This window comes from Acinonyx jubatus, chromosome B1 (genome assembly GCF_027475565.1).
Source record: "Acinonyx jubatus isolate Ajub_Pintada_27869175 chromosome B1, VMU_Ajub_asm_v1.0, whole genome shotgun sequence".
NCBI lineage: Eukaryota > Metazoa > Chordata > Mammalia > Carnivora > Felidae > Acinonyx > Acinonyx jubatus.
This window is the reverse complement of record NC_069382.1, coordinates 166808787-166873785: the sequence shown is the minus strand read 5'-3', so window position 1 is coordinate 166873785 and position 64999 is coordinate 166808787. Positions and strand designations below refer to the sequence as shown.

Below are 64999 nucleotides of genomic sequence, written 5' to 3'. Positions count from 1 at the left end.
CACTACAAATGATGTGATCTGTGCAGCCATATATCTCAGACCTCTCCTTGCACTTATAAACAGCCCCCTCCAGTGAAACCAGTGGAGAAAAGTGATGTTCTTCCAATCGATATTTCCCATCTTGCCCTTCGTGATAAAAATTCTAAAAACAAGAGTGTGTTTTAGACATGCCTACTTTTCCTTTCTTCTAGGAAGGCATTCAAAAGAGGCACTGACTCCCTCTTGCCATTTGAGATCCTATCAGATAAGGAAATCCTGTGATCACCCCAGAAGAGTACCCAATCTGGTACTCGGTAGTCTTCTACTGGATTTAAACAACAGTATTTCCTCAGAATTCTGGGGGTGGTTTTGTGTGTGTGTGTGTGTGTGTGTGTGTGTGTGTGTGTGCGTGTGTGATCTTAGGGTGAGCAGGGGCAAGCCTGTGTCCCTGCTCTCTAGCAGGGCTTTGCTGAGACTGTGCCCTCACTTTTAAAGGCCTTGCAGTAGAATCAGTGTTTCCCCCATTGTGCTGTGTTCCTCCAGCCTCCGTTCCCTCCCTCGCCGTGTTCCATCTTCCTGAGTAAAAGCATTCACTTTCTTTAGCTTCACCTAGTCTAACTGACAGGATCCATTGTTGTCTGCCAAAAACTTTTGTTCTTTTTGTCTTTATCCCCCAAAATGGGAATGCAATGCCCATCTTTTTTTTTTTTTCTTTAAGATTTCTTGGGCTGATTCCATACAAGGCAGCATTCTACGTAAAAGGCAATGGTTCACCCAGGACAGAGAAGCTTTTAGATCCCAGAAGCCAAGCTGGGGCTACACACCAACCAGAAAAAAGGACTGATGCATCTGAGGTCTGGCAAAGTTCAAGAAAATGTATCCAGGAGTTTACAGAGTGGAATTTTCTTGGGGTTTTGCAAGGGGATGAAGAATAGCTTGTACTTTAGCCCTTGCAACAAATCTGAGAACTTGTTACCAAATCTGGGAGAGAAAGTCTGTTGAGGAGGGAGATTCTATCTCCAATGTCAACCCTGAGGAGAAGCAGTAATGGCTCCAGCATTGGTGGCCAGAACATCTGGAAGATTTACCTCTCGCTATCCAGACTTGCCTTGTCAGTTCTGACCTGGGTTTCCAATCCCACTCTCTAGGCGGTGGTTCGGATCCCACTGCCCATAGGTGCGGTGACCGTTGCATTTGGGCACGAGGGAGAAGGAAGGGGCTTGGGAAAATGTTGCTGGAAGATCATGAAAAAGGACCTCCATATTTTATGATCATCTAGAGAAGCCGATCTTCACTTCTCAGGATTACTTGACATTAGTGACATGTCATTTTCTCGTAGGTGAATTTAGAGCTAAGGGGATATCCATTAGCTTGACTAGTAAAATGTTTTAGTTAATGGATTCTACAAGACATTCTAATTTAGATTTATTCCTCATTCCATATTACACCCTTATTAAGTACAAAAAAATTTTTTACAAAACCATTCTCGGCCTCAGAAGCACATATCTCTGTCCAATGGTAATTATCATCAAGGAAATTTTATCTGAGAGCTGCCTGCCATGCTGATTGATTTTGTTCTTCGGGGACACAATGTAGCCAGGCAGTGCTCTGTGGGTCCGGTCTTTCTTGGCATTCCCTCAAAGGGGTGCTTCGCGCTGGAATAGTGCCCCGTGTCTGGAAAAGTGAGCCAGCATGTGCATGCATATTGGTTCTCTGCAGTTTGACCCCTCCCCAGGTAACTTGCCTCCTACACTCTTCACACTTTCCTAACCATCCACCTCTTTGACCATCTTCCACCTTTTAATTTAAAGTCTTTACTTGTGCAGTCAGTGCCCAGTTGTAACCGTGGCCTCACCTCTTGAGACTGAGAGTTTTCGCATGTGGGAGCATCAACAGTTGGAGGAATTGGCTTTGAGTTCCAGCTTCACACATTCTCACCATGGATAGAGAAGAGGAAGAAATCTCTTATGTGACACCCTGATTTAATTTGACTGATTTCCAATCTGTGCCTCAGTATTTTTTACAACTCACCAGGCATTCTGGCGTGCAGCAAAGGTTTAAAATATCTGCTCATTGGGGTGCCTGGCTGGCTCAGTCCTTGGAGCTGGCTTGAGACTCTTGATCTTGGGGTGGTGAGTTCAAGCCCCATGTTGGGTGTGGAGCCTACTTAAAAAAAATAGAATAAAAACCTCTGCTTGCACCTTAAACTTGCACAGTGTTATATGTCAATTATATCTCAATAAAGCTGGAAGAAGAAGAAAAAGAACCTCTGCTCTATGCTGATGCATTGACAGAGTACTTGGGGTATATGAAGCCACAAGGCCAGGACCAGGAGGGTGGGAAGGCCAGTGGTGAATCATCTGACTTGGGCTCTCACTGTTATATTCTTCAAAAAAAAAAAAACAAAACAAAACCCAAACCCTCTTTATGGTACCATTCATGTTTATTGTGAATAGTGTCTAAGAGCATGCACTAAAAGAGGAGAAAAGATGTGTGAGCTCAAATCCAGGCTCTGACATTTCAGTTTTGTGACCTCGGAGAAATCACTTTATCTCTTCTGGACCTCAGATTTTCAAAATCCAGCAATGGGAAGATGGTGACCTCTACTGCACAAGATTGTTGGAGAATCAAGTTATAATAATAACAGCTGCCATTCATTGTCTCTGTCCCTGGAGCTCAACAACCTCCGAGTACTTTGTGTGAAGTATCTCATTTATGTCTTCCAAGATCCCATCTGAAGAAAGTCTTATGGGGAGACAGTGGATTGTAAAGTGCTTTGTAATTGGAAAAGATTTATCAATATATGGTATGATTATGTTGCACATGGTAGAAATACATATACGTCTGATTTGACTATTTCTTCCTTATGCCCTAAATTATTAGCCATTCACAGTTTTCCAAAACTCTCTTACATACATATTTCCCAAGGCTACATAACTGGAAAGTAGAGATACTAGAATTTGCATTTGACTCTTTTAACACTGAGATCATTGATCTTTCTGTTGTTATACCTGACTAGCTCCTGGTAAATTGCAAAGCATCGCATGCTTGAACCCAACTGTCCCTTAATTGCTTGTTACACAAAGTGTGATTCCTGGACTTGCAGCTAGGATCTAAAATCCAGAGAAGTTTCAAAGTTTACAATGTTTTATTTCATTCTGTCACTAAATATGGTTTCTATATTCTGGCAGTGGTGCACATCTATTCTAAGTCTAAATATCAATTTGGGGTATATGAAACAGGACCATTTATCTGAATGTGAAGTCCTTCAGACTTGCCAAATTGTGTAGCAGTAATTCTGAATTTAGAGACGTATTTCTTAACCAAGAAGCTGAGAGTTGTTCTGCTTTTACAGCTACTCTTTCTCTCACCACATTTTATTTTTTATTTAATTTTTAAAATTTTTTTAATGTTTATTTATCTTTGACAGAGACAGAGACGGGCAGAATGCGAGTGGGTTAGGGGCAGAGAGAGAGGGAGACACAGAAGCAGAAGCAGGCTCCAGGCTCTGAGCTGTCAGCACAGAGCCCAACGCGGGGCTTGAACTCACAAGCCGTGAGATCATGACCTGAGCCACAGTTGGACGCTCAACCGACTGAGCCACCCAGGCGCCCCTCTCTCACCACATTTTAGAGGAGGCAGGAGATGGCACCTAGACGGCTCAGTTGGTTAAGTATCTGTCTTTGACTCAGGTCATGATCTCACAGTTTGTGGGTTTGAGCCCTGTATCAGGCCCTCTGCTGTCAGGGCAGAGCCTGCTTGGGATTTTCTGTCTTCCTCACTCTCTGCCCCTCCCGACTCGTGTGTGTGTGTGTGTGTGTGTGTGTGTGTGTGTGTGCGCACATTCTCTTTCTCAAAAATAAACATTTAAAAAAAAACCACTCTTGCTTATTATGTATGTACTGTGTACTTAAAGCCTTAGTTGTCCCACTAATTATCACTAGCTTTCTTGCACTTAAATCCTGTTCTGTACAGTGAATTCCACCTTCGTCCATTTCACTTCCTGGGGTACACTGGCCCCACATGTATCTGCCTGGTTTTAAGGCTGGATTATGACTGATACTTCCTCTTGCTTTCTCCTGTCTCTTGATCCATCTATCAAAGACAAGGAACAAGGACCAGGATTGCTATGTGGTTGTAGCCCTGGTAAAAGATTTATTGAAACTGAAACTAATTTAAAAGGAGATTTCTTTTTAAATTACGAATTGTATTTGTTCTTATTTCTGTCCTTGGTTTTAATGAACGGACTGCCCTCTGGTGGACAAGAACAGTTAGCTCACTTGAAAACTAGTGCTTTTGCTATTTCAGATGTCTGAATTATTTTCCTTCAGTTAATATGAATTATGTTCACATAAACAGTGGGAATTGAATTCATAATATGTCAAATGCAATAAAATACAGAATTCTAAGATTCTTCTAGGTAGTCTTGGAACATCCTCGAGTACAAGGATGGGCTCTTAATCTTTCTATGGTAAATTTCCATTTTTCTGGAGTGACTGGGGAGTTGTGAATTCTAATTAGCAGGTTATTTCACAGCCCCTGTTATAGCTTTCATAGATTAACCATTTGCAAAACCTTGGTACATAGTATGTTGTGGAATACATGGACTGCTAAATGACAATTTCAGTAGTGTTGCATGATGATACTTTGATAACTTAAACCAAGGGCTTTAGGTAAGCTCCTTTCCTATGGGACAGGTATGTGTGTTATCTTTTCCATGCAAGTGAAGAAATGGAGCTGCCACACAACCAGGAAGTGACAGAGCTGGAGTTTAAACCCTGGTAATCGGGCTCCAGAGAACATGCTCTTAAACCTGTGCCGAACGGCCTTGCTAACGAGTCACGGCACACTGCAAGGTGCCACAGGATCTCTCTTCTGAGCATTGTCGCTCATCAGACTGTGCTGTCACTGCAGACTTTGTAGGAGATTAAAATCAGCCTGTGGCAGACCCATCCCTTTTCCCTTCCTGCACTTTCTACCACCTTCACCCCTGTGACACCTCTCAAAGCATCGTACACACCAAGGGGTGCAATAAATATCTCTTATCAGTGAGCTTAGATGATTCAAAGTCTTCTTTCAAAAATCTCAGCTCTTGGTTTATTTGTCACTCGTTTCTCTTTACACAATCCTGGTGGATCCTACATAAACAAAACCTGGTCATTTGGCTGTCCAGTTCAGGAAAACATATTAGATCCTTCACACGTACTCGCGTCACATACAGCACGTCCAGACCAAAACAGGCCTCATCTTAATTTGGCCAGGAAGTTTCATCCTTTCAAGGCAATTTCTCTTGTTCAAGTCAGTTGAACAGATCTACATTTTTATACGTAATACCTCAAAAGGGATCCTTGATACATTTATTTATTGAAAATTACTGAACTCCCGTATGAGATCCGTACAACCAACTTTAGCATCCTGTGGGCTAAGCACCCTCCCCAGTGTTTCAGGCCTGAAGCACTCCTTTTCCGTGTGAGCCATGTTATTCCTGTTGAAATACTTGCTTGTGGCTTTGGGCTCTTACGGACTTGCTTACCCACCTAGAGCATGGCGGCTGGGGCTACTGCTCTTTATCTCTTCCACGGACGGTTTCATGACCTTGATCTTCCAAGAAGTCTGATGCCCCTTTTGTTGGTAGCAAGTGCCACTTCCTATTCAGAGAACTGAAAACATGTCCCCTTGCCCAGAAATGTGGACTTTTCCAATGCCACACTGTTTAATCACTGTCATGTCTGTCATACTGACACCAGTTGGTATGCAACAGGCATTGCTAAAGGATGTTGGCTGTTGCACATACCTGGGAGTACTCCACAAACCAATTGTGTTTCTACACAACCATTCTCCCCGGAATCAATGAGGCTCTTGGAAACTGCTTTAGGACCCTGTATATAATCATATTACTTGAAAGACACTTTCAAAGAAAGGAGGAGAAGAAGGCTACCTCAGTGGCTTAAGAAGAATAAGATGGTTTCAAAATACGGTCTATTGTATCTACTAACACAGGCATGTTACTTTGTCTTTAAACTAAGTATTAAAGGAGCCAGAAAACTTCCTGCTTATCCCTGCTCCTGATGAAGCTTATTCTACATGGTATTTGGTTGGTTTGTAGTAAATCTAGAGAGAGAAAACACTCCAGTAGGCAGTACAACTTTTAAACATTACATTTTATGCACATACAAAAAAAAAGAAATTCTAATAACTGCCGAGCTTGAAGTATTGATATAATTAATATAGACTTTAATTAAGTTTCTTTTTTTCCCCCCTAAAGAAAAAAAAAAACTTATCATCTGCATTCACCCAGAAGCACATTAGTGGTTGAAATCAGACTGTCTGGGTGTTTTGGACACAAAAGAAACCTTTGAAAACTCTGATTGGGGCATATGAGTGTTAAGAGCCTCCACAACAGAGCCAATCCAAAACGTGCCACAGTCTTTCCATTCAGAGGGCATCAATGTGCCTCTTTAATGGTTTTTCAGAATCCCAGGAAATTGTGATTACATGGCATTAGCTTTTCATTTTCTAAAGAATAGATGAAAAGCATGAAAGTCCTCTTAACAATGTGAAGAAAAGTATTTTTGGTTCTGGTAAACTTCTGCTGTTCTCCGATAAAAACTACACAGAAAATGCCTTTAAGATACCACACAATTATACGTACAATTGTAGCCCAGTGGTGTGGGTGCTGGAGAGACTACAACCTTATTCAGCCTGAAAAAGACCCCCAAATGGCTATTGTTCTCCCTCCACAGTTGCTTAGTCAAGGATGGTATTCATCCCGGCGGTATCATGCATTTATTTTCCCTTCTCTGTTAGATGCTCTTATTTTTCCACGGATTTGGGGGAGGAAATAGTGCCAAGTAAATCATACGTTTTGGTGGAAATTGACTTCATCTAGCTGACTCTGTATTTGCTATAAAGAGTAGGAAATTACACAGTACTCCATTATGTGTACAGATTGTGGAAATAACATTGACCTGGCTATATTTTATATGTACTAGTAGTACTTACTGAATATCAAGAAAAAATACTTGGAATAGGACCAGATTGTCAGTGGAGTCTAATGACATTTCCAGAAACTCCAATATTCCTTCAAGACCTAGGTAAGGAAATCAACGTCAAAATCACAGACTATTTTAGGGCAAGATAAGGATTGGGGCTACCATCACTCACATCGTTATCAATTCATTGTATTGTGAGATCATCAGATGATACAAAGTCTTTTCAATGACCTCAAAGGTTCTACACTTGTGCTCCTTGAATTTTAATGTGAGTAACAATTTCCTGGGTGACATTCAGATGCTCAGGCCCCCCACAAAGATCATGACTCATTGTATCTGGGGTGGACCCCAGGAGCCAGCATTTGAGCCAACATCCCAGATGATTCCTCAGGTAGACTTAAAGAATTAGTGGGGCGCCTGGGTAGCTCAGTCGGTTGAGCGTCCGACTTCAGCTCAGGTCACGATCTCACCAACCGTGAGTTCTAGCCCCACGTCGGGCTTTGGGCTGATGGCTCAGAGCCTGGAGCCTGCTTCCAGTTCTGTGTCTCCCTCTCTCTCTGCCCCTCACCTGTTCATGCTCTGTCTCTCTCTGTCTCAAAAATAAATAAACGTTAAAAAAAAAAGAAAAATAATTAGTATTTAACCCTTTTTTAGTCCGCTTTTAATAGGCACCTAACCTGAACCTGCAGATTGTCCCCACCTGTTGAAGTGCTTTTACTCATCTTGTTATTAATTTGTCTCAAGGTTTAGATAAATATTTTTTTTATTGTCTTCCCACATAGTAAGATAGTCATAAATGGCCACTCCACTGTCATCTGGTGGGGGAGGCTAAGAGGATACACCGAAATTCAACCACAGCCATACGTGCCTCAAAGCAATTCAAGTCAGAGTGGGTTTTCCTAGGCCTAGATGTCTGTTTAGATCAAGGAAAAAGATATATGCATCCCCCCCCCCCCTTCATCCATGTTGTATATCCTTGCTACTGAAAGTGTGGTCCACGGACGTGCAGCATTGATTGGCATCCCCTGGGAGTTAGGATCTTATATCCCATCCAGACCTGTGGAATTAAATTCTGCATTTGATCAAGATCCTCGGTGACCCCCGTGCACGTGACAAGTGCCTATGATGAACACCCAGTTTTGGAAATGAATACATGGGCGGGTATGGATTTCATGGCAGCAAAATTAAGCATGCTCCAGAAAATGCCTTATCAGGATGACTAAGTAAGTTCTATGCACTAGGTGGACATTTTGCTTCTTCTTCCAGGATCACTTACTTGACATTATCGCAAACGGTCAACCTGACCTCCACCTCCCAACAGATTTTTATCACTGTGGCGGGATTTTACCACACTGAGCTACTCTGGCTCGCTAGCCTCCCCGCAAAGCCCTCCAGAGGCTAGAAAGCACTTCAACGGACTCCACCAGCCTCTCCTATAAGCAAAGCCCTGGGAAAAGCAAAGCAAAGGGGCTGGGCAGAGGCGAATGCAAAGGAGAACCCGGAAAGCCTCTGCCTCTAGAAGACTTGTAAATATTAACACAGTCTCCACACAACCCCGAGGAGTGTGTGGGAAGTCGCTCGCCAAGTGCTGCACAACGAGGAAGACCACGCAGCTGGGAGGGGACTGAGGGCTGACTACACAGACTGCGCCCTGAACTTCCACGCAAAGGAAAAGGCAACAGAGCTGAGAGGTGATTGCTGAGGAAATGAGGGGACACTGAGCTCCAGCAACACCCCCATCTTCGTAATGAAGTTGACAAAGTCTCCGTCTCATGTGAAGTGTAACGCAGATACTGTTCCAGCCTCCAAGCCCCCACCCCTGCTCTGACCTCTGCACTAACTCCTCCCGGAAGGAGGTTCCGGGGTTTCCACGGACCACCGGGTGCATTTACAAGTCAAAAAGTGCGAGGCGGGCAAGTGCCACAGAAGGTACAAGCAGAGCACTGTGGAGGCCTTGGGAGCCAAGAGAGTAGCAGTGCCTGTGAGGCAGTTAGGGACAAACGAATCTCCTTTGCGAAGTAATTTCCAGGCTTCTTGGAGGAAGCAGCCCTTGAGGCAGGCCGTGTGAGTCCTGCCGATCGCTGAGGGGCAGAAGGCCTTCCAGGCAGTGGGCACAGCACGAGGAGGCAAGGGACTGGCCACTCTACGTCCCAGCTGAGGTGATGGCTTGTGCTTAGCTGCTTGGAGGGTCAAGGGCAGGGACCAGTTACCCTCTCAGGCTCCTTTTGCTGTGCCATGTAATAAAGAGAGCAAATGTCTCCAGCCCATTCCTAGCTCAGGTGCTTGTTTCCCTAGGACGGTAAGTCAGTTTTCAGTTTAGCCAGGGAGGGAGATATTTACCACCACACAGAAACCCCCTTGCTTGGTTGGAGGCCTCTCTTACATTTTGAGGAGGCAGCTACCCTGGAATCTGAAAATGTCACTCACTTTTGCAGCCTCTCTCACAGCTAGGCCGGGCATGCGATGGCCTGTCACTCCAGAAGCTGGTACCGAAAGCAGCAGAACCTGGGGAGAATCCTACAGAAGGTGCAACAGCACAGATGACAGATACCCGGGGCAGGGGGAGAAGAGCTGTGGTGTCTGCTTTTAGCACAAGTGTTCCGTGTTCTGCGTGGGAGGTGGGGGTGGTTCAAGGTTGTGGTATCTGGGCCCAGTATGGCAGCAGTGGTGGCTTCATGGGACCAGTTCCAGGACATGATCTGGGGCATTGTTCTAGCCGTGTGACCTCCAAGGCTTGCTCTTCAGGTGAACTGTTCAGTATCCTTTAATCAATTTCTTTTCTCCTTAAAAGAGCCACATTTGATTTCTCTTTCTCGCAGCTAAGAATCCTGACACTTTTGGGATGTTGGATGAAGAAGGGCATGACTCAAGAATTTCAGAACCGATGGGGCCCCTGGCTGGCTCAGAGGAGCATGTGACTCTTGATCTCAGAGTCATGAGGTCGAGCCCCACACTGGGGGTAGAGATTACTAAAAAAAAATAAATAGATTTGCAAAAAAAAAAGAATTTCAGAACTGAGTCTTTCCCTTTACGTAAAGACCAAATAATCTTGCGTAGACTGAAAATTCAGTTATTACGTTGATTTCCCAAGTCATTTGATGACAATGTTTGTAGATTGAAGGGAGGGCATAGGGACCAAAGTTTGGGAGCCTATGATAACAGCGGTAAGAAGAAATATACAGAAAATGAGGGGATCCCTGTATGAAACGACTGAAATCCAAGGTGTTTTCTCCCACGGCCTTTGATGGAACTGTACAAGGTAGACAAAGGGCCCAGACTCTTTTGTTCAGTTAAGGGAAAATTGATTGTTGAATTTATATATACATTTAGTACTTTTTTAAGCTCAAAATTTCTTTACATCAGCAGAATGGTGTGGACTGGTGGTAATGAAAGAGGCACAAAACAAAAAGTTTGTGTTTACATTTGCTGGAGGTGGGAAGAACTTCAGTGTGACAACAAAGAATTCTCAAGAACATCCATGACTGTTTCTTTTAAGTTAAGCTGCCAATTGAACCACACTGGCAGGAAATACCACCCTGTTATTGCCATCATGATTCCAGAAGGGACAGACTCCAAAATATGGCTATAGATTTACAAACTGGATGAAACCATCGAATTCTCTTCCTCATGTGATGCAATTCATAACTTCAGTTGCAAAGGTGAAGTCTTCAAGCAACTTGATAGAACATATCTTAGAGCAACATATATCTACTTCTGTCCCCTCTACTGTAACGCAAGCTCCATGAAAGTAAGGTCTTTGAATTGTTTGAAAGCACATGTGTTCCCAGCACATGGCAGACACTAGATCAAATTGTCCAGCAAGAAGAAAAGATCATAGCCCGTTAGAATTTGTGAAGAAGAGGGGCACCTGGGTGGCTTCCGACTTCGGCTCGGGTCATGATTGCACAGTTTGTGAGGTCGAGACCTGCATCGGGCTGTGTGCTGACAGCTCAGAGCCTGGAGCCTGCTTCGGATTCTGTGTCTCCCTTTCTCTCTGCCCCTCCCCTGCTCATGCTCTGTCTCTCTCTGTCTCAAAAATAAATAAAAACATTTAAAAATTAAAAAAAAAAGAATTTGTGAAGAAGAGAGACCATATGTGTATATTACATATCATTTATTATATTAACCATATCTTTGCAACATATTCTTGTTAATGAATATTTTTAGGGGATGAGGCTTTTTTTTTTAAGTTTATTTATTTTGAGAGAGAGAGAGAGAGCGCGCACATGCAAGCGGAGGAGGGGCAGAGAAAGAGAGAGAGAGAGAGATTCTGAAGTAGGCTCCACACTGTTAGCTCAGAGCCCGATGTGGGGCTCAAACCCATGAACCACGAGATCATGACCTGAGTCAAAGTCAAGAGCCAGAGGTCCAAACAGCTGAGCACAGAAGTGCCCTGCGGATGAAGCATGTTACATTATAGTCTCTGCTCCCTTCCGTTTCCTGGTAAATGAGTGCTAACCAATAAGTCATACCTCAGTTAGGTATTCCTCACTCTGTAAATCACTTCTCCTTTTAGGACTTCCTGTTTTCGGTATTTTGTAATTTTTTTTTTTTTTTAAGTAATCTCTACACCCAACGCGGAGCTCGAATTTCCAACCCTGAGATCAAGAGTTGCCTGCTCCACCGACTGAGCCAGCCAGGTGCCCCCTGCCTGTTTTCAGTATTGAACAGAGAGGCTATTTGTACACAAAAGAACTTGACTTGGGCATTCTTGGATTTTCATAAACACCAGGAGAGGGCATATTCTATTTTATGACGTGACAAGATGTGAAGAAATGTTTTAACTTCAAAAATGATTCCGGTAAAGTATAAGGCCTTAGAAACCTCTATGAGTCTCCAATATTCTCCCAGCGTGTGAAGCACGTGGTACTTCAAAGAAATCTCTTAGACTTTTCAGAGTGAGTGGTTTCCATCTAAACTGGCAACTCATTTGTGAGTCTGCAACCCTCTCCCTACTCTGCATAATTAATATTGTAAACAATGTTCATAACCTTCTTTGACATTGGAGTTGAGAATTAAATTTCATTTTAAATGTCTTAAATGAAAACAAAAAAATTTCATTTTAAATGTTTTCTGCGAATAATTTGATAGTTGATTCTGTAAATGTCATTTTTAATGTATGAATAGCTGTTTCCCCAACAACTGCCCTGGCAATAAGCCACTCCATGCAGCATATATTCTCTTCATTTTCTTGGATTAAATAAAACAACGTATTTACTTTCTTCCTGGTTTGGTTTTTGCTGTCTGTGATGCACTTTGCTAGCTCTGAATTTTAAAAAGGAAGCATAAATTCTGGTCACCTCCTGTTTTCTCACCGTATCTGAAAAAGAAAAAAAAAGGATAAATACAAACTTAAAATAAGAAAATAAACTGCCTCTAACTAGTCTGTTACAATTTCAGAAGACAGACCATTGTATTCATATTGCAGGGCTTTTGTAACAAAGTATTTCAAACTAGGTGGCTTAAAACTGCGGGCATTTACTGCCTCATACTTCTGGAAGCCAGTCTGAAATCCAGGCCAGACTATGCTTCCTCTAAATAGGAGAATACTTCTTCACCTCTTCCTAGCATCTAGCAGTTTGGCAGATCTTTGGTGTCCCTTGGCTTACAGATGCATTTTTCCAATCTTCTGTCTTTACGTGGCATTCTCCCTATGTTTGTTTTTTGCATTGTCATTTTCTTATAAGGCCAGTCATATTGGATTAGGGGTCCTCCCATTCAGTATGAGCTTAGCTAACTAATTACGTCTGCACCAACCCTCTTTCTAAATAAGGTCACATTCTGAAATACTGGGGGGTTAGGACTTCAATGTCTCTTTTTTGGGGTGGGGAACATAATCCAATCTATAATACTAAGTACTTTGCTATTAAAAATTCATGGATATTTGTATAGCTTCGTTAATGCCAATTTATTATTAAAAATATTTCTTAGAAGAAAATTTTGGTCTAGCAATTTGAGAGGAAAGCTTGCATACAGTTAAGCAAAATCCCAAGAAAAGTCAGTATCATGTTAGTCAAAATATATCAAGAGTGAGGTTTAGGGAACAGGTGGATATAGTTCTCTCTTCTCTGTTCATGACCATGCCATCAGATACAAATATTTGGAAGAAAGAAAAATCTGGTACATGTGACTTTCCTGATTGCTACAGGCTGAATTTTGTCCTGCCCCAAAATTCATTAAGTTGAACCCTACCCACCCTGTGATAGTATTTTGAGATGGGGCCTTTGGGAGGTACTTAGGTTTAGATGAGATCCTGAGACCTCTTAATCACTCTGCTATGTTACCATATAGAAAAGTTGCATATTCAAGAATCAAACCACTAATCTCTAAGCAACAATGCTTTTCCTCAGTAACATGGTTCTTTTTGGTAATGGTATAAACACACTCAATGTTGTAGCTAATAAATAAAAATAAAAATAAAAAGAATGTATCCACCTTACAGAGTCAGGGAGCACCGATGGCTTGGAAGGACTTTCTGGACAATGAGCTGTAAGATTACTGTCACATCACATTGTGAGACTGAAAGCTTGACTCAACCTACTTCTCTTGTCCATAGTTGTCCCAGTTGTAAAAGGAAAGTGATTATGCTAGATGATGTTTGAGGACTCTTTTGTCTCTAGCATCCTGTAAATTTAAAAACTTTTAAAAATTTTATTTATTCTTGAGAGATAGAGACAGAGCACAAGCAGGGGAGGGGGAGAGAGAGGGAGACACAGAATCCGAAGCAGGCTCCAGGCTCTGAGCTGTCAGCACAGAGCCCCACGCAGGGCTCAAACTCACGAACCGCGAGATCATGACCTAAGCCAAAGTCGGACACTCAACCGACTGAGCCACCCAGGCGCCCTATCTAGCATCCTGTGAATTTTAAACATTATTAACTATTGATGCTTTTCATGAGAGCAAGTGGTTGAATCCTAGCTCATTTTCTTTTTTTCTGTGTTGGTATGTTTCAACCTTCTGAGATTTTGTAGTAGACCAGAAATATATTGGACTGTTTTTCCTGACATGAAGGAGTGCAGCTGGTGGAGTAGTTTGTGTCCCTGCCAGGGACGTATATCAAGTATTTCACATTGTTGGGCTGCTTCTGAAGACATTAGGCATCTGAAAGAGATAGTACTAAAATCACTGCTAGGTCAAGACCAGACTGAGAGAAATTTCTTTTGAATCTGCAAATAAAACACATAATGTTTTAACACTTAAGTTTTTTTATTTTAAAGCGAGAGAGCACAAGGAAGGGAGAGGCGCAGAGGGAAAGGAGAGAATCTCAAGCACCCCAAGTGTGGAGCCCGATGTGGGGCTTGATCCCATGATCCTGGGATCAGGACCCGAGCTGAAATCAAGAGTCAGATGCTCAACTGAGTGACCCCTGAGCCCCTTCTGAAAGGTACTGAACCTACACTTCACAAAGAAGGATCTCTAGTTCTAAGGATCTGTCTAGCTACTAATCGGTCTGTTTCTATGAGAATAAACAGGTTAGGGGTTCCTGGGTGGCTCAGTCAGTTAGGCATCTGACTTCAGTTCAGGTCATGATCATACGGTTCGTGGGTTTGAACTCCGCATCAGGCTCTGTGCTGACAGCTCAGAGCCTGGAGCCTGCTTCGGATTCTTTGTCTCCCTCTCTCTCTCCCCTCCCCCACTCGTGCTCTGTCTCTCAAAAATAAACAAACGAAAAAATTTTTTTAAAAAAGAACAAACAGGTTGGATAGTATAGACAGGTGCTATCTCATTTAGTAGTCACTATTATATGCAGCTGGTGAACAATTAAAATGTGACTAGTACAAACTAAGCTGTGCTCTAGTATACATCGGAGTTTGAAGGTTTATATGAAAAAAAGAACGTAAAATATCTGATTAAAATTTTGTAATATTGATTACACAATGAAATGATAGTGTTTTGAATATATTGGTTAGATAAATATGTTAAAATTAACTTCATGTGTTACATTTTACTTTAGTAGAAAATTTTAAATTCCATATACAGCTTGCATGTCTGTTGGACAACTCTGATTTATAACCTACTGTAAGGCACTTCAGTAAAAACAATATGATTACATTATGTGCTTGTGTTTTTTTTGTTTTTGTTTTTGTTTTTTTTACATTATGTACTTGTTTGTTTTCTAAAGATTTCATTTTTAAGTAATCCCAACATGGGGCTTGAACTTACAATCCCGAGATCAAGAGTTGCATGCTCTCTTGATTGGGGCAGCCAGGCGCCCCACATTATGTGTTCGTTAGGTTTTTTTTAAGTTTTTAATGTTTATTTATTTTTGAGAAAGAGAGAGAACATGAGCTGGGAAGGGGCAGAGAGCGAAGGGGACAGAAGATCTGAAGCAGGCTCTGCACTGACACCCTGATATGGGGCTTGAACTCACAAACTGTGAGACCTTGACCTGAGCCAAAGTCAGATGCTTAACCCACTGTGCCACCCAGGCACCCCGTGTTTGTTAGCTTTAGTTTCACCCTACAAACGGATATTTGAAAGCCAATATCCTGCAGATGTATCTTACAAATTTTCCAAATATCTTTCCCTCTAATCAACCTGAGAGGGCTTATGAGTTAGACAGTATTATTATTCCAAATATGTACAGACATACTGTTTAATGGATGCAGAGTTTCATTTTGGGAAGGTGAAAAATTCCTAGAGATAGATGGTTACAGGACGATGTAAACGTACTTAATGTCACTGAACCATACACTTAGAAATGGTTAAAATGGTAAATTTTATGTTACGTGTTTTTTGCCACAATACAAAAAAGTTTGACTAGACAGAATGGTGGAGACGTAGGGCCTTGGATCTAACCTCTCTGATTCACACCCCTCACCTTCAGGCAGAGTATAATGAAAATTATACTTTCAATTGAAGTGTAATTAACATACAACAGTTTAGTAGTTTCAGGTGTACATCATAGTGACTTACTATTTTTTTACATAAGAAAATGCTAAGTCTAGTTACCACCTCAGGTAGAGTACATCTGAGCAATTCTTAAAAACAAGGACTTATCAGGTTCATGAAAATTTGCTAGAAGTACCTCTGTTGACATTGCTAACCCAAGACATTCTTTCACAGAGCTAACTTACATTCTTTCTAAATAGTTTTCTCTTCACTTTTCCTTTTCCTTCCGTTGCAAAAAGTATTTCCTGAGGAACTCTACTGTGTGTGGCACTATTTGGGAGATATCATGGAGAAAAAATGGCAGTATATATAGTAATTAAACATAAACGCTTGATGTAAATGCCAATTTTATCCCCCTATTGTCTATGGGTGCATTAATTAACCTCTCTGTACCCTCAGTTTCCACACCTGCAACATGGGCACAGCAATACTACTCATTTTATACTATTCGTGCTGAAGATTTTGTTTGTTCCTCCAGATCCACTGCTCTGCTCTGCTCTGCTCTGTTCCCGGCTCTGGGAATCTGAGCTGTACGGACTGCATCGATAAACTTCCTTGCTCTTCGGCTTCCATTTGGATTTTGCCAGTGGGGATCCCTGGAGATTAGATCAGGGAGAAGATCCGAGGTAGGTAGGAAAAGAGAGTTTGGTTGTTTTGTTTTTGTTTTTGTTTTAATCCCCAGCTTCCTCCTCCTGTGGGTGCTACAGAATGGCTGCTTCCCACAGCAAGCTGGCCTCTCCACAGGACTTCCTTTTTCTGAGAGACCACAAATATCCCTCCCTTTATAACAACAAGCCTAGGTGTTGTCACAGTCACATTAACCAGCTACCACTGAAGACATGAGCACCAAGAGAGGGGCAGTGCCTTTTGAATAACCCAGCACACAGTTCTGATTCTTCAACATTAGCAGGCAGAGCCCAGGGAACATTTTATAGCGTGCAAAAGAATTTGAAGATGATTGGGGCGCCTGGATGGCTCAGTCGGTTAAGTGTCCGACTTAGGCTTAGGTCATGATCTCACGGCCTGTGAGTTCAAGCCCTACATCGGGCTCTGTGCTGACAGCTCGGAGCTTGGAGCCTGCTTCAGATTCTGTGTCTCCCTTTCTCTCTGCCCTTCCTCTGCTTGCTCTCAGTCTCTCTTTCTCTCTCCCTATCCCCCCCGCCTCTTTCAAATATAAATAAACATTAAAAGAAAAAAAAAGAATTTGAAGATGATCCAGTCAGCCCCACAATGAATGCTATAAAATATTTCTTATTAACTATCCTCTCTCCAATGTCTAGTATCTAGTTAGTGCTCCTTCAATATTTAATGAATAAATGAACAAATACTGAAAAAACAGCTCTGAATAAAACCAAAGAGAATAGTGCTTAACACTGACTTCCATTTTATTTTTGTATTATATGCTCGCTGTCTACTTTTACAAGTTGTTCTTACTAAGCTTGTGGTTAGTGACCAAAATGTTTATTGCTATATACTATGGATAACAATGATTTTGATGGAAAGGAAAATTTCTGATTGCCTTTAAAACTAGCTGGACTTCTTGTGATCTGTATTGAGTTTTATGGGTTTTTTTTTAAGCTTCTACTGGAGAAATTTAAAGAACTGAATTCTGTATTTTGATGTTGTTAATATAACTACTGACTTTTGTTCTTACTAAACTTATATAAATTGTTTAATTAACAAGAAGCAGTAATAAAAAATTGAATAAATAAATAGCTACCATAAAAGACAAACCTTATCATAGACATAAAGATAACAAATATGCAAATGTCACTTAAACTACGGAATATCAAGCTGGCGAAAAATTATGTAGCCAAAAAATTATGTAACAATGACATAGGAATTGCTGATTATATTGAGTGAAAAGACAATATAAACATTTTATGTATGAAAGATTATTACAATGTAAGAAAAAAAATCCAACAAAAACTTAGGCAGTAATAAAAGCCAATAGTAATCTGGATGGTTGTGTTGTGAATAACTTTTTTTCTTATTTTTAAAGTGTTTTTCCAGGGGCGCCTGTGTGGCTTGGTCGATTGAATGTCCGACTCTTGGTTTCAGCTCATGTAATGATCTCACAGCTTCATGAGTTTGAGCCCCAAGTGAGGCTCTGTGCTCTCTGCATGGAGCCTGCTTGGGATTTCACTCTCTTTGCCCCTCTCCTGCTCATGCACACAGGATCTCTCTTGCTTTCTCTTTCTCTCAAAAAATAAATAAACATTAAAAAAATAAAATAATAAAATGTTTTTCCAAATTTTCTTATATAAGCATATATTATTTTTATAATGAAGAACATTAAAGTGTAGGAAATCTACCCTTTAAAATACAAATAATTTTGAAAGCTTATGAAAAAATTGAAGACACAAAAATATGGAAAAAGATTCCATGTTCCTGGATGGGAAGAACAAATATTGTTAAAATGTCAATACTACCCAAAGCAATCTACATATTCAATGCAATCCCTATCAAAATAACATCAGCATTCTTCACAGAGCTAGAACACATAATCCTAAAATTTGTATGGAACCAGAAAAGACCCTGAACAGCCAAAGCAATCTTGAAAAAGAAATCCAAAGCAGGAGGCATCACAATCCCAGACTTCAAGCTATACTACAAAGCTGTAATCATCAAGACAGTATGGTACTGGCACAAAAACAGACACTCGGATCAATGGAACAGAATAGAGAACCCAGAAATGGACCTACAAACGTATGGCCAACTAATCTTTGACAAAGCAGGAAAGAATATCCAATGGAATAAAGACAGTCTCTTCAGCAAGTGGTGCTGGGAAAACTGGACAGCAACGTGCAGAAGAATGAAACTGGGCCATTTTCTTACACCATACACAAAAATAAATTCAAAATGGATGAAAGACCTCAATGTAAGACAGGAAACCATCAAAATCCTCGAGGAGATAGCAGGCAAAAACCTCTTTGATCTTGGCCGCAGCAACTTCTTACTCAACACATCTCCAGAGGCAAAGGAAACAAAAGCAAAAATGAACTACTGGGACCTCATCAAAATAAAAAGCTTCTTCACAGCGAAGGAAACAATCAGCAAAACTACAAGGCAACTAACAGAATGGAAGAAGATATTTGCAAATGACATATCAGATAAAGGGTTAGTATACAAAATCTATAAAGAATTTATCAAACTCAACACCCAAAAAACAAATAATCCAATAAAGAAACGGGCAAAAGACATGAATAGACACTTCTCCAAAGAAGACATCCAGATGGCCAGTCGACACATGAAAAAATGCTCAACATCACTCATCATCAGGGAAATACAAATCAAAACCACAATGAGATACCACCTTACACCTGTCAGAATTGCTAACATTAACAACTCAGGCAACAACAGATGTTGGCAAGGATGCGGAGAAAGAGGATCTCTTTTTCATTGTTGGTGGGAATGCAAGCTGGTGCAGCCACTCTGGAAAATAGTATGGAGGTTCCATACTATTGACCCAGCAATTGCACTACTAGGCATTTATCCACGGGATACAGGTGTGCTGTTTTGAAGGGACACATGCACCCCCATGTTTATAGCAGCATTATCAATAACAGCCAAAGTATGGAAAGAGCCCAAATGTCCATCGATGGATGAATGGATAAAGAAGATGTGGTATATATATATACAATGGAGTATTACTCAGAAATCAAAAAGAATGAAATCTTGCCATTTGCAACTATGTGGATGGAACTGGAGGGTATTATGCTAAGTGAAATTAGTCAGTCAGAGAAAGACAAAAATCATATGACTTCACTCATATGAGGACATTAAGAGACAAAACAGATGAACATAAGGGAAGGGAAACAAAAATGATATAAAAACAGGGAGGGGGACAAAACAGAAGAGACTCATAAATATGGAGAACACCCTGAGGGTTACTGGAGGGGTTGTGGGAGGGGGGATGGGCTAAATGGGTAAGGGGTACAAAGGAATCTACTCCTGAAATCGTTGTTGCACTATATGCTAATTAATTTGGATATACATTTTAAAAAATAAAAAATTAAATTAAAAAAATATATAAAACATAAATAATTTTGGGGTGCTTTGCGGCTCAGTGAGTTAAACATCCGACTTTGGCCTAGGTCATGATCTCACGGTTCTTGTGAGTTCGAGTCCCACATTGGGCTCTGTGTTGACAGCTCAGAGCCTAGAGCCTGCTTCAGATTCTGTGTCTCCCTCTCTCTCTGCCCCTCCTCTGCTCATGCTCTGTCTCTGTCCCTCTCTCTCTCTCAAAAATAAACATTAAAAAATTTTTAAAAATAAAATACAAATAATTTTCTTCACAAAAGGAAAAAAATATGTAGGCCACAGACAAATAAATGTAAAATTACTCTTTAGGACTTTGATCAAAAGGATAAATATAGGGATGCCTGGGTGTCTCAGTCAGTTAAGTGTCAGATTCTTGGTTCAGCTCAGATCATGATCTCACAGTTTGTGAATTCAAGCCCTGAGTCAAGCTCTGAGCTGACAGCATGGAGCCTGTTTGGGATTCTCTCTCTCTCTCTCTCTCTCTCTCTCTCTCTCTCTATCTCTTGCCCAGTTGCACACACGTGTGCTCTCTCTCTCTCTCAAAATAAATAAATAAACTTAAAAAAAAAGGATAAATATAGCACCCAAAACTGACTTTTTCAGGCTTCTAATGAGCTTACAAATCCCATTACATGAAAAATCCACAGTTAATGTTGTCCTCAGTGGGGAAAACCTGAAAACTTTTCCTCTATAGTCAGGAACAAGACAGGGATGTCCACTCTCACCACTGTTCATCATAGTGCTGGAAATCCTGGCCTCAGTAATCAGGCAACAAAAAGAAATAAAAGGTATTCAAACTGGCAAGGAAGTAGTCAAACTTTCACTATTTGCAGAGGACAGGATACTCTCTATATAGAAAACCCAAAACATTCTGGGGTGCCTGGGTGGCTCAGTCGGTTAAGCATTTGCCTTCGTCTCAGGTCATGATCTCATGGCTCATGAGTTTGAGCCCCCCTGTTTCCCTCTCTCTGCCTTCCCCCAGTAACACATGAACTCTCATTCTCTCTCTCTTGAAAATAAATAAACATTAAAAAAAAAGAGAGAGAGAAAGAAAGAAAACCCAAAAGACTCCACCAAAAAACTGCTAGAACTGATACACAACATAAGTAAAGTCACAGAGTACAAAATCAACATACAGAAATCTATTGCATTTCTATACACCGATAATGAAGAAACAGAAGGAGAAATCAAGGAATCAATCCCATTCATAATTACACCAAACACATTAGATATCTACGAATAAACCTAACCAAAGAGGTAAAAGATCTGTACTCTAAAAAGTATAGAGCACGGATGAAAGAAATTGAAGAGGACACAAAAAAAATGGAAAAACATTCCAGGCTTATGGACTAGAAGAAGAAATATTGTTAAAATGTCTATATTACCCAATGCAATCCCTACCAAATCTCATTATTTATTTTATTATTATTCACATTTTTATTTTACTGAAATTTTATTATATTTAAAGCATAGCTGGATAGCACAATTTTGATCTATAGAGTTAGTGGCCAGCTACTCTGTGATGAAATAGCAAATGAAAAGGATTTGGATTTGTAATAAGGAAGCTTCTTGTCTTCGCTCTCTTTGTTTCTTCTAGACTACTGGAAATGTTGACTTTCTGGATTCAACAGGTAGGGTAACAAGTTTACCGGAAGCCGTTCTGTCAGAGCTGGTTGAGTGCTCCAAGGGAAAGGAAACAGAGCCAGGGTGGTTGCTGTATCAGACCAGAATACTCCAACTTCCCTGTGAAGATGAACCAGACGCTTTACGCTTTTAAGCAAAAATGCTTAAAATTTTCACTTCATCTCGCAAAATCACTATTTGTGGGTCAATGACTGGAGGTAGGGGTTAGTTCATTGTTAACTTTCCTTTTAATTTTTACTTTTTAAAAATTTTTTTAATGTTTTTATTATTTATTTATTTTGAGAAAGAGAGTGGGGGGAGGGCCAGAGAGAGAGGGAAAGAGAGAATTCATGCTGTCAGCACAGAGCCAGACTCCGGGCTTGATCTCAAGAACTGTGAGATTATGACCTGAGCTGAAATCAAGAGTTGGACGATCAACTGACTGAGCCACCCAGAAGCCCCAGCTTTCTTTTTAAAAAGTAGATTGTAAAACTTCTGAAGTCCAGGTAGAGTAATGAACAGATGATCTTAGACAATTCCCTTGAATGGACTAGGATTCAAACTTGAGTTTCAAATGTCAGAAGGAAGTAACCTGATCTCTGACTTTCAACTGGTAGCTGTTGGAGTCCCAGCCAAGTCTATCTCCTGATCACGTTGAAATCTATAAGAAGATGGAAGAGATTGCGGCATACCATCATTTCCTGAAGCCCTACGATGTATCTCTAGTGTATACATTTCTATTTTTTCAATCTCTAGTACCTAAGCCTCTGATAAATTGTCAAAATACGGTACAATCATGACCTATAAATATTTATAAGCTAATAATTTATTTCATATGATGTATAAGATAAACACATGTCGAAGATTTTACATAGCTCATTAAATAATGAGAGAACTGGGAAATCTGTTAAAATTGGTTCAAAGGTGAATTCAAAGATCTACAACTTCCTATAGAGTAAAGGAATGTTGAAATGGAAGGAAAAGTGGATTTTGCTACAGGAGTGGGTGGGTAGAGATGTCAAAGCAATCTCCATTTGGCAGAATTTATTTGCATGTCTCTAGATGGTGGAAGGCAGAATAATGCCTACTTCCCCCACCTCCAAAATGGCGTAATTACACCATTTCAATCATCCTTTTTTATCCAATGCTTTTTATATTTTTGCATTAAATATATAATCCTCAGAACCTGTCAATATGTTAGGGAGTGAAGGGGAATTGAGTTGATACAGAGGGAATTAAGATTGCTAATCAAATGACCTAATTGTAGAGATTATCTTGGATTATCCAGATGGGTTCAATGTAATCACAAGGGTCTTTAAACGTGGAAGAGGGTAAGCAGGAGAGTCAGAGGGAGCTGTGACTATGGAAGGATGGTCAGAAAGATGCAACATTGCTGATTTAGAAGATAGAGAAAGGGATCCAAGAGCTCAGGAATGGGATGGCCTTTAAAAGCTAGAAAAGGCAAGCAAATATAATTCTCCCTACAGCCTCCAGAAAGTAATGGTGCTCTGCAGTTACCTTGATCTTAGCCCAGGGGAACCTGTGTGGGACTTCTAGTTTCCAGAACTATAAGAAAGTAAATTTGTGTTGCTTTAAAATGCCAAATTCATGGCAGTTTTTAGAAACAGCAATAGAGGAACACCTGGGTGGCTCAGTTGGTAGAGCATACAACTCTTGATCTCAGGGTCATAAGTTCAAACCCCACATTGGGCATGGAGCCTACTTAAAAAAATAATAAAAAAGGAAAAGAAAAGCAGCAATAGAAAACTAACAAAATAGACAAAAACTAGTTGCCTTGCTATCAGTTATCTACGATTTATGGAGTATAAAAATAGCTCAGTCAAAAACAAAGGAAAACACGCTTACATATACATTCATGCATAGTTAAGATCTCATAGTCATGCTATATCTGCAGAGCTTCTGGGGCTTACTTTTCAGGCAGAAAATAAAGGTAGGAATGTATTCTTAATGAGATGAATGACTCAGCACTTAGCAATTGCAAAGATGCCCTATCCAACCTCAGGATCATTAATCACTGATGGAAGCAGAAATGAGCAAATTGATGACTTGATGGTTCAGTAGAACCCCCCCCCCCGAAAACTGGGGAGAGCCAAATCATCAATAACTCCGGAATCAATTCTTGCTCCATCAGCCAATTTCTATCCAAAAGGAGTAATGGCCTTTTAGTAGCCAACTGCTTCAGCTTTGGGGGTGTGTTACAGCAAAATTTTCTTCCTTCAATTAAAATAAGCTGGATAACGGGAATTGATGTCCACCCTGAGGTAACTCTTATCAAGTCAAAATTGATTGACAGACATTGGGGGAGGGGGAGAAGCAAAAATATAAAAAGCATTGGATAAAAAAGGATGATTGAAATGGAACTATATTGTTTTTGCTTTCCTGGCATCCATACCTTGTTCTTTTCATAGCAACAGGCATAGAGTTTCAGATGAGGCTGATCCCATACATCCTCCCCTTACTACTCCGTTCAGACAAGAGTGGGTGAATGACCTAAGCCTGGTCCATCTATCTTAACGATAGGTTAAGAATTTATGAGACCAGGGGTGCCTGGCTAGATCAACTGGGAGAGCATATGACTCTTGATCTTGGGGTCCTGAGGTCAAGCCCCACACTGGGGGTAGAGCTTACTTTAAAAATAAAATAGGGGCGCCTGGGTGGTTCAGTCAGTTAAGCGTCTGACTTCGGCTCAGGTCATGATTTTACGGTTTGTGGGTTTGAGCTCTGCATCAGGCTCTGTGCTGACAGCTCAGAGCCTGAAGCCTGCTTCAGATTCTGTCTCCCTCTCTCTCTGCCCCTCCCCCATTCATGCTCTGTCTTTCTCACTCTCAAAAATGAATAAATGTTTAAAAAAGTTTTTTTTTAAATAAAAATAAATAAATAAATTAGGAGCACCTGGGTGATTCAGTCACTTAGGCATCCCACTCTTGGATTTCAGCTCAGGTCATGATCTCACAGTTCATAGGATCAAGCCTTGCATCAGGCTCTGTCCTGATAGTGCAGAACCTGCTTGGGATTTTCTCTCTCTCTCTCTCTCTCTCTCTCTCTCTCTCTCTCTCTCTCTCTCCCCCTCTCTCTGCCCCACCCCCACTTGCATGCACATGCATTCTCTCTCTCTCTCCCTCTCTCTCTCTCAAAATAAATAAACAAACATTAAAATAAAATAAAATAAAAAACCCTTCACATTCAAGCACGCTCTTTAAACAAAAAAAGAGGGAGCACCTGACTGGCTTAGTTGGTAGAGCATGCGATTCTTGATCTCTGGGGTTGCATAGATCTTACTTAAAAATAAATTTAAAAAAATAAGTGAATAAGTAAAAAATAATTTAGGGGACCAGACTGAACCCACTGAGAATCAAGCTTGGATTATTATGGTCCCTCTGGTCTTTTCAAAGTAGTTAATTACTTTGGCCCCATTTCCCCTAAGTCTGTTTGGGATTAATTTCTGTTACAGTCAAGAGAGTCCTGACTAAGACAAACATGTATATTTGGTAAGTTATCTCACTATTATTAAAGATAAAACTAAGACACATTAAAAATGTTAAGATCTTATTTGAGCAAAAATCAATTCGAATCAGGCAGTGCCAACCAAACCAGAAGTGGTAACAAGTGCTCCACGATAGGAGCTAGGAGAAAGACTTTTATGGAGTAAAGGCAGAAGCAAAGCAAGGAAATTATTTTGATTGGCTATAGCTTAAATATTTGCCTTATTTGGAAAGTCAAGTTGGCTCTTTGCAATTGATTATCCTTAGATTTTGTTTTCTTAACCTTGAGGCATTTACAGGGTTCGGTTTTGGATTGCTCACTTAATGCTGATAAGGTACTAGAATCACCTTCAGTCTAGTGACCTCCTTGATTTAACACTAGCAAACATACTGATCAAGGAAGAAAGTAAAGATATACACCAGCGGGGAAAATTCCAATTGTTAAACAAAAAAAAAAAGGAAGGGGTGTTAAATATCATCCGTATATAACGTAAAACATAAAATGTCCAAGGAAAACTAAAATACTAACTCAAAAAGATATATGCACCCCTATGCTCACTGCAGGATTATTTAGAATAGCCACAATACAAAAGCAACATAAGTGTCCATGAATGGATGAATGGATAAAGAGGAAGTCTCTCTCTGTCTCTCTCTGTGTCCGTCTCTGTCTCTGTCTCTGTCTCTCTCTCTCTCTCACACACACACACACACACACACACACACACACACACAGGAATACTATTCAGCCATTAAAAAAGGAAACCTTGCCATTTGCATCAACATGGATGGACCTAGTGGGTATTTTGCTAAATGGAATCTAAAACAAAAACAAAAACAAAACAAAACAAAAAAGGCAAATGAACAAACAAAACAAAACTCACAAAGAAAACAGATTGGTGGTTGCCAAAGGGGAGGTGGTATGGGGGTAAGCAAAATGAGCGACAGGGATCAAGAAATATAAACTTCCAGATATAAAATAAATATGCAATGGGCATGTAATGTACAGCAATGGTGACTATAGTCAATACACTGGTATTGTATACTTGAAAGTTGCTAAGAGTAAATCTTAAAAGTTCTCATCATAAGAAAAACAAATTTGTAAATTTGTATGGTGACAGACAACTAGACTTATGGTGGTGATTATTTTCCAATGTATAGAAGTATCAAATCAATGTTGTATACCTGAAAGTAATAGAGTGTCATATGTGAATAATAATAATAATAATAATAGACTATTCAAAAAAACATAAAATGGTTTATGATACCTTACAAAGGAGAAAATGATAGATGTCACTGCATTCAATAGTCAACACTAACCACTGGAAACTCCTATATCTTGGCACAGTAGCTTCAGCTTCTTCCACTATGACTTCAGTATATTTTACACTGTCCCTAAGTTGCCTGAAACACTGTTCTGGAATCCACTTCAGGATCTATAGTTTCATTTGAAGCCCAAGAGAATAGCACAGGAGTGGAGAAAATATAGTCTTTGTGATGCTTCTGCTCTAGGGAGAAACAGCAGTAGAAGAAAATCTAGCAGTTACTAAAAGTGAGCATCATTTGTAAAAATAATCATAGTACAATCTGATAAGTTGTTACCTCCTTATTTTCATCCATTCAAAATAAATTATTTCTTCTTGGTAACATTTCTAGAATCTCCATTGTGTTTTCGTCTACCTTCAGCCTGTCTGAGAATGCACAAGAAGCAAAAAGCATGTAATGAAAGGAACTCGATTATTAGAATAAAATGATTATGTTGGTTCAGTCAGCAAAATGAAGTCAACCTACTAAAAAGAGTTTTAATGGGGAGTATCATCCTTCATAAATCAGGCAAGCAAACCATGAGCCATCTGGAAAGCAAGTTGGTTTGTGCCCTTTTCATTTATCTTAATTCAATAGCTTCATGGAGCCATGGCCAGGCAGTCTCTGGTTAAGCTTGGGGTCTAATGTTATGGGACAGATCCTTCCTCCATATATTCACTTACTATTTTTATTTAGCTTTCAAAGGCAAAGGAAAAAATTTCAACACTATCAAAGGACTAGTATCAAAACATAATTTTAACATCTTAACATACTTTTTGAAAAACTCTAACAAGGGTGCCTGAGTGGCTCAGTCATTAAAATCTGACTTCAGCTCAGGTCATGATCTCATGGTTCCTGAGTTCAAGTCCCACATTGGGTGAGCTTGGGCCCCACTTCAGGTGAACCCTGCTTGTCTCTCTCTCTTTCTGCGTCCTCTTTCCTCTCCAACAAAAATAAAAATAAATAAATAATTAAAAACTCTAACAAACTAATAATAGCAGATGGTATCAGAGACAAACAATCCAATAGAAAAAGGCAACTGAAGAGAAAACCTGAATGGCCAATAAAATTGCGAAAGAGTGCTCAAACTCACTGCTACTAAGGAAAATGTACATTAGAACAAATATGATATACCATTTTCATACACATAAGATTTGGTGGGAACTAAAAATAACAAATGTTGGCAGGGATTAAGGATATTCTCATACTCTAAGTGCAACCACTAGAAGTAAATTTGCAACTATTTTAATATGCAAAGTTGAAGATATTCTGGCCTAACTATTCCACGTCTATTTTTATTTTTGTTATTATTATTATTTTTTAAGTAGGCTTTATGCCCAGCATGGAGTCCAAAGTGGGGCCAGAACCCATGACCCCAAGATCAAGACCTGAGTTGAGATCAAGAGTTGGCCAGTTATCTGACTGAGCCACCCAGGTGCCCTATTATCATTTTGTGTGTAAGCTCTGTCCCCACCATGGAATTCAAACACATATGACCCTGAGACCCAATGTCACATACTCCACTGACTGAGCCAGCCAGGCACCCCATATTCTGCTTCTAAATACTTATTCTAGATAAAATCTCATGCAAAGTTGTTCATTTCAGAATTGACTAAAAAACTTTTTTTTAATGTTTTTTATTTTTGAGACACACACACACACACACACACACACACACACACACACACACACACAGAATCCAAAGCTGGCTCCATGCTGTCAGCACAGAGCTAGAAGCGGGCCTCGAACTCAAGAACTGAACCACGAGATCATGACCTCAGCCGAAGTCAGATGCTTAACTGACTGAGCCACCCAGGTGCTCCCAGAATTGATTTTAAAGGTAAAAGACTAAATGTTCATGAAGATGCCAAACAAATTCATTTTGGTAATTCATAAATAGGATACCATAATGTAGCTAGAATAAATGAACTAAACCCAGGTGTAGTACCATGGTTACATCCTAAACACACTGTTGACTGAAAAAAGTAGATTCTAAGAGCATACATGAAGTATGGTACCATCTGTGAAAAATGTAAAAGGATAGAAAACTATACTGTATATTGCTTATTGCGCATGTACAGAGGTAATATAAATCTATGTAACAAAAGTATAAAAACATGAACAGTAAGAATAGTGATTTCAGTGAAAAGGTAGCTCTGGATAGTTAGGATAATGGAATGGGGATGGGTTTCAACTGTATGTACTGTTTGATAAAACAGAAAAATCTGAAATAAATATGGCGAAAAATTAACTTCTGTGATACATGTACCCCTGGAAGTACAAAAAAGATTTTCTTTCTTTTTTTTTTTTTTTAAAGATTTTATTTTTAAGTAATCTCTACACCCAACATGGGGCTCAAATGTACAACCCTGAGATTAAGAGTCACATGCTTTACTGACTGAGCCAGCCAGGTGCCCCACAAGAAAGATTTTCTGAAAGATGTACTGGCTTTAATATTTTTAATGAGATGAAACAGAGCCAAACTTCCATGTATCTATTTTCCTAAAAAGTTATCTTTTTGGGAACTTGTCACACTGGTTCTCTCCACATTTTGAAAGGCATCCCTTGCAATCTTCTAAATCTTAATAGCTGTTGATTTTTCCAGGGCACCAAACAAAGGAACAATTTGAAATACCAGGTTAGATGTTGAGAAAAAATTACTCTCTGTAACAAATACTTTTGCAATTCATCTGACGTTTGTAGAGGAGGAAAAATTTCTTTTTTCCCTTTACCCCTCTTAAGTTCATTGGCTGGTGCCCATGAAAATTAGACTGACAAAAGACAGATTAACAAGAGAAAAAGAAACAGAAGCTTATTAACATGTGAATGAAGCATACACAATGGGAATACCCAGAAAGGAGTAACTCAAAGAGATGGTTAGAACTTGGGCTTATGGAGTATCTTCCCAAAAGAACAGTAAATTTTTAGAGAAGTGACCAAACGAAGAGGACTTTGAGTTTATAGGGTGACAAATTGGGGGAAGGTGAATGTATGGGAGATCTAATGAAAGATAAGGGCTAATTAGCAAAGTATGTTATGTAGATTCCTTGTTGCCATCTCTGGGCTGATTAAGGTAACTTTTGTCCTTTCCAGTAGAGAGAGGAGGGGGAACAACTTAATAAATTTATGTCCTATTTTAGGCAATAGGAGTAATGCAGAGAGCTTTCCTTTTTATCTGCTTCTTCTCAGGGGCCTTCAGCTTAAAATAATCCTTATATCAGGGGTGCCTGGGTGGTTCAGTCGTTTAAGTGTACGACTTTAGCTCAGGTCACAATCTCACAGTTTGTAGGTTCAAGCCCCACATTGGGCTCTGTGCTGACAGCTCAGAGCCTGAAGCCTGCTTTGGATTCTGTGTCTCCCTCTCTCCCTGCCCCTCCCCTGCTTGTGTTCTGTCTGTCTCTCTCTCAAAAATAAATAAACATTAAAAAATTTAAAAAAGAATAATCTTTATATCAAAGTGCCATATTTTGTTCCCACTGATTTTTTCGTTGTTTCTAAAAATATTGGAGGACCAAATTGAATTTCCAATTGATCATTAAATATAATTTTTGGTAATAAGCCAAAAATCATATAGTAAGATTTCAGATTTCTTTTATTACAGTTTTTCAATCTAGAATCTAGACAAACTAACATTTGGTTGTTTTAACTTTGTACATTCTTTTAATTTGAAATAGCTCTCCCATCTTTTATAATGATACTCATTTTTTTTAAGTTCATTTATTTTGAGAAAGAGAGAGAGTGCACATGGGATAGGGGCAGAGAGAAAGGGAGAGAAAATTCCAAGCAAGCTCCACACTGTCAGCACAGAGCCCGATGCGGGGCTCTAATTCATGAATTGTGAGATCATGACCTAAGCTGAAATCAAGAGTTGAAATCAAGAGTTGGATGCTTAACCAACTGAACCACCCAGGGGCCCTGATACTCACTTTTTGAAGAGGCCAGGCCAGTTGTTTTGTAGAAGGTCTCACATTTTATTTTTGTCTTACAATGTTGTTTAACTTGTTATTCTGTCTCCTTGAATTTCCTATAAAGTGAAAGTTAGGTCTAGAAGGGCATGATTAGATTCAGAGTAAATACTCTGCCAAGAATTTCTTATAGGGAATGTTGTGAATATTGTATTGTATCATATCAAGAGACAGTGTAAGGATAACTCACTATATTTGTGATGCTAGATTTGATCTCCTAGCTTAGGTTTTAACTGCCAGGTTGCTCCTTGGGAAAGATTCATCTTTCCTCTTGTAATTGGTTAAAAAAAAATCTCTAGTATAATGCTTTGGAAATGTGTCCCCTGTCAACATTTTACCCAATGGGTTCAGCATCCACTGATGAGTCTTACTATTGTTAGTATTATTTCCTGACCAGTTATTAATGTTTTCATTTTAAAAATGAATAGTTGTATACTATATTTTAGTTAAGAATATTTTTAAGACTATTGGGGTCCCTGAGTCAGTAGAGCATGAGACTCTTGATCTCCGGGCTGTAAGTTTAAGCCCCACACTGGGTGTAGAGATTACTTAAAAATAAAACCTTAAAAAAAAAAGGCTATTAACCAAAAGTCCTCAACCTTCTTCTATTCCTCATTGTTAAGTTTCTCACGTCTGCTTCCTTGAAACTTACGTCCTTTCAGAATGTAAAGTCATTGAATTATAAGAGAAGATTAAATAAATTCTCTAATAGAATAGGAATATATTTAGGGGTTTCAATGAGGGAATTTTCTGATGGGAAAAGGAGACACTGGTGACAGTGGCACTGGGCAGTATGATTGAGTAGAATTGGAGTAGGCACATAGTGGTATGCTGGACCCAGCACATATTGGCTTGCAAGAGCTGATGGTTAAATTTTTCAGAATTTCGTGAGCTGGTTGTTATGCACAGCCATTATTAAAAGTTAAAGTGTATAAATTTACAGTGAGTTATATTAAAAATAGATAACAGGGGCACATGGGTGGCTTAGTCAGTAGAGCATGCAACTCTGGATCTCATAGTCGTGCGTTCAAGTTCCACTTTGGGAGTAGAGATTACTTTTTTTTTTTTTTTTTTAACGTTTATTTATTTTTGAGACAGAGAGAGACAGAGCATGAATGGGGGAGGGTCAGAGAGAGGGAGACACAGAATCCGAAACAGGCTCCAGGCTCTGAGCTGTCAGCACAGAGCCCGACGCGGGGCTCGAACCCACGGACGGCGAGATCGTGACCTGAGCCGAAGTCGGCCGCTTAACCGACTGAGCCACCCAGGCGCCCCAGAGATTACTTTTTAAAAAGGTAATAGGTGCGCCCCCGGGGGGGCTCAGTCGGTTAAGGGTCCAACTTCAGCTCGGCTGGGGTCATGATCTTGCAATTTGTGAATTTGAGCCCCGTGCATCAGGCTCTGTGCTGACAGCTCAGAGCCTGGAGCCTGCTTCGGATTCTGTGTCTGCCTCTCTCTCTGCCCCTCCCTGCTCAGGCTCTGTCTCTCTCTATCTCTCAAAAGTAAATAAATGTTAAAAAATATTAAAAAAAAATTTTTTTAACGTTTACTTATTTTTGAGACAGAGAGAGACAGAGCATGAATGGGGGAGGGGCAGAGAGAGAGGAGGGAGACACAGAATCAGAAACAGGCTCCAGGCTCTGAGCTGTCAGCACAGAGCCCAACGCCGGGCTTGAACTCACAAACAGCGAGATCATGACCTGAGCCAAAGTCCGACGCTTAACCGACTGAGCCACCCAGGTGCCCCAAAAAATATTTTTAAGAAAGGTAATAAACATTCAAAACTCATAATTATTTTTACTACACTTTCCCATTATCTATGCCCTTGAGGTTATTTATGTCTATTGTATCTGCATTATGGAAATGTTATATGATAATGAGCTGTGCACATCTCTTTCCAGTTTCATGTTCAGTGACATTAGGCTAATAGTTTGAAATAGGTCATGGTGGCAGCATTTACAACATGGAAACACCAGCAAGCATGACAAATCAAGGCTATTTATTATTTTGTTGATTGTCTAGACTTAAAAGTTATGGTCAAGAATGGGGTGCCTATGTGGCTCAGTCTGTTAAGAATCTGACTCTTGGTTTCGGCTCAGCTCATGATCTTGTGGTTTGTGTGAGCAAGTCCTTGAATTGGGCTCTGTGCTGACAGTGCATGGAGCCTGCTTGGGATTCTCTCTCTCCCTCTCTCCCTGCCCCTCCCCGTGCATATGTGTGTTCTCTCTCTCTCTCTCAAAATAAATAAACTTTAAAAAAAAGTTATGAAGAGCTTGTTAATACGGATGAAACTTAAAAGTGTGTATGTCTGTAACTGTTAACATTGTAAACAGCAGTAAAAATTGAGTAAATATTCTTTCAGTATTCAAAAACTGTTATTCACTGCAGAAAAGAAGTTGATCACATCATTGTTGAAAGAGTGAAGTTTCAATATGTGTTAGTTGTTTCACTTTGATTTTATTCCTTAACAAAAATATCAAACAACATTCACAGAATTATGTTGGTTCATCAATAGCGACAACATGTTGCTCTGGATACAAAAGTTCAGTAAAAATCAACAAAAGTGCTTTGTGAGAATCAATTGTTATATGCAACTTAAGCAGAGAACATTTGAGGTTAATATTTTTTTAATAAGAGCATTTTTTTTAAGTAGGTTCCATGACCAATGTGGGGCTTGAACTCATGACCCCAAGCCCTGATACTGAGAGTCATATGCTCTACCCCATGAGCCAGCCAAGAGCCTCATAAGAGGAGTTTTTAAATCAATAAAACATATATTCATATATATATATGTTTTATATATGTTTATATATATGTATATACATATGTGTATATACATATATATGTATATATGTTACATAAATATGCTTATAAAGAATATATATGTTTATTTATATATAATGTTTATATATAATATATAATAATATAATATATAATATATATTTAATGTTTATATAATATGTTTATTTATATATAATATTTATATATAGTTTTATATATGTTTATATACATATATACATATGTGTATATACATATATATGTATATATATGTATATATGTTACATACATATGCTTATAAATAATATATATATATAATGTTTATTTTGAGGGAGAGGGAGAGAGAGAAAGGGATGGACGCTTGACCGACTAAGCCACCCAGTTGCTCCCAAACATATATATTGCTATGGACTAAAATTCATGTGTTGAACCTTAACCCCAATATGACTAGATTTGGAGATAACACCTTTAGTAGGTAATTAAGTGTAAATGAGGTATAAGGGTGTGGCCCTACCAATAAAACTGGGTGGCCTTATTAAAAACGGAAATGAAATAAGCCAGTCAGAGAAAAACAGATATCATATGATTTCATTCATATGTAGAATTTAAGAAACTTGACAGATGAGAAAAATAAGATAAAAACTGAGAGGGAGGCAAACCATAAGAGACTCTTAAATATAGAGAACTGAAGGTTGATGGGGGTGGGGAATGGGCTAAATGGGTGATGGGTATTAAAGAGGGCACTTGTTGGGATGAGCACTGGGTGTTGTATGTAAGTGATGAATCACTGAGTTCTACTGAAGACAATACTATATTGTATGTTAACTACCTTGAGAATTAGATAAATAAATAACTAAAGGGAAGCAAGAGTTCTCTCCTTTCCCTCTCCTTACCAGGGAAAGGCCATGTGAGCACACAATGAAATGGCAGCCACTTACAAGTCCAGAAAAAAGGCTTCAGAATGAAACTTTCCTGCCAGCACCTTGGTCTTGGACTTTCCAGCCTCCAGAACTGTGAGAAATAAATTTCTTTTGTGTAAGTGTACAGTATTTTGTTATGGCAGCCCAAGCTTAGACAGACAGACAGACGAACACACACACACACACACACACACACACACACACACTCCTGATAGGTACCTAAGTATTTGTAAGCACTGTTAGGGAATGATAAGTGCTATAAAAATATGGAGTGAATGATCTATGAAGAGTGCAGTGAAGGTGGTGCTTTAGATAACCCAGGCTGTAGATCATGAGGACCTGAACTTGGGAAGTGACCTTAGAAAAACAGAAGTTTAGGGGCCTGGGTGCCTCAGCTGGTTAAGTGTCCTACTCTTGGTTTTGGTTCAGGTCATGGTCTCATAGCTTCAAGGATTCGAGCCCCACATCTGTCTCTGTGCTGGCAGCGAAGAGCCTGCTTGGGATTCTCTCTCTCTCTCTCTCTCTCTCTCTCTCTCTCTCTCCCTCCCTCCCTCTGTCTCCCTTTCTCTCTGCCCCTTTTCCACTTGCACTGTCTCTCTCAAATAAATAAATAAACTTAAAAAAAAGAAAAACAAGTTTACATGGCTTCAATAGGGCACCATTTGACTTGTCAGCTAACTGCCTAGCACCTGGACTGCCCATGGATATTGGATATTTCTCCTGTAAGTATGTGAAACATTCCAACTAATCCCCTGAGTTTTAGTTTGCTCCTCTGATCATCCTCTATCCTATTGCCAGAGTGATGGTTCTAAATCTCATGATATCACTACTTCTGCTTAAAATTGTACCATGATTCCCTGGATTTCAAGGTCAAGTACAGATCCTCTCCTTAGCACATCTGCCTACCCCTCTATCCCAAATTTTTTACAATCCACCTCTCCCTGTCCCACCCCTCCCCAAACACATACATCCCTTCATTCTGGTCATACTGAACTAGTTCCTTGACTCTGTCCTGTTGCTTCATGAACTTTCTGTTGCTCTATCTGGAATTCCCTCCCCTGTTTAGCCAACTTCTCCTTGTCCTTCAAAATTTAGGGCCAGAATTACCTTTTCCAGGAAACCTTCCCAGACCCTTTCTGATTTAGGTACCCTCCACTGTGGCCTCTGTCCATATTACACAAGCACTATGCTGTGATTTCGGTTCGTCTTTCCCACAATCTGTGTCATATTCATTTTTTTACCCTCCATGCCAAGCATTGGGGCCTGTCACATAGCAGGTCTCGTTAAGTACTTGTTGAAAATTTTTATAATTAGGACCACAGGGCTTAGCGAGCCTGCGGAGTTAAACAGCAAAGAAGACATTTCTACGGCTTCTGCATAAAAGAGCAGAGAGATTTTGGGGTTTGGACAGGGACAGAGAGGATCGTCTGGGAGCTGGAGAAGCGGGAAAAGTTGCTTTGCCACCCTCCCTTGTTAGCTTCCACAGCGAGAGTACAGGACAGGCGAAACTGAAATAAGAAAAACTACATTTCCCGTCATGCCTCAAGACACCGCTATCGGTTTCACCTCTTTGTCACCGCCTGTTCCCCACGGAAGTAAAAGGAGCACTTCCAGGTTCGGCAAGAACCTGGAGCCGGGGGTGTTAGATCGGCGCCGTTGGGTCTTGCTCCGAAGCTCCGCCTTCTCTCCGGTTTTTCTAGAAGCCCGGCTTTGCTCTTGGCAGTGTCGTACAGGTATTTTCCGGCCTCTTCGGGTGCTCCGAAGGCAGTTCGCTGCACCGGAGCGGGCGAAACTTTTCTTCTGTTGAGGTTCGGAGTTCCCTTAGGGCGCGGCGGGCTCGTTGCACGGTGCAGGGAAACCGGTTATCGGAGTCGTGGCCCCGTGCTTACATCCCTTTTCTTCCCTTACCGATTGCAGCGTCCGAGGCGCGTGTGCGAATCTCCCCATGGCAGAAACGGCCCCGAACGGCCCCCAAGGGGCGGGCGCAGTGGTAAGTGAGCGAGCAGGGTCTTCTGGGTTGGTTTATAAGAGTTAGAACGGAGCAGGAAGTGTTGCTCAGTTCCGAGGCGTTTCAGCTCATCGCTTAAAGGGCCTGGGCTTAGTGAGTGAGGTGGGGGTAGCGTAGAGAGAAGAGATCTTGAGCGAAGATGTGGAGGAAGCTACAAGTTTTCTGTTGGTAGCGACAGTGGGCTGGCCTGGATCAGGTGACCCTCACCTGTATGCCAAGGAAATTGGGCCGCCTTGCCTCTTCCCCCCTCTCGGTCTCTAATTGTCCTAGGTTCCAAGGTTGAAGATGCCACCTGAGGTGGTGCCGTGACACAGGCCTCATTCTGCACAGGCGTGCTAGGAGAGAACGTCTCTCTGCCCGTTTTATGCCATTATATGGAAATTACGCAGTGAGGGGGGAGGGGTCTTTTTTTTTCTTTTCGTCATTTTATCCGTACCTTTTTTTTTTTTTTTTTTTTTTAACGCAGAGAGCTATTAGGCTTCTGTAAATATTTTATTCTTAGCATGCAGATCTGCTTAATAGTTATTTGTATTGCTCTCTAATTTTAAACACTATGAATGTGTGAATTGAGCTTGTCTCTTTTTCCTTTTTAAACATTTTGCAACATTTCCACTTATATACACAAATTTTCTTTTTTCTTGATTTAGCTGAGCCGTTTAAGAATTAGTTGCATACACAATGATGGCCAATTCATACATACTTAAGCATTCTTTTACATGACCACGATGCAGCCGTTGTGGCAATATTTGCAGTTAAATTTGAGAAATTTAACACTGATACATGTTGTTACCTTATTTAAAATCCATATTCAGATTTCCTCAGTTGTGTGTTAAAGTGTCTTCCTCCTCATCCAGGATTCAATCTAAAAGCTTGCATTGCTTTTACTGGCCTTTAGTCTCTTTTAGTCCAGAATAGTTCCCTTGCCTTTTTCCTCTTGCCATTTTTGACTTTCAAGAGTCCAGACTTGTTCTGCAGAATGCTTCTCAAATTGAAGTTGTCTGGTTTTTTTTCCCCCCTGGTCACTAGATTCAAGTTGAACATTTTGGCACGATTGTTGTTACATAAGTGGTAGTCTGCCTTTTTCAGTGCACTATATATATCAAGAAGCATTTTATGTTGATTTATTCCGTCATCGCAGATACTAAGTTTGATTATTTGGTTCAAGTGGTATCCACCAGATTCTCCACTGTAAAAATACTTTTTTTTCTTTTGTAGTTGAAAACTATTCTGTGGCATGATACTTTGAGACTGTGTGAATAGTTTTTCCACCTAAGTAGATTTGTTGACTATAACATGGTTAGATTGTTGCCTCTTAAAGTATAAACCAATACTTTTTTAAACCTTTTTTATTGTGTACTAAAATAGAGATATATAAAGTATTCAAAATGAAACACAGAGATCAGTGATTTATTACAGAATAAACACCCTAAACAGTTTTGTTTTATTTTTTTTTAAGATTTTATTTTTTTTTTTTAATTTTTTTTCAACGTTTTTATTTATTTTTGGGACAGAGAGAGACAGCATGAACGGGGGAGGGGCAGAGAGAGAGGGAGACACAGAATCGGAAACAGGCTCAAGGCTCTGAGCCATCAGCCCAGAGCCTGACGCGGGGCTCGAGCTCACGGACCGCGAGATTGTGACCTGGCTGAAGTCGGACGCTTAACCAACTGCGCCACCCAGGCGCCCCTAAAGATTTTATTTTTAAGCAATCTCTATACTCAACAAGGGGCTTGAATCCACAACCTGGAGATCAAGAGTTGCATGCCCCATTGACTGAGCCAGGTGCCCCTAAACAAATAGATTTTATTTTTTTATTAAAAATTTTTTTTTGTTAATGTTTGTTTATTTTTGAGAGAGACAGGGACAGAGGTAGGCTGTAGCATCCGAGGTAGGCTCCAGGCTCTGAGCTGTGAGCACAGAGCCCGATGCGGGGCTTGAGCTCATGAACTGTGAGGTCATGACCTGAGCCGAAGTTGGACACCCAACCGACTGAGCCACCCAGGCGCCCCTAGATTTTATTTTATTATTTTTTTAAGGTTTTTTTTTCTTTTTTTTTTTTTTTTTTTGAGACAGAGACAGAGCATGAACGGGGGAGGGTCAGAGAGAGGGAGACACAGAATCTGAAACAGGCTCCAGGCTCTGAGCTGTCAGCACAGAGCCCGACGCGGGGCTTGAACTCACGGACTGCGAGATCATGACCTGAGCCGAAGTCGGCCGCTTAACCGACTGAGCCACCCAGGCGCCCCATGCCCCTAGATTTTAAAGAACATGTTGTAAAATTAAGTTTTAGTCTGAATATTTGTGGAGAAACTGAGTGCAGTAAGCTAGATTCGTTCTTCCACTTGGCTACTTGTGATCATTTAAATTTAGAGGAGTCACAATGTAGTAGGTTTGGCTAGAATAAAACAGACATCTTTCTTTTCTTCTTTATTTCTTTCCATCTCTCCCTCTTTCTCTCTCTTCCCTCTTTCTTTCGTAGGCTCCACACTCAACGTGGGGCTGGAACTCATGACCCTGAGATCAAGAGTCAGACACTACCGACTGAGCCAGCCAGGTGCCCCAAAACAGGGATTTTTCTGAAATTACCTGCATATTGTTATAAAGACATGCAGTAAAACATCTTTGGATTTTAAAATGTAGTTGCATTTTTTTCAGAAGCTTTTTATATAGTATTTCAAAAGATAATTAAGTTAGATTGCTTAGAGTAGTGTTTTTAGACTCCACATTAAGATTCGTAAATGAATTGTGAAATCAGCATAGTGGAAACACTAAGTATTTCTTAAACATTAAATAGAATACAAAATACCAAAATCCATCACACATAGGAAAGGTGATGTTTTGGGAAGCTTCTGTTTACTTGTATATCCGTGTATGTTTGTGTCGAACCTTGATGTAAAAATTAACATAGATTCTATCAAAAAAAATGTAAAAGCCACTTAAGGATTTGAATTAAAGACACATTTTTAATGAGAAATCAGATTTTAAGTTATTCCATTAGTGATAATGCATACATCTTTGGCAAATGCAGCAAGGGCAAAGAAAGATTGAGAAAAAAATGGAGAATAAAGTGGTATATGGGAGTTTAATCTAGGGCCATTGAAACTAGGGTAAGATGTATGGGGCGGTTTCCAGGGGATGAAGAAAGTCATAAAATTGGAGAGGCAGGTGCTATTTAACATTTGACAGCCACATTTTGGACAGAGTATCTCAGGCCCTTCTTTATACGTAAGCAAATTATCCACAGGCCAGTAAGTTCAGTAGTGAGTGACTCTTATCATGGTTTTACATTTCTCCTTTTGCAAGGTTCATTTAATTCAAAGTGGCTTTATGTAATGCCTTTTTACTCAAATCTTAAACCTACCTATTTGAATTTGAGATTTTTCTAAGAACAGACACTATGGTTCTCTTGAGAGCAATTAGTTCTTATTTAGCATTCTTTTAAAAGATGAAGCCAGTATTACAAGTGTTGAAGGAATACAGACAATTGTAGTTAAATTTCAGTTCAAAGGTTTCTTAATTAGTCTGTATTTTTTAAAACATCAATTTTTTTTTTTCTATTTAAGTACTTTGGTGCTTTCTGCATCAAAGCCATAAGGTGTTTGGATGTGTTAGTGAGCGTGTATGTGAAACAGCTGCCTTAAGAGTTTTCATTTTGATTTTAAATAATTGCTACAGGGCTGTTAAGACATTTTGAATAGGAGTAAAACTGTAATCTTCATTCTTAGATAATTTGCAGGTTTAGTTCACTACAATATTTTTCTTTTTAAATTTAGCAATTCATGATGACCAATAAACTGGACACGGCCATGTGGCTTTCTCGATTGTTCACAGTTTACTGCTCTGCCTTGTTTGTTCTGCCACTTCTTGGGTATGTATTACACAGATTTCTGCCTTTGATACTCAGTTCAGTCGGTTTTTATGGACTACCTTTTATGTGGAAGACTTGTTAAACTGCAAGAGTTTCAAGGACAAATAAAATGCAGGTCTCCTTTAGGCACTGATAACCCAGTGGTAGTACCAACTTAAGGAATATTTTATATCGTGTGCTTTGTGAAAGTTGACATCAAGTTGAAAATCAGAAAGAAAATGGATGTGTGGGGATGAGAGGAGTTCATATTTTTTGCCTATTTGACACTTTAACTTAATAGGAGGAACTCCTGCTTTATAAAATTCAGTTGGGTATGTATATGAAGTGATGCTTCTGAGAAGGTATAGTAGGTTCAAGTAATTTTTTTCTATTGACATGGAAGAGATTTAGCTGTTGTGCAATGATGATGCAATCCACAAAGGAGGAAGAGACATGGTAGTTGTTAAGTCTCATGATAACCTCTCCTCTGGTAATTTGCAGGTTGCACGAAGCTGCAAGCTTTTACCAGCGTGCTTTACTGGCAAATGCTCTTACTAGTGCTCTGAGACTGCACCAGAGATTACCACATTTCCAGTTAAGCAGAGCATTCCTGGCCCAGGCTTTATTGGAAGACAGCTGCCACTACCTGTTGTACTCACTCATCTTTGTCAATTCCTACCCGGTTACAAGTATCCTTTTTGTGCTTTCTTGATGAGGAAATCGCGTATGAAGCATATAGACGATTCTGATTATTTTTTGCAGTAGGGAAGGTTCAACAGTAAGGGGTTCCATGAAGCCTGGGTTGGTTGGTTTGTTGGCACTTAATTTGAATGAAGATACATTTAGTGTAAGAATTTCTGACTCTGAAATGTAAAGTCTAAATTTGAAGAGCTGGTGTGGGGATTTTAAATTTTGTGTCTTTGTTCCTGCCTCTTGTAAGCCTCTCTGTTGGCAATGGATAGTGTGAAGTTCAGATTAAAAGCACAGGACTGTGGAGGACTTATTTTAATATTTAAGGTTTTTTTATTTGATTCAATCTTCTTTGGGAAAGTGCCCATATATCTTGCTGTAAAAAAGAATCCTCGGCTCTTTCAACTCCATGTGAGCTAGAAACAAATGGAAATTCATTAAGAAATAACCTATTTAAGAGAGAATTGGATAATTAATACAATAAAAATACTAGTATTTACTGTGGATAGAGGAGAAAATAAGGACACATGGATAATCTTTGAAGCTAATGAGGATTAAAGAACTCATTTGGAATTGTATGTTTATACATTTCAAAAGTGTGTTGGGTGATAAGTGATTTTCTAAAAACATGGGGGAGGGTTGGGGAGGAGGACTTTAGTTTAGTATGTTTGAGAAGCACTGGATCAAACGGCCCTCAGTAGGTTTCTTTACCATAGGACCTTTGATCTACTAATGTTCATTGTGAGGTGAAAGAGTTGGGGGAAGGGCAGAGAGAGAGAGGGAGAATCCTAAGTACACTCCATGCTGTTACCATGGATTCCAGTGCAGGACTCGGACACATGAACTGTGAGATCATGAACTAAGCTGAAATCGAGTTAGATGCTTAACTTACTGAGCCATCCAGGTGCCCCAATACTAATCTGAATTAAAAAAAAAATTTTTTTTTCAATGTTTATTTATTTTTGAGAGACAGAGGTGAGTAGGGGAGGAGCAGAGAGAGAGGGAGACAAAGAATCCGAAGCAGGCTCCAGGCTCTGAGCTGTCAGCACAGACAGCTCCTGAACCCCGAGATCATGGCCTGAGCTGAAGTCAGACGTTTAACCGACTGAGCCACCCAGGCACCCCAATACTAATCTGATTCTTAAAAGTAGTTGGGTATTATGTTAGTAAATAAAGATGAGCCCAAAGTCATATTACAAAGTTGTGTTCTGATCTTTGCATTTACATGGGTGATGCTGTTCTTGATGTCTAGCCATGATAGGTACTTAGGGTTTAACTTGCAGACTTTTCACCCTTTTTATTTTCTGAATAGTTTAAAAGTTACATTGAAAGCTAAGATTATGAATCTCTTCTAATGATTTGTGAATTATAGAATGTTAGAAGTAAAAACTTGTTAGAAATCTGTAGCTTTGAGGCACCTGGGTGGCTCGGTTGAGCACCTGACTCTTGATTTTGGCTCAAGTCATGATCCCAGGGTCGTGGGACGGAGCCCGTGTTGGGCTCTGCACTGGGCATGGAGTCTGCTTAAGATTCTCTCTCTCCCCCTGCCCCGCTCACATGCACTGCCTGTTTCTCTCTTAAAATAAAATCTGTAGCTTTGATGACACTTGACCTAGGAAATGAAGTTAGTGTCAGAGCCATGATTAAAACCCACATGTCTTGACTCTCTTCAGGGTTCAGTTTTCATTACTTGCACTGCTTCTGCAGAATCAGGCTTTAAGTTAGGATATGTGTCAGAGTTTAAATTTAACTATTTAAGAAGCAACAAGATTTTACAATGGCCTTAGAGAAGAGAGTTGTAGCTTTCATCAGTTCCAAAGTGATCTATGATTGATTAACAAGTATAAAGCTATATTGGGGCGCCTGGGTGGCTCAGTCGGTTAAGCGTCCGACTTCAGCTCGGGTCATGATCTCGCGGTCCGTGAGTTCGAGCCCCCCCGTCGGGCTCTGGGCTGATGGCTCAGAGCCTGGAGCCTGCTTCCGATTCTGTGTCTCCCTCTCTCTCTGCCCCTCCCCCATTCATGCTCTGTCTCTCTTTGTCTCAAAAATAAATAAACGTTAAAAAAATTAAAAATAAAGTATAAAGCTATATATACATGATCTCTACTGAGGAAATTGGCATTTTACTTAATTCTTGTGTGTGTTGGGGAAGAATTGGTTAGGATGTTAATTTGAAGAACTACTAGATGAGAGGTAGGATTTTTGTAAACCTTGGGTGTAGATCACTGTCATCTTTGCCAGTTGGAAATTAGGGACCTTTGGATGTAATGAGTTACAGTTATAATGAATGAATTTGGTACTCTTTGTGTTATAGTAATCACAATTTCCCATCACACCAAGCTTTCAGTTAATGTAGAAAAATATAATGGTTCATTTCCTAGAAACTGCAAATAATTTTTTTAAATAAGGGTAATTTAAAAATTTTTTTGATTTTTTTTTTTTTTTTTTAAAGTTAAACTACCCCCAATGTGGGACTTGAACTCATGACCCTGAGATCAAGTCACATGGTGTACTAAGCCAGTCAGGCATCCCAGAAACTGCAGATACTTTTAGGCTGAGTATTTTTGCCCTTCATGATGGATGAACAGTCTGTCATTTTAGGAAAATACTTGACAGTGTTTTTGCTCTCGTTTTTCTTGACCTGGCAGAAATTGGGGTAATAAATAGGATCTTTTGAACAATTCTCATTTTTCAAAAAGCTGAATGAAAGTTGTATATTTATCCATGACATAAAGCCAAACAATTGAACTCAAATAGGTTTGTAATTAAACTGATGAGACTTTGAATTAACTGTACACAACCCCAAATACACACTTTTTATTCAGTACAGGTTGAGAACACATGGCTGTACAAGCTTCATAGGTACGGTATCTTGAAATAATAGGGATCTTGTAGGAAAGAGATAATGGGGATCTTATAGGAAAGAGATAATGCAAGATCTTTAGTTGAGGAAAATTGGTGAGTCCTTTTTTAAAGTTTTATTTTTCATTTTTATTTTACGTGAACTCTACCCCCAACGTGGGGTTCAAACTTAGCGCCCCGAGATCAAGTTGCATGTTGTACAGACTGAGCCAGCCAGGCACCCCTGGGGAAGTACACTTTAAACTGTTCCCCACACTCTTTCCTAAGCAGTTGTGATGAGGAAAGCAGTACAGAAGACTGTCTTTGAATTTGAAGGCAAATTCTTTTGTCCAGGATCGCCTTTGTGGAGTTAAAAGCTGTCATATTTAAGGCTTTGAGGTGGCCTAGATTTCAATTTAATTGTTTACAGTATTTTATTATCTAATAGAAAAGGAAACTTTTATCACTTTAATTTTTTTCATAAAAAAACTGAGCTTTAGAAACTGAAATTGTTTACAGATTAAAAGCTTCATTTGGTTGCAAAGTGTATCAGTAAAACAAAAGCCACCGCTGAAGTCATTTTTGCAGATGCCATTTCAGATCTATATTGGGCATAATACCAAAGTACTTAATAAACATTAAATTTTTTCCTTAATTGTTTTCTTCAGTGAGTATTTTTCCTGTGTTGTTATTCTCCTTGCTTCATGCTGCCACATATACGAAAAAGGTCCTTGATGTAAGTAAAGCTGTGGTGTTTTTTTGACTTCTGGATTGCAGACTGTTGGCATGAATTTGAGTTCTAAGACATTTTGGCATTTGTCATAAAAGTTTCCTCCATTCCCTACAAACTTGTAAATTATTAGTGATTTGAAAGTTTTAAGTTTGAAATTTTGTATTTAAGTTTCACAAAATGCATTTTGTAGGTAAAGGATTGTATTGCAGATTACCCCCTTGTTTCCAGAGGAATTTCTGAAGTTTGAAATAGACCTTTTTGTTTAAAAAAAAAAAAAAAAAAAAAAAAATCTATGTTTTAGGTTTGGTAAGTCGTCAGAGATCTCCTCTTCTGTCATTGTTTAATTTTAACATACCGGGTAAGTAGAGTGTGTTGAATTTCTTTTATGTTAATATTCAGAACTAAAATATTCCTAAAATATTTTCTTATTCCTGGATTGGAACATTAAGCCCAAGTTAAGTGTGCCAGGCAGATTGACTGCATATGCACTGACATTTGAATTAAAATATACAAATGTTTGCCTTGTGTTGACAGTTTTCTTTTTTTTCTTTCTAAAAAAAATTTTTAATGTTTTTTATTTGTTATTTTTGAGAGAGAGAGACAGTGTGAGGGGCAGAAAAAGAGGGAGACACGGGATCTGAACCAGGCTCCAGGCTCTGAGCTGTCAGCACAGAGCCCGATGTGGGGCTTGATGAATTGTGAGATCATGACCTGAGCCGAAGTCGGACACTTAACCGACTGAGCCACTCCAGGCATCCCAGCTGTCTTCTTTATTCCTGTAGTTCTTTGGTCATAGTGGTAATTGGGCTCTGTAATTTCTGCCTTTATTTAGCTAAGGAGTCACAAATACCTTAACTGTATTACTAAGTAGTCAGTTTTTGTTAGACTGGTTAGATAGAAATAACCACCATTTTTGTGTGTGTGCAATAATCTAGTCTTTTTTACAAAAAATAAGGCATGAAAATGACTTACTACTAAAGTTGTCTTTGTAATTTTTCAAATACACAAAATACAGCAATGCAGGAAAATACACTAACTTTTACCTTATTTTGCAAACTTTCATATTACCATTTCCAAAATAATTTTCTTTTAGTTGTTTTGCCTGTTGGCTATACTGTTTATCTGAAGAAAGAAAATAACTGAATAATCAAAAATGCTGTGAGGGGTGCATGGGTGACTAGGCCGGTTGAGCATCCGACTTCGGCTCAGGTTATGATGTTGCGGTTTGTGGGTTTGAGTCTCGCATCGGGTTCTGTGCTGACAGCTCAGAAGCTGGAGCCTGCTTCAGATTCTGGGTATCCTCTCTTTCTCTGCCCTTCGCCTGCTCACGCTCTGTGTGTGTGTCTCTCTCTCAAAAATAAACATTAAAAAATTTTTTTTTACATAAAATGCTTCATTATTTCTAATGTTTGTTTTCTTATGTTTTAGGCGAAGGGTTCAAATAGTTTACCTTTGCTGAGATCTATCTTGGATAAACTAAGCGCTAATCAACAGAATATTCTGAAATTCATTGCTTGTAATGAAATATTCTTGATGCCTGCCACAGTTTTTATGCTTTTTAGGTAAGAATAAAAATACATTGGTTTTGGGAGGCAGATGACTAAGTGATCATAATAAATATAATAACTCAAATTTTATCCTGCTTAAATCTGTTCAAGATTAATATTAGCAACCATTTTTCTCATTTTATTATAGAGAATCTGAGACATTATGGTAAACTTGGGAACTTGTCTTATTGTTCCTTGTGATTTACCACTTAACACTTTGAAAATGAATTTAAGAACCACTGTCTTTGAAAGAGTCATGGGAAGCCTAGATTAGTGCATTCTGCCATTATTTAGATGATTTTTCTTCTAGAAAGATTGCAGAAAAATTAGTCTGGTAGTAATAGTAGCCTAATGTCACTTCTGTGTTTTGTTTGTATTTTAATTATACAAGTAATGCATGAATAAAGAAAGTTGTCCTGTTAAAAATTAGAAGATCAGACTGATATTGACCCTTCCTATCAAGATTCTTGCATTTAAGTTTTAAAACTACATTTCTGGGGAGATGAGTGGGGGAATGGGTAAAGTAGATGGGAATTGAGGAGTGCACTTGTGATGAGCACCGGCTAATCACAATAATAAATAAATAAATAAATAATGAATGAATGAATGAATGGGAGGATAAGTTTGGATGACATAAACTTTGGTTACCAAGTCAAAAGTTTTTCTCTGTCTCTGTTATGTGTTTTTCTTTGTTGTGGAAAAAAGTGACTAGTTTCAAAACCAAATTGGGAAAAAAATAATTTGAATTGGGGAAAAAAATGAAACTACATTTCTGCCTGGATTGTTGCTTTTTCAATTTTTAGTTTCTCTAGTAGTAGGACATTATAGATAAATGCTAAAATATCATTTGACTGTGAATCCTTGTTGCAGTTCTGTACTCTCCTTCTGGTATGTGTATGTGCATGTAGTACTTTTAAAAGTTTCTACAGATACATAGAAAATGCATATTATGGGGGTGGGGTTTAGTTTTTATTTTACACCAGAAGTGCCATAATGCCTCATTTGTCTGCATCTTGCTTTTTTCGTGACCTATTTATGTTGACGGATACAGTTCTGGTTTGTTCCATTTAATGGCTTTGTAGTGTTTGGTCATATTAATAAACTGCATTTTATTACCTGTTTCCCCTATTAATGGGGAAACATTTGTTTCCAAATACTTGCTTTTCCAGATATTGATGCAGTAAACTTTTTTTTTTTTTAATTTTTATTTATTTAAGTAATCTCTACCCCCAACATGGGGCTCAAATTGATGATGCTGAGATCAAGAGTCATATGCTCCTACAACTGAGCCAGCCAGGCGCCCCTCTTTTTTACTGTTCTACTTATACTTTTGTGCCAGTGTTTTCTCTAAACCAGAAATGATTTTGTTGAGGCTGCACTAAGTGCATTTTATATTTATTAGACCATGCCAGATTGTCATCTAAGATGCCTGCATTATGTTTTCCATAATCTTACTAATTTGAAAAAACTTATTTTTGTTTATGAGATACTTCATTTTAGCGTTCATTGCCTTTAACTGGTGAGATTTTTGCATGTCTGTTTTTTTTAGCAATCTATAAGCTAGAAACAAAGTTTTACAGGTTTCTTCATAAATACATCTGTTCTTTTAAGTAATGTTTTTCTCTGGAAACTCCAGGATCCCACATGTTGCTCAGGTTATGGGGTCACAAGCTAGATAATATTATAATTTAAGTAAAGTCTGGAATAGCACAGGGGAAGACTTCTTATTGAGTGTTGGGGATTTGGACTCTAATTGATATAATCATTAACTTAGCCTTTTGAGCATTGATTTTGCACATATAAAAAACTTAAATTTTAGGGGTGCCTGGGTGGCTCAGTCAGTTAAGTTTCTGACTCTTGATTTCGGCTCAGGTCATCATGATCTCATGGTTTGTTAGATCAAGCCCAGTGTCAGCACAGAGCATGCTTGGGATTCTCTCTCTCCTCTCTGTCTGCCCTGCCTCGTGCTTGCACATGTGCATGCCCTTTCTGTCTCTCAAAATAAATAAACAAACTTGGGGCGCCTGGGTGGCTCAGTCAGTTAAGCATCTGACTTCAGTTCAGGTCATGATCTCGTGGTCCATGGGTTCGAGCCCCGCGTCGGGCTCTGTGCTGAGAGCTCCTGCTTAGGATTCTGCATCTCCTTCTCTCTCTGCCCTTCCTCCATTTGCACGGTCTCTCTCTCTTTCTCAAAAGTAAATAAACATTAAAAAAAATTTTTTTTAAATAAACTTAAATTTTTAACAACATTTAAATTTTAAAACAAAATAATTTTAATTTTTCAAGATTGTTGTAAAAGAGATGAGAATTTACCAGAAATATTAGAGGAATCACTTTGTTTTTCTAAAAAATTAAAGTAGGTTATACGGTTTTATTCAGTCACTAGTAGGGAAAGCTAGTGATGCTCTAAGTATGTCACTTGCATTTAACACAAACTATGAAATTAAAAATAATTTAAAATCATTATTCCTTAGATGACCCCTTCATGATAGAAGCACAATCTAAATATTAGAAGGCTTCATTAAGTTGCTTTTTTCACAGTATTGCTTCAAGCTTTGTATTTAAAAATGAATGTAAAAAGTCTGTGAGTTTACCTCATGTACACAAATATGCGTGTAAAGAAAGATAAAAGGAAGGTCCTTGTAGCTTTATTTGTTAGTAGAGAGTTTGTTACATTGTAGTAATGCATAAGATGAACTGCTTGAATCTGTAAAAAGAATGAGGTAAATTTATGTGTTATGAAAGGGGATGGTCTCCAAGATATAATAAGTTAAAAGTTTGTTAGGAATTGTGTAGGGTGTTCCCCTTTTTATATTTTGGGGTGAGTGTATTTAAGGGCATATGTATATATTTTTTCTGCTTCACTTTCTTCATCTTTAAAATGGGAATGATAATGTCACTTCCATATTACAGTAAAGTGGATTCAGTGAATTGTAAACTGAGCACTGTATTAGTGTTGGCATTATACACACTTGTGCATGGAAATTTCTGGAAGGATATTTTAGAGACTGAGCTGTAACTCTGAGGAAGAAGCTAACTTGGATGATGGAACATTTGTTTTTCATTGAATTTTTATTTTCTGTATTTTTTATAGTATGTGTTTATTTCAATTTGAAGAGTTAAAGATTTGTCACGGGATTTATTGGGGAAAATGGATGTAACACATTTAGTTTAGTGCTTAGTTTGTAATCACGTAAATTTGTATTATGAAAGTAATATCACAATTTAGAAGAAAAGACAAAAATTAACTTTAAAAAGCCACGTTTAGCATCTTTAATGTATTTCCTCAAAAAAAGTTTTAAAATACCATTGTAATAATACGTATAGTTTTATACTCTGCAGTCTTCAAAGTTGCTGTATTGTTCTCGTAATCAAGATTTTAGGTAGTTGCATCCTAACTCCATCAAGTAAAGATGATATACTTAGCTTTGCTACCTAACTACCCACATTAGGTTGTTGATACATTTAATTTGTAGTTATTTGCAGTGAATGTCTTAATTCAGATAGTTTTTCCTGGGAAAAAAATTCTTGATTTAGAATTTCATAAATAAGTATATGGCTCTTGGGTATTGTAATTGTGCTTTTTAACCAAGAAAAATAGTTAGAATAGGCTATGTAAATTTACTAGAGACCTGTATAATTACAGGTTTTTTTGTTTTGTTTTGTTTGTATAAAATGAACCACTTTTCATTTACTATGTCATAAAGTTTCACAGTTTGATGATCAATTATTAGTGGTAATTATGGAAGCATACATTTTCTGATTTAATAGCTTTTAAACTTTTTAAAAGTAATACATAAATGTTTGTAAAAATTTAAACAATAACATTTTACTTTTTACCAATCATTTACATTCTTGTATTTCCTTTTTTTTTTTTTTTTTAAAGTAAGCTCTGTGCCCAACCTGGGGCTTGAACTCACACCTTCAAGATCAAGAGTTGTATCCTCTACTGACTGAGCTAGCCAGGCGCCATTCTTTTATTTCCTTTTTAAGAATAACTTTGATTTAGACATGACAGATATTATCTTGACCATTTAATGAACGAAGACACATTCCTCAATTAAATTGCCTTTAAGTTTTGAAAGTATATATATGAATTGATAATGTATATTTCTTACCCTTGTATTTGTTTATTTCAGTGGTCAAGGGAGTTTGCTCCAGCCTTTTATCTACTATAGATTTCTTACTCTTCGGTATTCCTCTCGAAGAAATCCATATTGTCGGTAAGCTGGTGATTAGTTTAAATGTTTTATTTGTTGAGAGTACTGTGAAATATAGTATGTATAATTTTTAAGAGTTATTTAGCTTTTATGTTTAGAAGCAAGTGTTATTTTGGTAAATTTAAGTTCAGGCCTTAGTAGGGTTGGTAAGTAGACCGGATTTACCTTGACCTCCACTAAAATAGTATTCAAGTTTAAGGAATTTGAAGATGTTTAAGACATGAGTCCCAGTCTCAAGGAACTTCCCTAATTGAAGAAGCAAAAGCATGCATCAGATAATAAGGAAACAATAGTTCAGGATACAGTGTTCACAAACCATTGTGATGAATTGTTACGTTTGCTTTGTCATATCAATAGTATAGTCCAAGGTAAGGAGAAATCAATGAGCCAGAAGATAAAACAGCCCATCAGAGTTTCACAAAACAGAGATTTTAATGTGCTAAAGAAGAATTAAAACCTTTGAATAGTCATAATAGGTAAATGCATTTTAGGTAGGAAGAGAGAGCACAAGTTCAGAGACAAGAAAGAACAAGCCATGTTTAAGGGGCATTGAATAGAACTGTTGGACTATAATGGAGATTCTGAATGGTGAGTGGTTGCAGCTAAGATTAAAAAGGTATAAAAAAAAAAAAAGGGGAGGGGTGCCCAGGTGGCTCAGTTGGGTGAGCGTCCGACTTCAGCTCAGGTCATGATTTGCAGCTCATGGGTTCGAGCCCCGCATCGGGCTCTGTGCTGACAGCTCAGAGCCTGGAGCCTGCCTCGGATTCTGTGTCTCCCTCTCTCTCTGCCCCTAACCCACTCACATTCTGTCTCTGTCTCTCTCAAAAATAAACAAACATTAAAAAATAAAAAGGTATATTGGAGCTATATCATAAAACTTCTTGGATTTCAGGATAACAAGTTTGGAATTTATCTTTTAGATGTATGGGAATGATGGTTTGGGCATGATCATATTCTTCTGATAGCTTTGTGCAAAATAGTTTAGAGTGGAAAAATTGAAGCAGGGAAATATTTTAATGAATCACTGTAATGTTCAGGAATGGAGATGTAAATGATACAGTTAGTTATGCATGACGATCTCAGAAATTAGAGTAAATCTGAAATAGCTGTCTTCAGTAGTTTCTTAGATCTGTTACTGAGAGACTAATGTTAACATAGTTTTTGTTTTTAAATTTTTTTTTTTAAAATTTTTTTTAACGTTTATTTATTTTTGAGACAGAGAGAGACAGAGCATGAACAGGGGAGGGGCAGAGAGAGAGGGAGACACAGAATCTGAAACAGGCTCCAGGCTCTGAGCTGTCAGCACAGAGCCCGACGCGGGGCTCGAACTCATGGACCTTGAGATCATGACCTGAGCCGAAGTCGGACGCTTAACCGACCAAGCCACCCAGGCGCCCCCTGTTTTTAAATTTAAAGTAAATTTATTGTGTGGGGTGCCTGGGTGGCTCAGTCAGTTAAGCCTCCAACTTTGGCTCAGGGCGTGATCTCACAGTTCGTGGGTTTGAGCCCCACGTCAGGCTCTGTGCTGACAGCTCAGAGCATGGAGCCTGCTTCTGATTCTGTGTCTCCTTCTCTCTCTGTCCTTCCCCACTCACACTCCGGCTCTCTCCCTCTTTCTCTCCTCTCTCTCTCTCTCTCCTCTCTCTCTCTCAAAAATAACATTAAAAAATAAAATCATTGTGTAGTAGAATTCGTCAGAAATACAATGAGTGTATTAGCACAATCCCTATTGTATTTTCACAAGCGAAGTAAAAAGAACTGAAATTGAATGCTGGTCTCCATCATTCTCCAGGTGTGTAACTTTAGGCAAGTTATTTAAATTTTAATTTCTTCATTGGTAGAGAAGAACAGCTCCTGGGGGTGAAATGAAGTAATGTTTTAAAAGAGCTTAGATTCTGTTATATATATTTTTTTAATTTTTTAATTTTATTTAAATCCAAGCTAGGTAACGTATAGTGTAGTAATGGTTTCAGGAAGATTGTTATGTTCTTAATACATAGTTTATTTTCCTTTTTCTGTGATTCTGATAGTCCTTTGAGGGGCTTTTATGCTCTGTTAGTGTCTTACAGTACTTCCTAAAATAGAGCTTACTTCAGACACAGATTCTTTTTTTTTTTTTTTTAAAGTTTATTTCTTTATTTTGAGAGAGAGAGAGGGCATGAGTTGGGGAAGGGTGGGTAGAGAGAGGGAGACAGACCATCCCAAGCAGGCTCAGTACTCTCAGTGTGGAGCCCAGTGTGGAGATTGATCTTACAAGTGCGAGATCACAACTGCAAGATCACGACCTGAGCAGATAATCAGGAGTCAGATGCTTAACCGACTGAGCCACCCAGGTGCCCACAGACATAGATTCTTAATGAGTCCCTAGTCACCAGTAAACCTTCAGTTTTACTTGATTCCATGAGTATTTGTCCTTTTTCTTTCTGGTTCATGTGTTCATTTCAGATATTATCTTCGAGTTCCCTGCCCTAATATCCACTTTTCATCAGCAGATCTTTCTCTGCTTCTTTATACCCTCTTCATCTCCCATTTTCTCCACATAGCCTTAAATTGGATTAACACAGATTTAGAAGTGTCCTGTGGGATAAAAAAGGAACGGATAGCAGAGGATCCAGGTAACGCAAATATGTGTTAGTAAACATTTTCAAAGATCTCCCATAAGCACGTAAAACAAATCAAAACAGTAGAAAGGTAATGGGAAATATTTGAGCTTATAAACATTGATAAACATCCTATCAGACTATATTTTCTATGCTACACTTTTTTTTGTTAGGGATTTTGAGACTATATTTGCCAGTTGTACCATATTCACTTACGATATTCATTCTCAAGTTAGTGGTTTCAGTCCTTTGTAGATTGGCCAGCCACCAGCCACATCTGACTGTATGAATACAAATTAATTAAAACCCATAAAATTTATAACTCTGTTCCTGAGTCATATTATAACCAGTTTCACGTGCTTGAAAGCCAGTGCGGCTGATGGTCACTGTATTGGACAGCGCAGATGGACATTTCATCATCGCTGACACTTCTGTTGTCAGTGCTGCTCCAAAGGAGCTCTGTGACTTGGTATAGATTATGCCAGAGATAGAGCCAGGAGTGAAAGAACTTGCCTTGTGACTAGAACAAGCCATTGACCTCTTTAGGCCTCATCTGTAATCTGAGAGGTTTGACTAGAGTATTTTCAAGGTGGCTTCTAGTTTTATTTGAGTCATTTATTCAGAAGACAGTGATTGTGTGTTGGTGATAACAACTTTATGTACGATTAAAGTACCTGCTTTGTAGAGACTTGGAGCTGAGTGAATTACACAGCTGAGTAGGTCAATGTGATGATGACGGCTCTATGAAAGCTCAGAAAACTGAGGGAGGCAGATGAGAATTCGCTGAAGAGGTGGTAACAGAAGTCAGGTCTTTTGAATTCTGAGTTCTGGTACGTGGGTGCCTGAGAGGGCATGTTGCTTGAGTTAAGACGTGTATACGGAAGTCATGAAGATCTGTGCCTAGAAGGGTAAGACAGGGACTAGAGCATGAAAGGGTTTGGATTTTATTTCAAGAGAGGAAGAGTATTTGAAGTTCATATTGTGGAGAGTTTGGGAACATGATACAATCTGATTTAGAAATATTCCAGAAGATGTATTACAGGCTCCCCAAGAAGACAAAAGGACTGATTTGGAGACTGTGATTAGTCCAGAGCCTGAACTAATTCCGTGGTAAAATAAAAAGGGGATACATTTGAAAGATATTTAGGAGGTAGGAAGTTAGGGGTTAGGGAAGAAGACCAAGATAAGGAAGCCCTCAAGTTTCTGGCCTGGGAACCCAGGAGAGTTGTGTGTAATGGGTCTGTCCCAAAGATAGACACAAGAAGGGCAGGTGTTTGGATAAATGTGCGTCCTTCCAAATTTTCTTCCTGCTTTTGTGTAAGAGCATGTTACATCCTATTTTAAAACGATTTTTACTTTTTCCTAACCAGCAAAATAACCCTGAAGATACAGAAAGGTAGAACACAATTGTCTGTATGTAGAATGAGTCAGCACATAAGTGAAAATTCAAAAATGAATAGTCAAGAATTACTTGTGATGATTCAAAATCTCTTAAAAATTATGGTTCAGCCAACATACATGATTTTGTGTCTGCTAGCATGTACAATACATGTGTGATGTGTACAGTATGTGATAAGGGGTCCTTTGGAGGCAGCAAGCACAGTTTAAAGTCTACAACCTCTTTGGAAATAAATGTACAACATAACTGGGATATAGGAGTCATGGCCGAGAGTGGGAGGAGACGAAGCGGAAATTTCAGTTAAGACCAGGAGGGCGGGGGTACCTGAGTGGCTTAGTTGGGTAAGCGTCCAACTTCAGCTCAGGTCATGATGTCATAGTTTGCGGGTTCAAGTGCCGCATTGGGCTCTGTGCTGACAGCCCGGAACCTGGAGTCTGCTTCAGATTCTGTGTCTCCCTCCCTCTCTGCCCCTCCCCTGCTTGCACGCGCGCTCTCTCTCTCTGTCTCTCTCAAAAATAAACAAACATTAAGACTAGGAGGGCATTAGATATTAAGGAGTTGGACTTCAATCTGAAGGTAAATAAGCTGGTTTGATGAGTGTCCAACTGGGAAATGGCCTTCATTGAACATCTTCTGTGTTGTCTCATTTAAATAATCACACCATGACTGACTTCAGCAAGTACATATTCCTATCTTATAGATGGGAAAGCTCTGAGAGGCATTACGTGTAAGGCAGTAGTTTAAGGAAAATGGTAGGTGGGATTGCCCATGGTATATAATTTTCACTTCCTTGCTCTCTTTTTTTAGAACTAGTTGAGTTTACCTAAGGTAATATGAAGGTGATGTGACTCTACTATTAAGAAGATATAAATCACTCCTAATCCCAGCCCTCAGAGATAACCATTTATTAGGTGCTTTTGTTAAATGAACTCCCTCAACCCCCCCTCCCCCATACACACAAAACAAAAGACACAAATGTTGATTTTCAGAATTTTATTTTGTGTATTTCCTACACATTGTAGTTAATTCTTTTACCTCAGATTTTTTTTTTAATGTTTTATTTATTTTTGAGACAGAGACAGAGCATGAATGGGGGAGGGTCAGAGAGAGAGGGAGACACAGAATCGCTAAGCAGGCTCCAGGCTCTGAGCTGTCAGCACAGAGCCTGAGGCGGTGCTCGAACTCACGGACCACCACGAGATCATGACCTGAGCCTGAGCCACCCAGGCGCCCCTACCTCAGATTCTTTAATGGCTGTGGGAAATGCCTTCATCAGCATTTGCTTTGTATTCTTTTTCCTTTGGTTTCTGAAAGAAAACTATTTTATCTTGCAGGACCTTGTTCAATGAACTGAGGATTGTTGTTGAACACGTGATAATGAAACCTGCTTGCCCACTGTTTGTGAGAAGACTTTGTCTCCAGAGTATTGCTTTTATAAGCAGACTGGCACCAACAGTTGCGTAGTCTAACATCCAGCTAAGTTATATATAATATAAATAAGCATTATTAGCAGTTGGTACTTCTGCTAGGGGTTGTTAATTCCAGGTGTAAAACTGACCTCAGTCCAATTTACATAATTTACATAAATGCATATCAATGGAAAAGTAATCATTTTTCTGGCATGTTAAATCAAGCCTTTGAAAAAAATTCCCCAAGAAAATTTTACTCTTCTGTGTTGTTAATGATTAAGGAAGTTTCTATCCTGTGATAAATGTATCAAAAATTTTTTTAAATGCTGCTGTGCCTTTATCATGAAGTACATTTATTTCTCTTGTAAAAGTAGCTTTAAAATTTCTTTCAACCTAATGGGTACCCTGAATTTATATCTGGCATGATTTCATTATGGTAATATTAACATACATGAATTCATTATATTTTGAGACAGTATTCTTTTGCCATTCAGTAATTTTGGTTGATGATTTTAAAAGAAGCATTTACCACTGTATTTAATTTCAAATTGCTACTAATTGATTTTGTGCTGCTTTGTTAGGGTTTATTTTGGATGTACCATTATGAGAGAAATTCTGCATGCATCTTATGCTCTGACCTTCCAGAATTTTATTTCCATAATTACTTAATGTGGCTTTGAATATTTTTTAGAAAGGCTGAACTGTTAAGCTTATTAGCCAACTGGGTAAATACCTGGGGTCACAACTGTTTTACATTGGAAAGCAATAGTTCCACAGCTTTCCTTGCAGAGATCCGTAAAGTCACCTTTCTCAAATAGGAAACACTTTTACAAATGTGGACATGTAGAATATTAGCATCAATATAGTTTCTAGAATTACCTAGATGAGACTCTTGACTGCCAGTTCTCTCGGTTTCTTAGGCTTGAATTTAACAGGCAGTGGCAGCAGTTCAGATGTGTTTTGAAAGGAATGTAACTGGAGATTGAACATATGCCTGTGCCTGGTGTCTGTTCTGAAATAATGAAGATTGTCCTGTAGACTACATACTTACCCATGAAATCTGATTTAAAAGGTTAGATGGAGAGGTTTATAGGTAAGATAATTGGTTGGGGATGGGGCTGGAGAGGACTTGGAGGGGGGGAATAGTGTGTATATTAATTTCATAACGCATAGGTAAAATTGGGAGTATAATATGTTAAATCCTGTTTGTTGAGCTGCCGTCAACTTCTTTATAAAATTCATTCTGATCTTTATTACTGTTGCATGATTGGGAATGTTTAAAACACTGCAAAAATTTTAGTACACAGTAATGTAATGGTTTTTGTAACCAGTTTTCTTCTGTCTGCACGTAATTGGATTTCTCAGATAAATTCATTAGTAACTTGTCAGTAACAGTTTTCAGTTTATTCAACTTTCCCATCTCTGGAAATGTGAGATCTACTTGATAGCTCAACTGTAGCCAACTTTTTTTGTATTTTTGTAATATTTATCTACTAAGTTAGAAAAGCAGCCTCATGAAATACAGTTGATTGAGTGGATGGGTGGGTGGGTGTGTGGCTAGCCTCGTTATCATTATATATATAATCTGATGGTTTTAAGAACTAATTTTCTAGAGCAATAAAGTGGCTGTAATGTTAAATAAACAGTATATTATGATTTCTAATGATGTCTTTAAAAATTAAGTCTTGAATTATATCAAGAAATTTTGGCAGCTGAAGGTATATTTATTTTTAAGTTACTAGTTTTTTGTCTACAATTTTTTTTTTTAATCTGGAGATAATTTTAGATTTATAGAAGAGTTAAATAGTACAGAGAGTTCTTGTCTACCTTTCACTCAGCTTCCCCTTATCCTAAATCTTACAACATTTATCAGAACTAAGAAATTAGCCTTGGAGCAATACTATTAAAGTATAGAACTCATCAGATTTCACTATTTTTTCCATTTATTAATTTTCTTTTAATGAGCTGTTTTTACTCTGTCTTACTTTTAATGACCAATAAGTATGCCTTTGAGTTTTTCCTCTTCAGTTTGGAAATTACTGTTGGTGAAAAAGATTTATCTAAAGGAAATGATTTCATGTTGGTCTTAACAAAAAGAATTTTAACAGTAAAACTTATAATTTACAACATTCTGTGCTTTAAAAGGTGAGCCTTTTAATCACATAACAGGATTCTACTTCTGGTGTGCTCATATTGGACTCTTCTTTAAAGGCAGGCTTGATTTTTAAATAAAATACTCAACTCATGAAAAAGTAAATTTTACAATTTGAGCATTACTATATGTTTAGTTTGCATGAGCTTGTAGCTAGGAATTCTGCAATATGAATATGTAGAACCAACTGATTTGGCATCTGAAATTACAGCATAATATGTACACCTATCAAATTAAAATTAAGGAAATAAAGTAGCAGTCTATGGAATGAATGAAGTAGGAGAAACTGTAGCATAGGTGAACCTATTTTTACTTCCAGGTTTGAAAAAGTTGCATTAACATCCAGAATATCTAATTCTTTAGGAAGTGGTGTGGTGCTGTTGTCCTTCTAGCACTTTTTGAATTGAACCCTCTTGGACAGGTGGAAGCCTAACACAAAACCTACTTTTGTTAGAACAAGAATTCTGTGTTCCTTCTGTATATTTGATTCCTCATGAATTTAAACTCTGTTTCATAATCAGTCCAAAGAGAAATTTCTTAAATCATAGTTTGTATTTAAATTTTCTTGCAATACAATTCACCAAAGTAGATGCTCCTGGAAGTAAGTAAGTAATTAAATTTAGATATTTAGAAACTTCCCTTACAGGGAAAATCAAGGCATGCTGATACTATACCAGAAGTTAGGAAAGACTTAGGAGGTCTATTTTATACTCTGAATTGTAAAGCTATCTGAATACTCTTTCTAAAAATCACGATGAAAAATTCTGAGTAGGCTTGTATGTTTAGTATATGAATATTAATCATTTTGGAAAGGAAAATGAGTGTATATGTAGTAAGATAAGTGGAACCGGGAGACAGTTTTTTTTTTAAAGTTTGAGATCAGAGTGAATGAAATTAGCTTTGAGGGATTGTGGTTAAAGACTCCTATTTAATCCTGAGGAATTTATTTTGATTAATATAGTGATTCTGAAACACTTCTCCCACTCATGCCCACCCAAATCCCCATAGGATCTGCTAGCCTCAAAGCTACCCAAATTTAGACTAATTTTGATTCTTAATTCTGTAACGAAAACCTCAAAGGAGAGAGTAACCACCGACAGTTATGTATATATATGATCAGTAGGTGGCACTCTTTCCTCAAGTAGCCCCGCCCCCACAGTTGTTTCACAGCCCCTGTTGGAAGGTTAAATGCCACCCAAAGTGGCCTGTAAAACTAAGGACCCAAATTCCATGGCCCTTTTTAATACGTAATTACCCAGAACTCAACAAATATTTTCCAAATATGAGTACATTTAAAAAATAATTGAGATGTTGAAAAGCTGGAAGTAGTACCCTGTTAATGTTTGCTTTCTGGCTAAGTGATAATATAGGCCACAACTGGGAGTGGCCTTATTCAGGTCATGGGCTCTGTTTTGTTTTTTTCTTTACAAAGAGTGCCTAAATCAACCTAAATACACCAGTTATAAAATTGTTCTTTTTGTTCGTTCACCTTCATTGTCAGGTGTGTAGAAGAATGGTACTTAAAATTTTTCCGTGGTCATTTTGTAGGTGTACAAGGTATATCCAGTTCAGCTTCTTAAAATTTAGAGTTTTCACAGTAATATAAAAGCATATTGAGAATTTGGGTTATCGTATCAACAGTGGTACCTAGATTTGTAAATTGAGTTGCAGAGACAACTGGTTTCTCTGTAAACCTTATTGGAATTTCTCTAGGATTAGGAGAAATCTGCACAGGCTAAATGACAGTGTAGTTCAGTAGATAGTATACCAAAGGCATGTGTTTATAAATCCAGGAGGTCCTTTCCAGGGTTTGTTTTAATGAGCAGTCCTCTTCTAATATTCAGAGAGAAGAGTTGTTATTGGATCTGGTATTAAGGATAAGAAAGGAGCTGCTGAAAGTTTGGAAGGATTCTTGGTAGTAATTATTCTAGGACATGTGTATCTTCTAAGGTGGTATTCAGGTGGATTCTTAGAAGGAACCCCGTTTTTCCTGTGTGAGGGATTAGCTCTGGAGTGCTCTTTCTCTGGTGCAGTGCAAATAGGACAACTGACTGCATTGAGTTTGAGCTGATGTAACAGGAGATAAAGTACAGTATTTTTAAAATCTGAAGGAGATTGTTTCTTAGAAAAGTGATAAGAAAATTGAAAGATACTTCTGCTGGAATCTAAAAATTAACTCCTGTTAGAGGAGAAGAAAAGGCTCAAGAGTTGGTTCACATTTTCCTTTATAGACTTCTTAAAGCCAACTTTTTGATAGGCTCAGTCCTTTTAAACTAACTCTTTGTTTTTCTTGGTTCATGACAGTTGGATTCCAAATTTTCTTTTGTACCTTTAAAATAGAACAATTGCTTTTGACAGGAATTTTTGCTTACATATAAGTTTGCAAGTTGAGACCAAATGGGCAAAGTGTCGGGCAGGTAACATTTGTAATGTGTTTATATTGGAACAAATGTAAAAGGGTTACAAAGATTAGAAAGAGTCATAAAGAACTGCTTGATTTATAAATGCAGTAGTTCTGGTGCTTCATATAATGGGATATATTGAACTAAAACATTTGTATATATAGTATGTCAGCATTTCTTAGTTACTTCTCTTGAATCCATTTTTAATATCTGATACTGTACAGGTTGGGGAGTTCTACTCTTCAGGCCAATACTATCCAGACTGTGTAAATTTATAAAATAAATTGAAAAATTCATCATTCTCCTATATTCAAGACCAGCGCACATAAATGCTAATGTAGGGCTCAGAGGGGAAATATATTTCTCCTGAATATTTGAGAAAATGTGAAGTCCTTTCAAGAAAATCTAATAAACATAATAATCATAGCCTGCTGACACTAAGGAAAAAGGACCTCATTCGCTCTTTCTTTTATGCAGCGATTTACTGGTCCCTACTGATTTCCAAATTGGATCACTGTAGTAAATTATCTATGCTGGTACCTGTGAAAGTAAGCCCTGGGATCCATATTTGTTTTGTGTTCTGCTTAAATCAGCAAGAATGATAAATTTGATGGTGTGAAATTGGAAGTGTCAAGGGCTTTCTTTGGTGATTGAGCAAAACGATGTCTCCACTTTAATTTATTGTGACCCTTTTTCACTCTGTGTGCTTTGTATATCTAATATTTATTTCAATACAAATTAAATTCTTGTTCCTTCATCTGTATTGTTATATATCTAAGATTTTATTGATGTAAAAAATCAAATTGTGTAATAAAAATCTCTCTGGATTTAAGCAGATTTGAAAATGTTATGTTGCAAAAAAACATTTACAGTTAGAATTCAGCTTTCCATTGCGCTTCATTGCCTTATTGTTAGAGTAAGGTGAATTTGAACATTCTTTTGTCCTCAGCTCATCACAAATAATAGAAATGCTATAATTTTGTGGTCTAAGGTAAAACTGGAAAAAAAAATTGTAGTGGATCTCTCAACTGTTTGATTGTTTCTGTACTTTTTTGTGTAGTGAAATTTATAGCCTAGTGGGTAAATTATTTATATAACCCTAACATTATGTACAATATACAACATAGCCAAAGTTCTAAATCAACACATGATAACATAGAAGAATGTATTTTCCTTCTAGGTGTGTAGAATTGGCAGGTATTTTTTGTGGCAATTTAAACTACTTGTACTAAGCAAAACACTGTACAAGTCACTAGCTTATGGTATTTTTTTGGTTGAATTCTTCAAATTTGGTTCTCTACAACCATTACGACCAAGAGTTTCAAGAGTAATAGGCCATTTCATTTAAATACCAAACCAAAAACCCTCAAGACAAAGAATTGAAACTTGCAGTGAACTGGAATAAAACAGATGTATTTTTTCATCATTAACTCATAAAAGATACAGTTGTATATGCAGATTTCTCTGATCTGAAAAAATAGTCCTTGATGCTGTGAACTACCAGATTCATGTTTTACAGTTCACTTTAGTAATATCCAAAAGCATATAGTTCATCTTCTGAAGTGTGTAGAAATTATCCTTTTATATTCCCTTACCTAAAAAGCTAACTTTCCTTTTGGGGCTTATAGTACTTTGGGCTTATTTTGAATTAATATTTTGTATGTGAATTTCATATTCCTCTTTCCCAAGGACAGTCCTCAATTTAAAAAAGCAGAAGAACATTTCTTCATCAATATTGGAACAGGGTGCCTGGCTGGCTCATTTGGTAGAGAGTGCGACTCTTGATCTTGTGGTTGCATGTTTGAGCCCCACATTGGGTACAGAGATTATTTTTTAAAAAAGTAAAGTTTTTAGAAAAATTGGGGACAGCTTTTAGAGAAATATTTTAATTTTATATGGGTGTATTGCTGGGAATAAAATGTTTTGGGGGAGTAATTAAACATTTACTGTAATAATTAGAACCTACCAGAGGGTTTGTTTGTTTATGCCCTTTAATATTGTAAAGTCAAAGGATCTGTAAGCCTTATTACTATTTGGGTTTTTAGGTTCATTGTGGTTGCTCTAAAATGGTTTTGTGGCTATACTTAGATATAGATATATTTATATAGCACTAATATACTTTCAGTAACATCAGTATTCTTTAACCCTTTGACATTAAAATGCTCAAGTAACTTTGAAGCAGGTTAATAAAATCATTTTTATTCTGTCATCTATATACCGGGAGTTACCAGATTCTCAAATTTTAAAACATTAGAATTTTATTTTGATTACAAGCAAACTGCCCCCTAGTGGCAAATTTTCTGAAAAACTAATGGCTCTCATTTTGCATGTAATAAAAATCATGGTGGGGGGAGGCATAGCTTGACTCCTGATTTTATTTCCAGTTGGTTTTTACATTAAACACTATTTAAGGTTATGAAGAGATTGTTACTCATGATTTTAAAAGAGTTTGTGGACCAGTATCATTGGTTAATAATTACTATTTCAAGATGTCTAAGTGAGCTAATGAATTTTTTCACTGTATTTATGAGACAGTAGAGACACTACTGTTTGTCTCTGTTTTAAGACTGAGAAACTGGGGCGCCTGGGTGGCTCAGTCGGTTAAGCGGCCGACTTCGGCTCAGGTCGTGATCTCGCGGTCAGTGAGTTCAAGCCCTGCATCAGGCTCTGTGCTGACAGCTCAGAGCCTGGAGCCTGTTTCAGATTCTGTGTCTCCCTCTCTCTGACCCCCCCCCCCCCGTTCATGCTCTGTCTCTCTCTGTCTCAAAAATAAATAAATAAACGTTTAAAAAAAAATTTAAAAAAAGACTGAGAAACTAAACTGGTAGTTTATTCCTGACTGGTAATTTGTGAAGGAAATCATTAGAATATAACCTCATTGAGACCATGCTCTCTGAATGTACATTTTTATAGTCTAATTGTATAGTCTAAGGAAACACAGCCCATGGCTGTTCTTTGTGATACCATTATAATTGGGGTATTCATATAGTTCTGTTCTTCAAAGTTTGTGGAATAAACCATTCAATTCTTAGGAGATACTTCCATGCATTTGCTATTTGCCCCACCTCAGAAGGTCATTGTAGACACTTGTCACATGTCTTCAAAGTTTTGAGCAAGGATAACAGGAGATATACTCCTCGTGAATGAACATTTTTTTTGTTTATCAGTAATGATGCTCTTACAAATGGATCTCCTCCCATGCCAAGAAAAAAGAAAGGATTACATGACATGACCATTTACACCAGATACTTGGTTTGGTTTTTTTCCTTGAAATGTCATCACTCCCAGACATCAGTAGAACTTAGCACTGGTTAAGTATTTTACTGTCATTTTTTGTATAATCTTATTGATAAGATTGTTTAGCCCATCCCCTGTATTGTCACATTCTGTTATCACTCACCATTATGTGGAATTTACAAAAAGCCCTTTGAAAATACAAAAGCAAGTTTGGGTTGTAATTAACCACTTAGTAAATCTGATTATAAATTATGGTGCAAAGTCACATAGAATGTTTTGAAGATTTTTTTTCCTGAATGTTGAACAAGGCTCTTAAAAAGAAACAAATGTTCAGGATCCCAGGTTTTCATCGAAGTGTTTACTATTACCCACAGAAAATAAACTGAAAGGATAATGCAACACGTTCCAACATACATAGGAGTTCTGACGAGTAGATGAAGTCGATGAAGGACTGCTGGGAGCAATGGGAAGACTAAACTGAGCAGGAAGGCACATGAACGCCTCTCCAGGCGTTCAAATTAAAAAAATTTAACACTCCCAGTCTCACACTGTGGGCCCAGTTCAGCCTGTGGTCTTCCTGGCCAGTACATACTTTAATAGTGAAAGACGGTGTCCCAGACCCTCTTTGACTTCTTGCCTTGGGAAATAGGGCCAGATTACATTAATGCCAAGAACTCATTTCTTTTGCTGAGATCCTTTCCCATCTCTTTCCCTGTGCTCCATCCTTGTTATAGACCTTGTCCCTGACCCACATCCCTTTTGGTAGAGAAAATACTGAAGTTTGAGCCATGCAAGTCTTCAATCTTATTCATACTCCCTTGCCAACAATTTTCAATTTTGACCAGAGAGAGGAAGGGAAAGGAGACTGGGCATCTCTCAAGTAGGGGGAGAACCTCAGGCCCCTGTGGCCTAAGGCTTAGTTCCTTTCCCCATTTGTCTGAGGTACAGAAAGACAAACCAGGAGAAGGAACTTCTCTCTGAGGCCTAGAGCTCAGCTTACGTGAAAATCCCCCAGCACCTTTGGAAGGCATATGGATAAACCATCATTCCACAGATACCTCTATATTTTCCTTTATTCTGAACTTAGTCTTTATTTCCATTTTTCTCTAAGTACCGTGGGACATCTCATGAACCTTTCTTTTGGTAGTGTCCTTAGTACTTGCTCCATTGTTCCATTACATTTACCCTGCAAAACCTCAACCTCCAAAAGTAACCCCTCCCCCACTTCTCTCTCATAGCGTTCTCTATTTTGCCTTTCCACGTATACTATTACATCTTTTAAACTCTTACTCCCTTCTCTCAAAATAAATAAACTTGAAAAAAAAGAGATGGGAAACTAATGGGATGCAGGGGGCAGGAAGAGATCGGAGAGAAGGGATGGTTAGAAGGAGATGGTGGAGAGGTGAGGAGCCTTAGAAATGGGACTGCTGTCTATCCAAGGTGGACTCTGTGATAACGATCTGATAAGAGATTCCATGGGAAAAATAAATAAATGCTGTGCCATATCCTCTTGGCTCTTTTCAAAATCTCTCCAGTTTTCTTTTTGGTTGATGGATTCAGCCAACTTACCAGCACAGTGTTAAAGCATGATCAAGCATGTGCAAATATATACATCAGGCATAAGGTCAGAAAGTCCACAAATGGTAGTTACAGTCTTGAGATATTCTCTTAGTTTCCCGGGGCCTCAATTTCCCCATTTGTAGAATGTGGCCAATAGAGAATTATTGCAAGGATTGAAGTGAGCGTATTTGTACACTGTAGCAGTTTGGGCAAATAGCTACATTGTATATGCTTCTCATTTTACTTTAGGAGATTCTGGGACTCTTGGAATCTAAAAAACTTCCTTCCAGTCAGTGTTTAGTTAAATCTTGCCTTATCCTGTTTTTTTAAAGTCAACACCTTTCTGGGCAAAAAAG

The 64999-nt window shown here is 38.5% G+C and overlaps 1 protein-coding gene and 1 long non-coding RNA gene across 7 annotated transcripts; one reads left to right on the top strand and one right to left on the bottom strand.

The window, feature by feature from the left end:
* Nucleotides 1-11149: 11149 nt before the first annotated feature.
* LOC113598288 (uncharacterized) lies at nucleotides 11150-36420 on the bottom strand. Of its 4 annotated transcripts, none has more exons than XR_008296343.1 (5): nucleotides 35565-36420; nucleotides 26633-26721; nucleotides 26299-26533; nucleotides 21557-21650; nucleotides 11150-12291 (listed from the first exon to the last, which is right to left on the bottom strand). It is a non-coding gene; the product is annotated as an uncharacterized LOC113598288 (long non-coding RNA). The 4 variants fall into 4 exon arrangements; XR_008296344.1 differs by lacking the exon at nucleotides 11150-12291 and adding an exon at nucleotides 12301-13595; XR_003418963.2 differs by lacking the exon at nucleotides 21557-21650 and having other exon boundaries at nucleotides 26299-26538; nucleotides 35565-36415.
* TMEM33 (transmembrane protein 33) lies at nucleotides 35589-60678 on the top strand. Of its 3 annotated transcripts, XM_053217419.1 has the most exons (9): nucleotides 35589-35731; nucleotides 35916-35988; nucleotides 39780-39874; nucleotides 40355-40542; nucleotides 44053-44120; nucleotides 45546-45679; nucleotides 49804-49887; nucleotides 55218-55338; nucleotides 56213-60678. In XM_053217419.1, exons 2-9 carry the CDS (start codon nucleotides 35944-35946, stop codon nucleotides 56216-56218), a joined length of 741 nt encoding a protein of 246 aa, XP_053073394.1. In that variant the 5' UTR covers nucleotides 35589-35731; nucleotides 35916-35943; the 3' UTR covers nucleotides 56219-60678. The 3 variants fall into 3 exon arrangements, with proteins under 3 accessions (XP_053073394.1, XP_014939611.1, XP_014939612.1); XM_015084125.3 differs by having other exon boundaries at nucleotides 55218-60678; XM_015084126.3 differs by having other exon boundaries at nucleotides 35652-35806; nucleotides 55218-60678.
* Nucleotides 60679-64999: the final 4321 nt, after the last annotated feature.

What these genes read in the sequence shown, in the direction of transcription:
- TMEM33 (XM_015084125.3), top strand. Translation starts at nt 35,944, where the DNA reads ATGGCAGAAACGGCCCCGAACGGCCCCCAAGGGGCGGGCGCAGTG. An exon ending in TTTGTTCTGCCACTTCTTGG is followed by an intron (nt 39,875 to 40,354) that starts GTATGTATTACA and finishes GGTAATTTGCAG; the next exon opens with GTTGCACGAAGCTGCAAGCT. An exon ending in CGAAGAAATCCATATTGTCG is followed by an intron (nt 49,888 to 55,217) that starts GTAAGCTGGTGA and finishes TTTATCTTGCAG; the next exon opens with GACCTTGTTCAATGAACTGA.